The 72,089-nt window shown below is 42.1% G+C and overlaps 1 protein-coding gene and 1 pseudogene across 1 annotated transcript; one reads left to right on the top strand and one right to left on the bottom strand.

Annotated features, from left to right (window-relative positions):
* The first annotated feature begins 21,140 nt into the window (after positions 1 to 21,140).
* Positions 21,141 to 37,991, top strand: LOC131481520 (mitochondrial import receptor subunit TOM40 homolog; annotated as a pseudogene).
* A 10,550-nt stretch (positions 37,992 to 48,541) lies between these two features.
* LOC131481519 (zinc finger protein 271-like) lies at positions 48,542 to 53,550 on the bottom strand. The gene is given in 5 exon segments (XM_058670553.1): positions 48,542 to 48,767; positions 48,769 to 50,888; positions 52,548 to 52,612; positions 53,197 to 53,289; positions 53,420 to 53,550. Coding segments are annotated over 5 exon segments (2,574 nt in total). The 5' UTR covers positions 53,490 to 53,550.
* Between the last annotated feature and the right edge of the window lie 18,539 nt (positions 53,551 to 72,089).

Genomic DNA, 72,089 nt, shown 5'->3' with positions numbered 1-72,089 from the left:
CCTCTCACACAACAATGACACTGTAATTGATTAGAAGGCATGTCTATCCCTTTAGAACCTCCAATCAAGTCACAGGTCAAATAATGCACACACGGCTCTAAGCCATGCCTCAAGTCATAGGCAGATAGGCTGCTAGTCATGCCTACCAGGTAGCATTTGAGTTGACATCCATATTTATACTGTAATACATGCTTATTTAATTTGCAACTGATGCACACATTAAATGAAGATTTACCTGTAACTCTACCATACATTGACCATAACAACTTTTTCAGTGTTGCAACCATATTTACTGTTGGTGTAACAATTCTTAAAAGCAGTCCACACTGAATGTGCTATAATGTGCGAAGAGGAATGCAATCTTGATGACTACAAATCAACCTATAATGCCATTGTTACGGTATAATCTGTTAAGTGTGTTTTCTAATTTATTTTGATTGGAAAGTCAGATTTACAGAGAGAAGGAGAGAGATCTTCCATCCACTGGTATAATCCCAAAGTGGCTGCAATGGCCGGATTTGCCAGAGCTGAGCCGATCTTAAGCCAGGAACTTCTTCCAGGTTTCCCACTCAGGGGCAGGGTCCCAAGGCTTTGGGCCTCCTTCTACTGCTTTCTGAGGCCACAAGCAGGGAGCTAGATGGGAAATGAACAGCCAGGATATGAACCAGTTCCATTGAAAGAAGAAATAGAAACCTTGGAAGCAATGATCAGATCAACTTCTCCCTAACCCTTGAGCCATCCGACCCTAATTATCTATGCAAACATCATTCACAATAAACATAAAACATTCATATAAAACTTTTTTTGAGAGGCAGATATACAGAAAGAAGGAGATACAAAGATTTTTTATCTGCTCTCACTCCCAAAGAGTTGCACTGGAAGGAGCTGGGCTGATCAGAAGCCTGGAGTTTCTTCTGGACCTACCACACAGGTTCAAAGTCCCAACACTTTGAGCTGTTTTTTACCACATTCTCACACCACAGGCAGGGTGCTGGACAGGAAGTGGATTAGCCAGGACACACACTGGCACCTATATGGCATCCCGGTGCATGCAAGGTGAGGGCTTTAACCCCTATGCTATTGTGCCAGGACCCTTTTCCAATTTTTCTATCTCTGGTTTTCAAATGAATAAGCCTTTCAAAAACAGGAAAACAAAAAAATTCTAAATCTAAGTGGAAGTCATGTTTCATTAGGAAATATTACGTTATTTGTTTTTTTCTAGAGAGCTTGTACGTGCAGTATGAGCTTTTTGGATTATATGGATTTCTACACAACTCTTAATAATTTGTCAAATGTCATGACACAGGAAGTTACATGTGTTGTTCAAATTGGCAACTATTATCTTTTTTTAAATGATCTTACTTAGTTGATTAGGGTACAAAGGGTTAAGGGTTACAGGAAAGTGGGTAATACCATTGTTTCCACACTAGTATCATCATTTTTCCCCCTGTATCTGGGGTCAGGGAGAAACCAAGGGAAAATCCCCACCCATCCCAGGTTCGATGTGAAGCACGCTCCGAGGGTCCTGCTCAAGCAGTTTTGACAGTTCAACAGGTCAGAATTGCTGCCAATCTTGCCGTTTCAATCGCAATGGAATCTATTCAGAATCCACTGGCTGACATAGTCTCTTCATGGTTGGGGTTCTGAGATCAGCAATTCAGTTGGAGGGATCTCCAAAGAAACTTCATCTGAGGTGATCCCAGACCTGATTCTAGTGTGAGCTTGCCAGTACAGGGTCTGGCACCGTCTGTTGCCCCAATCAGCTTATGCACATGCTGGGTCAGTTCTGTTTCCAGCCCTGTCTTCTACTGGAACCAATGGGTGTTGTAGTCCAGCTGGATCCTACCCACTTTATACTCAGTCCTCACGCAAACCAGTGGGAGCTGCAGCCTAGTCAGGGAAACTCCTCATAACCCCTACCAGCCTGCCTCCTACCCTGGTTCCCATGCTTGCCAATATGTACCACAGGCTTGTTCAGTCTGTCCCACTTCCCACTTAGCTCTGGTACTTGTCAATGGGCATTGAAGCCTAGTTCAACCCAACCAACCTGCTATCCAGCCCACACACATACTGTTAGGTGCCTTTCTGTCTAACCACCTCTGCCCCATCCTGGTTTTCATGCTGTCCAGTGGGAGTGGTTACCCACGAGGGAGGTGCCCACTATCTCCCTACTAGGCTATTCCCACTCCCAGGTTATGCACTCTCCAAGTGGTTCTGGCATTTAACTTGAGGGAATTAGCCCCCAGTGCCAGTCTCTGTCACTCTAATTTATGCTTGCATCAGTTGAAACAGCCCAACCTGACCCTTCCCCAGTCTAGCTCACATGAGGCCCACAGGTGTTGTAGTCCTGCCTGTTCTGTTTTGCCCCCATTCCAACTCATGCTGTCCAATGGGAGTGGTTGTCCAGCAGGGGAGCCCACATTCCCCTGCCAGCTTTGCCTCCTCCCCCCTCCCCCGGGTCTCACTTGTGCTGTTTGGGTGCTGCAACCACATCTAGTACGGCTCACCTCAGCTTGGCATTCCTTAATGTGCACTGGTATGTGTTACAAACGAAATTGGCCTGACCCACACTCTATGCTGGTGCTCGGATTCGCCAGTGGTTGATGTGAACGGGTTCAGCCCGGTCTGACCCCACCTATGCCATATGTAAGATGGTGGGTATCTTCCTCTGTTCTGGTCTGGGTTGCTCCTTATTGTGGTTCTTGCACTCAACTGTTGGGGCTGTGTTCCAACAGAGGAGTTTCCCAAGCTCCTCCTTCAGAACCTCTCCCTACTCCAGGTCTTGCGCATACTGGTGTTTCCATGGACCAGTCCTTATTTTTGGCCTTCAGTCCATTCCAGTTCTTGGAGTTGGATATTTCACCCCAGCTAAGGCTTGTCCATGCACACCCACTGCTCACACATGGCTCAGTAGGGGCAGAGTCCCAGCCTAGTGCGTCCTACCTCTACCCAGGTTTGCCAGAGCACCAGATAGTGCTGGCATCTAGCCCAGATTGGTGCGCCCAGCCCACATTTGTGCCTACAGAGATTGCAGACATATCCAGACCAGAACGCCCAGCCCCCACTCCAGCTCCCACACCCTCCCAAGGGAATGCCAACCCAGCAAGAGTGTACTCTCACAGCTCCCCAACTGAGTCTATTTGCAGCCCTAGATTGCACGGTTGCCAGTGGATGCTCTGACCCAGTTGCCTTAGCTGTTCCCCTGTCTCAGCCTTTGCTTTTGATGCTGTGCCATAGAATCCCTGCCTCATGCAGACCAGTTGGTGTAAGAGCCTAGGTCATTATGAGATGTGCTGCTATTCTATTCTTTTATGTGAGTTGAAGTTTGCTTGGCCCTGCCTGGTCCGTGCCCTTCCAGTTGCATCTTGGCCCACCCCACATCTTATCTTAGGATGCACTTTCAGGTGGTGCTGCCTTGACCTGCCCAGATTGCCATCGGTTCCTTTACCTGTAAGTGATGTCAGGTCACTCCTAGCTTAGCCCATGGCCACCCCATCTTGTGAGCTAATCTGCAGGACTTGTATTTCCACAGGGTTGGGCCCATACATCCCCCACAGAGTCTAACCCCTAACCAAGTTCTCTTGCCTGCTGGTTAGTGTCTTGATCCTGCCAAATGTGACCTGTCCACTATTCCACCATCCAGTCAGGTAATGGTATATAGCCCTGCCAGACAGGCTCCCATCCATAGCTTTGATGTGGACTGGTGTGTGGCAGTCAGTGAGGCTTTATGCTAACAGCCCATCTCAGCATTCCTAGTTGGACTGGTGAATCAGTCTGGCCCAAATAGATCTTATGGATACTCCCCTCCAAACCATCAGGTCTCAGACCCCATGCTTGCCCAAAAGTTTCAGGACCTTGTTACTGGGAATCACCCACAATTCATCTCTCACCTACACTAAAACTGGCCTAATTCATGGGTGTCCCTAGGCAGCAATTACATATCCTAAAAACCCCAGAGCCCACATCCGGAGAGCTCTCTTGGGCCTGGAGAATTCCAAAGACTCCGTCCCTGTGTTCTGACAGTGGCTTTGGCTTGAGTCCTCAGCATTGGGTCCGGCCTGGCAGGGGCACCCCCCACAGCCGCCACACTGCAGGTAGCTGCTTTTGCCCCCCAGCCTAATGCCCAAACCCCTCCTAGACTCCTGCCACAAGATGTCAGTGGCAGGGCAGAGCTAGGACTTTAATCCAGTCCCCAAGTTTCGGTTATGGTTTACTTACCCTGAGAGAAAATCTCTCTTGGGCCTGGAGAAAGCCAAGGATTTGTTCCCTGCCTTTCGGCAGTGGCTTTGGCTTGATTCCTCACCATTGGGTTGGCCCAGCAGGGGCACCCCCACAGTCTGCAGACAGAGGGAGCTGCATCTGCCCCCAACCCCAAGGCCCGAACCAACTTTTATCTTTCAACCTCCATGTGATCTTAACAACAAACATCCTCTCTTTGGTAAAGAAATTATCAAAGGACATCCAAAATGACAATGCGATGTCTCAACGCTGTCAGAATGTCTCTTATTATTTGGAAGGAAGGATAACAAATACTGGTGAAGAAGTAAAAATGGGAACTTTTATACATTGTTGATGGAGCTACAAATTAAGCCAGCATGTGAAAAATAGTATAATATTTCTTAAAGGTTTAGAAATAAGATTTCTGGGTCCAGCACGGTACCTAGCAACTAAAATCCTTGCCTTGAGTGTGCCAGGATCCCATATGGGCACTGGTTCTAATCCCTGCAGCCCTTCTTCCCATCAGACCCAGTGCTTGTGGGCTGGGAAAGCAGTCAAGAACATCCCAAAGCCTTTGACTTTGCATTAAAAAACTATTTTTAAAAAAAGATTAAATTTAAGTAAGATTGCTGCAAGTTTGAGCAATCTCACCATTAGTTGTATTCTCTGGAAGTTTTGAACACATTGTATGAAAGAGATACCATCTTTTTTATAGCAGCACTACTCAGAATACACAAGATGTGGAATGAATTGAGGTGTCCATCAGATAATTGAATAAGGAAAACATAGTATATGTGTACAACGGGCTGTTATTCAACTGTGAAAACAAAATCTGTGTATTATATCAAAATGACTGCAACTAAAGGACAAAATGTTAAGTGAAATATCCTAAATACAGATATACAAATATGACATTCTATTATGCAAAGTAGCTTAATGAATCACAAGCAACAAAAGGGGGGAGGAAACAATGGTATATATCAGTATTGCTGCAAACATGATTTATCACTTTTGATTTATATCTTGTCAAATAGTGAATGATGATTTTCTAAAGTAGTTTTAAAACGATTTGTAAATTATGTGATTGAAACATATATTTTCATTTCATTGTATTTATATATTTATAGTGCTTACCTATTTAATTAATCATTTTACTTTCAAAGATGTACTGAAAAATTAAGACACTGAGTAAAATGTGAATTTAAAACATGTTATTTCAAAGGTTTAAGACAGTAATGAGAGGAAAAAGGGAAGTTTCAAAAGAAGCATTGTCTTGTTAAAATTATGTATATAAGCTACATTAGCTCTGCTTTTATGCTAAAATTAGTAAATAAATAACTGGAATAAAAGAAAAACCCAGATAACTGGTTAATGCTAAAGGACTTGCAAAACATTAGAAAAAAAGGGGGGGAGGGGAGAGGGGAACGGACTAAGTTTGTTACAGCAGGAGCATGGCATTCTTCTTATATGTATGTTTTCTGTTCAGCTGGCAGGCTGTGACTGGCTGATATGAACTAATTGTCAGAAGAAGATAGTATTGTATGACACTATCATTTGTTTCCCTTCTAAGCTGTAGTTTACTATGTAGAAATCGAAATTTCAGTTTAATTATCTTATAACATAAAAAGTACAGCAAAATCAAAGTGGAAAGAATTTTAATATGTGCATACTCAAAAGTGAAAAAAGTAATATATATATACATTGCTTTATGTAGATATATACACAGTGGAATTATATGTGCATATATTCCATTTTTTTGCTTTTGAGTATGTACATATATGATATGTATTATTGATGTATATGATCATGCATTATGTATATTTAATTCCAGTAAAAGCTGTAGGAAATATTTCCTTATGCAAGTACAGTATAAAAATATTTTTAGTATTTCATTATTTCACTTTGAAATGAGAAAATTGCATTTTATTATCACTTTATAATATAAGCATCTCAGCCTTTTTGAGAAAATCATTAGTAAGTTACAAATATTTTCATTATCTTAAATATTTAACATGTATCTTATCTAAATTTAGCATGTTATATAGCTCATGTGTATCTAAAGATTGCACAATGAACTCAGGCTTATTATAGAAAATCTGATATAGAATAATAAGGGAATTGTAGCTTCAGATTTGCAAACATAATACAGGACAAGATGTTTATTTTTTACCCTATGTTGCCATATAGTTTGTAAATTAAGCTGCATTAATAGAAAATGCAAATTGAACATACACAGAAGAATTAAATTCAGCTTAGTATTACAGGCCCTGAGTTAATATTTTGGCTCAGTGTCAATATGATTATTTATCTTAATTTAGTTGAAAAGCAGAGTGGCAATAAGAAACAGTGTGTTACCTTCCACTTGAAGAGAATAAGGAATATTCTGCTGTAGTATTGGAATTGTAAAATAATAGAGTACAGATATTTTCATTTAACTATTACTCTATGATGCTGTATAAATTATAAATTAAACTGTGTCCATAGAAGTTGCAAGTTAAATATACAGAGAATGCACTGTCAGTGTTTCTATTTAATGATCCAGAACTGAGGACACATATGCTGTTACAGGTGTTGGTGTCATTTGAAGATGTGGCTGTGGACTTTACTCGGGAAGAATGGCAGACAATGGACAATACTCAGCGGGCCCTGTACAGGGAGGTGATGCTTGAGACCTATAACAATCTGCTCTCTGTGGGTGAGTGAAGTTCTTTCATTCCTAAGCAGAACACTTCTGTATAGTTTGCTAATGAAAGAAGGGTTTATAAAGTGTAGTCGTTGGTAGGACTAGTGGGGATTTCAGAAAATCTGTATCATTCTCCATCCACAGGGTACTCCATGACAAAACCTGATGTGATCTTCAAGTTGGAGCAAGAATCAGCACCATGGAAAGCAGAGAAATCTGTCCAGCAGAGACTTCCAGGTAGGTTAGCACATAATTGGCAGGGGAATTGATACATACATAGCTCAGTAAATGTTGACTGAAATTATATTTGATTTTTAGTTTGTTTCTTTCAGAAGGATAGTCAGTGAGACACAGGCATTCTATAGTCTCCATGTATAGGTTTATTCTAGCAATTTGCCAGCCTGTCACCATAAATCTGAAACTATATATGGGTCTTTTCATGATCCCAAACACTTGACTCACATTTGCCACCTCCCAAGATACATTTTCAGGAAGTTGTATTTGAAGCAGACTAGCCAGGAAAAGACAAACTAGTGCTGAGATGGGATGTAAGATACCCCAAGCCTTATTTTGAATTTTTATACCATATTTTCTGTCATCCTGCTTTAAGTTCAATACACAATCCCAAGTAATTGAAATTTTTGTTTAAGAAATCAGTATTAGGTTAAGGTATTACTAGATGAGATGTAATGCCTATTAATAATGCTCATAAATGTCCACATTTTACAAATAATAAAATGTGCTGTATCTAGAACGGCAACAAATCTCATTGGCTTTACTTGAGCATTTGAAAAGAAACATTCAGATGTGATTCATAGATATGGTTACTCTTTTCCTCATTTCAGATGCGCATGGAAAGAATGAGCTGCTTGGAGCTAATCAAAAAGGTCAAGAAATAATCTTCAGGCAAGTTGTAATCACAAAATTTATATAATAACCAAAAAGAGAGCTGCATTGCCACAAAGATGCTAAGTATTAGCTCTGGCCAAAATTGAAACACAGTATGAAAGGGAAATTGTACAACAAATGAGACTTAAGAAATAAGATTTCATTCTTTCAACTTTTTTTTATCATTTGCAGACAGAAGTTTTATTTGCTAAGTGACCAGGTGAATGTAGAAAGCAGAGGAAATCTAATAGCATCTCTTGGGAGACAGCCAGAAGATGGTGTGCCTCTAGAATGGAGACAGCAAAATTTTTCAGAAGGGTCTTAGGTTTTTAAGTGTCCCCTGAGCATTCCTTGTCTGGACAGGAACCTGTGGGTAAGACACTTCCCATTGGTTTTCTCTCAACCAGCAAGGAAATAGCTTCTACTACACAACTCCATATGTACACCTGTAATTTTATGGCTGTTCTGCTCTCAGAGGTAGGAACCCCCATGCGTAACCCAAGTTGAGATAGTAGTTAAAATAAAGAAACTGGCTTATTCTCACCTCATCCATGAAGCATAGAGGGGGTCATCCAAAGGCCCACATAAGTCATTTCAAAAGATCAAACCTGAGAGCATGGCATGTTAGCCTATGACTGGTCCTCACCTTGCATACACTGGGATCATATATGGACATTGGTTTGTGCCCTGGCAGCCCCACTTAACATCCGGCTCTCTGCCTGTGGCCTGGGAAAACTGTTGAGCACAACCCACACCCTTGTGACCCTACATCTACGTGGCAGACCCAGAAGAAGCTCCTAGTATCTGGCTTTGAATCAGCTCAGGTCTGACAGTTGTGGGTTTTGGAAAGTGAATCAGCACATGGTAGCTCTTCCTATATGTCTCTCATCTTCTGTGTATTTTTGAATTTCCAGTAAATATAAATACATCTTAAAAATAAAAACTCAAATCAAAGTGAATTTGGTGGTGGCAGGACTCTCATTACTCCTCCAATGAGGATAAACCATCCTGAAGCATGAAAAAGGATCCCAGATCCTTGGTCTCATGTCAGGTGGTTGGGATTCAGGATACACTGAAGGAGTTTCAAGTCATACAGAAAATTGGCCTCTTCCAGGGACTGTCAATCCTCCATCAGGAGTTTTCCAAATACAAACACCCATAGCCTTGCTTCCGAAATGAAAATTGATGTGACAGAAAACATGAAAATATTCAGTTGATGATTATACCCTCTTAAGTTCTAAGCTATTGTACTGCGTATCTCTGCCCCCTTAAACCCCTAAAAGTATAATCCATCTGGAGGCTTAGCTGGAACAAGGCAGTAGCTGGTGGTTAGGTGGGTGGGTGGGCATATTCATGTTTCTGCTAGGGCATGATGTGCCAAGGGTCATTTCCACAGGTTCAGTACAAAACTTGTAGAGTCTTCTGTTTGCTAAGTCTAGCAAAATAGCTGTTATATAGGAGCCAAAATTCTTTTTCAAGTCCCATATTGTGCACCAAACCAAATGTTAGCAGGAAAACTCAGTGGTTCTTTACTGAACTTAGTATAGAAACAGAAAATGGAAACCAGTTGTAGACAAAACTTGTACTTGTTATGTAACCAGTTGAACTTGGAAGAGGGGAGGGGGAAAGCAGCTCCCAGGAGGGGCCCAGAGATCTGGTGCCTTTTGAAAGGAGAAAGGAAATGACACCATCGTTTGTTTTAAATCCGCTTTTCCCACAGGAAGCCTGATGAAATGTCATTTGAGGAAAAGTCTGCCTCTAATGTCCTTGAGAACAACCTTGAGAGTGGGGAAAATCTCAGTCAGCCTGACAAGATCCACATTTGTCAGCAGTCCTTTGAACACAATGGGAAAGAGAAAACTTTCAGCAGGAAGAAGATAATCCTTATGTGTGAGCAAGTTTATACCAAAGACCTATGTAATAGGCAACCTGTCAGTGTAGGAGAAGCAGTTCATGTTGGCTACTATAAATCTTGCCTTAACAACAAACAGAGAACTGACACAGGAGACAATTTATATGTGTCCGATGAATGTAAAGAAAACACGGACCAGAAATCAGAACTCAATAGAGATCCGATTCTTCAAAGTGCAGAGAATCCATATGAATGCACTGAGTGTGGAAAAGCCTTTCACCGGAAGTTATCTCTCACTAGGCATCGAAGAATTCACACAAGGAAAAAATCTTATGAATGTAGTGAGTGTGGAAAAGGTTTTACTCGTAACTCAAGCCTAATCATACATCAGAAAATCCACACTGGGGAAAAACCTTATGAATGCAGTGATTGTGGAAAAGCTTTTTCTCAAAAGTCATACCTAACCATACATCAGAGGGTTCACACTGGGGCAAAACCTTATGAATGTAGTGAGTGTGGGAAAGCTTTTTCTCATAAGTCAAACATCAGAGCACATCAGAAAATCCACAAAGGGGAAAAAGCTTATGAATGTAGTGATTGTGGAAAAGCTTTTCCTCGGAAGCTACACCTCATTGCACATCAGCGAATCCACAGTGGGGAGAAACCTTATGAATGTAGTGAGTGTGGAAAAGCTTTTACTCAGAAGTCAACTTTAATGAGACATCAGAGGGTCCACACTGGGGAGAAACCTTATGAATGTAGTGTGTGTTCTAAAGCTTTTATTCAACAGTCAGGTTTCATTCAACATCAGAGAATACACACAGGGCAAGTCATTTACCAATCAGTCAGGTTTTGTTCAACATCACATAACCCACACTAGGGAAAAGCTTTATCAATGGAGTGAGTGTGGAAACGCTTTTCTCATAAATCAAGCCTAATGGTACATTACAGAGTTCACAGGGGAGAAATTGTATAAATGCAGTTTGTGTGAGAAAGTCTTTACTTACTAGTCAGGTTTCATTTGACATCAGAGAATCCATATAGCTTAAGAACCTTATGAATGTAATGAGTGTGGACAATCCTGTTGCAAGCAGTCAAGTTTCATTAAACATCAAAATTCACATGGGTAATGCATGAATGTATTACATGTGTGTTTAAATTCATTCACAAACATTTTTGAGCACAGTAGGAAGCATATGTGCTCCAATAATGAGCATATGCACAGAAATGAGTAACATATCACTACATTGACTGAAAAGTCATTTTTCTGAAGTCAGTCATTAGCAGAGTCACAGAACTCAAAACTACAAAAGCATGTAAACAGAAAGACTAGCTACCATAACCCCGTTGTTACGGTCAGTCAGAGCTTACAAAGTGAATGAAATGACTGTTAGCAAGAGTGAAAATACAAAACATTGTAAAAGGGCAATGGATGTGGAAACATACTTTGAAAGTCTTAGCAAATGTAAAATACTAAACAAGAGTATCATTTTATTTCAGAAGAGAGGTTATTTGTTGCTAAAATAGTTAAGATGCAATTTCTACATGAATCTCCTTTTGTTGTGAGGTAGGAAATGTGAATGAATTCTGCTTTCAGATTTAATGTTGATAATAAATGTTTAGTGTGTAACACTTGTTTGAAAGACCAACTTTGTCATTTACACATTTATCTAATAGAGCTGTTGTAGAATCTCAAAATTCCTGGTCCTATTACAGTTATACTGGAATCACAGATATCAACTGATGCATGGGGCAATTGTAATGATAAAGACCCAGATTTGAAGGGTGAATCTTTTCCACAGGGAAGATTCTCTTGTGATATCTGGCCAAATGTGGATCATCTTTGGTCACTGTCTCTCCTTGAATAATTACTGTGTGTGATCGTCCCTGGATCTCTGCCTGCTTATCCCATGCAGGACGTCATAGGTACACGGCACACTGTGTCTCTGAGGCAAATCCCTGGCAGTGCTTTCGGCTAACAGAGACTCCATCTTGGCCTGTTCACTGGGCATGCATCCAGAGTAGTAGGTTGTATCCCAATCTCTCTGACTCTGAGGAGCTGTGCCAGAATTTGCCTGATAACCAACTCTAACAAGATAAATGCAACCCTCATCTTGTTTACCAGTCACATGTAATGATCATGCCCAAAGATCCAGGACCCATTGCACTTGGCAGCCAAGGACCCTGGCCAGGTAACAAGCCCTGCCACACATACAGCCAATGGAATTCATGGAGTAGGCCCAATGACCCAGACAAGGCTACCAGGGCCCCACTGTATTTCCTGCTCCCGGGTCTCACGGGTCCAGCACCAACATCCCCCTGACTGCCATGGCTTGCCTTACCCCATCTTCCACCAGCAAGTGTTGCATCGTGTCGTAGTCCAGCCTTCCCCCAATTCCATTTTATGTTGTTGTGTGTTGCAGCCTATCCAGGAACAGCATGCTCCCTGCCTCAGCCCTGATGTGAGTTGCCTGTTGTGGCCTGATCCAGCCTTGATCCTGAACCCCTGCTAGTTCTCAGATCTGTTAGAGGATGTTATTAACTGACCCACCCTGGCCCCTTTCTACAATAAGTTAATCCCAACTTGACACAAAAGGCACAGCTGGTTTTCTCCCTTAGGATGTATTGAGCATTGTGGTGGAGTCACCAGGATTAAATTTCTCACGTGGAGCAGGTTAATTTTTTTCTTTTTAAAAATAATCTTACAATGTTGGTTAGTGTACAAAGGGTCAAGGGCAACAGGAAAGTGTGTAAGACCATTGTTTCCACACTAAAATCTTTTTTTCCTCTGTATCTCAGTAGGGGGTGAAATAATGGGAGAAGCCGTACCCAGCCTCCCACCCATCCCAGGTCCCCATCATGGGGCACTCCCAAGGGTCCTGGTGCAGGTTAATTTCAGGATGTTGAGGTTCCTGTTAGAGTGGAAAACAATAGTTTATTTGTTTTCTCTCCCTCTACAATCCATCCAGTAACTTAAACAATGTGTGTTGTGGCAAAATTTGCTGGAAGTTGTGTGATTAAGCCCCTAGTGAACAGTTATATCATCTCACTGGACCTGTGTTTTTCTTCCTCCATAGTGAGAAGGTCAAACCTGAAGTCTCCTTAAACTTTGTGTCTCCACACGAGGCTTCTCCCTGGGACACACATTTTATTTTCATGGGTAAAAAGGTGCTGGGACTAGGAGCTACAGATATTAAGGACAAGCGATGAAGCCAACCTGAAATATATATATCCATGTGTTGAATAAAAAACTAAGAGAACCTAGTTCCCTACTAGAATTTTTTTCATTTAGGGTTTTCACTCCCCTCTTCAAGACTATTTTTGGGGACTCCTCAGTAGCAACTGCCGTTCACCTGACTGCTTAAGTATTGAGAGATAACACATGGCATTTGGCTGCCTGCCACATAGTATGGACTGGCTACAGAGGGTGCATTTGTGGGCACTTGTAAGTGCAGTCTTGCATGGAGCCTGGTTGATGGTGTCAGAGGGGCATGGGGACCTGGAATTTAATGTTTTAGATAGGTGAAACAAGCCTGTAATTCTCCATGTGCATTATGTGTGGCTGGATCAGGGAAGAGGGTATGGAGATCAATGGGAGGGAATACCACTGAGGGAATATGTTGTAGATATGGAATGACATCTGTGGGGTGTCTATCAACTAAGCCATTGTATTGGTAAGGGGGGGGGGGCTGAGATCAAGTGGTTTGGAGCAGGGAAGCTGAAGGACCTTTATGGATAGGACTAATACACCAGCCCATGTGAGAGACCTCAGCTGGGCTAATTAGCATGGGTACAGCTAAAGCTAGCACTGGAGTCCTACCTTGCAGGGCTACCACTTGCATGTGCTAGAGACAGGCTAGAGAACGGACCAGGCTGGACTACTTTAGCACACCTCCAAGTTTCCATGAACCAGGATGAGAGCAGACTCAGCAGAGCTAGGCTGCAGCATCCACCAGCAGAAACTGGGACTGGAGGTGGGCCAGATCAGGCTGCAGCACCTGTTGACAAAGGCCAAGACAGGAGATAGGTGAAGCTGAGCTGGGTCACAGCATCCAGTGTCACACATAAGATTGCTGGCTGGGAAAAGGTGTGGTAGAGGAGTTAAAGAAATGCTTTAGTTGGAATTTGGTTCCCTCTTGTGACCACAAGAGTGGGAATAGGGGCTGCGATCAGGACTGAACATGATTGCACTGTCACTCAGCTTGGGTGTGGACCTGGACAGAGGAGCACCAGACTGGACTAGACTCCAGCACCCACTCATGTTTTAGACAAACAGGGTGAGTGTAGGATGGAGTCCCAGCAACTCCTGAACCTCGTGAGAGCTTAGGCTTAGTGAAGAGCAGTTATGGCTAGGCTGAAGCACTCAACAGTAAGAACTGGAATGGATGTGGGCCCATTGTGGGAGGTGATTTTTCCTACTAGGACAGAAAGTGGATTAAGTTAGTCTGGGCTAAGAACCCGTCCTTGTGTGTGGTATCTATTACTGGGAAGAGTCCTTATAAATCAGCGTGCGGATCACCTGTGTCAGGATGCAGTCCCTGAAGGTGAGTGCAAGAAGCAAGTCTGGAAGCATCCCTGAACAAGTCAGGTTATGGTACCCACCAGAATATGTGTGGGTCAGGTCTATGGTCAGGCCATGCTGGGCTAGTTCATAACACCTACTGTAGGTTGTGAGAACCAGGAAGGGATGCAGGACAAGCTGATCACGCCCCAATACTATCCAGTCTACATTAAGGCTGGGACTGCTGGATGGCTGGACTGGGCAGTGTAGTGGTACCCATCAGCAGGAGCCAGAGCTGAGGGCAGATTGGGCCATGACAAGCTACAGCATCTGCTGGCAAATGTTCAGTTCAGGAGTGTTGTACCAACTTGAGAACAGCACCCACTGATACATATGAGACCTGTAGTGTGGCTGGTGGGAGGTTCCTGTGGGTTACTGCTCCCACTGGTGAGTGTGAGTACTGAAACTGGGGCAGGCAAGTCTGAGCAGTGCAGCAATAATGTTGCCTTACATGTGAGTTGAATGGGGGAGAGCCAAGCTGTGCTAACGAACTCTATCCAGTGGTGTAGCCATGAGCCAAAGTAAGTGTAAGCTGGTTTGCCTTTGTCTCAGCATCATCTGGCACATTATGGAAGAGAGGGCAAGTCCTGTATGGAAGGACTAAATAACTGAGCTATGTGCAGTTGGTTAGTGGCTAAAGTCCTCGCCTTGCAAGCGACAGGATCCCACATAGGCATGAATTCATGTCCTGGCTGCCTCACTTCCCATTCATCTACCTGCCTGTGGCCTGGTTAAAGCAGCTGGGGATGGCCCAAAACCTTGAAACCCTGCACCTGAATGGTAGACATGGTAGAAACTCCTGCCTTCTGGCTTCATTTTGGTTCAGGACTGGCTGCTTTAGCCACTTGGGGAATGAATCTGTTTACAGAAAGTTTTTCTGTATGTTTTCTCTATATATACAACATTCAAAAGAAAAACAATAACAAGTGAACAAAGTTAATGCAAAAAAGAAAAAAGCAGTGGGAACTTCCCAGCATCTGTATTCTTTAACAACATCAACAACAAAAAGACTGCAGTACCACCCAATGAGTGCAAGATTCATGCCTAGGAGTGGCACTTTGGGGAATTTGTGGACCCCTCTCAAATGGGCCTCAAGTCTCACAGGTGGCCATGAGAATCAAGGCTGGTGGCAGGCCTGGCTAGATAGTTGGTAGTACTTACCAGCAATTGTGTGGGCTGGATTGCAGGGTCAGTTGGGTTGAGCCGGGCTCCATCACTCATATAGGTGTATGAGAACTGAATGAGATGTGGAGAAGACTGCACCAGCTTGATGCAAATGGCAGCATTTTGAAGATGCAAGGCTGGGGGTTGGCCTGTCTGGGTTTATTTGGTGCCACCCTGACTAGGGTGTAATTCCTGCTGATGAATGTGAGGATTAATTGTGTGGTGGACAGTGTTGGGTTGTGCTGAAAGATCAATTGGTCTATATGAGAACCAGGTTAGAGGTAGAACTGACCTAGCAATTGCAACTACCATTGTGTGTGTGTGTGTGTGTAGGCTGACATCAGTGATGGACAGAACTGGACATTGTACTGGGAAGCACACACAACGGTCAGGTCTAGGGGCATCTCAGATGAAGTTTCTTTGGGCATCTTCCAACTGGACTGCTGGACTCAGAACTCTAATCATGAGGAGACTCACAGGATCTGTGGGCTGACTGTGGAATACATGTATCAGGACTGGGTCATCTTCATGGCTAAGATGAAGCAGTAGTGGGCATGCCCAGATGTATGTGCAGTGTATGGCAGTGCATTGGGGCCTGTAAGGGACATCTGGTTCTACAGCAGAGGAAGAAGAGCATAAAATCAGGACAACTATCCCAGCCAAGTGTTGACAGTAAATATCTGAGTGAATGGAGACTGTGTAGCCAAAGGATTTGGAAGGATTTATTCATCCTTGGATTGGCCAGTTTGACAGAATTTCAGAACTATCAAAACTGCTTGTGTGAAACCTTGCAAGCATGCACCACACTAGGGACCCAGAGCTGACATCAGTTGGCCATATCCCATCCCTGGGTACTGGTGCTGTGGGGAGGCTGGGTGAGGCATCTCCTCTAATTTCTCTTCTTTCACAGGAACCAGGGAGAGGATAAAGAAAATTTGGAAATAGTGGTCTCACCCATACACCCTACTCCTAAACCCTCCTATCCTGGTTAGCTATGGAAACATCATCAGAAATAGAAAATAAAGTAAGTCATTTTTTTACACCAAGATTAAAACAAGCAAAAGACTAGGGCCTGTCTCAGCTGCCTAGTGGCTAAAGTCCTCAATTTGCATGTGCTGGGATCCCATATGGACACCAGTTCTAATCCCTACAGCCCTGCTTCCCATCTAGCTCCCAGCTTGAAGCCTGGAAAAGCAGTCAAAGATGGCCCATGAATGAGGGAACCTGCACCCATATGGGAGATCCAGAAGAAGCTCTCAGCTCCTGGCTTTGAACTGGTACAGCTCTGGCCATTGTGGCCATTTGGGGAGTTGATGAATACATGGAAGATCTACTACTTTTTCCTCCTTTCTCTATATCTAACTTTCTAATAAAAAAATAAATATTATAAAGGACTATTTCACATTTTTCTTGTGACCTAAATATAAATATCATGAAAATACTATGCAAATGTACCAGCTGCTTCTAATTTCGTGAAAATGTGGTATGGAACATTCCAAAGGGGAATGGGGTGCAAGGTTATTTACAGTTATTCTGATAGAATCCTATGATGGGGCCTGGCGTAGAAACCTAGTGGCTAAAGTCCTCATCTTGCACACTCCAGAATTTCATACAGTTGCCAGTTCTAATGCTGATAGCCTTGCTTCCCACTTAGCTCCTTGCTTGTGGTCTGAGAAAGCAGTCAAGGATGACACGAAGCCTTGGGGCCCAGCAACCCAGTGGGAGACTTAGAGGAGTTTCAGGCTTTTGGTTTCTGAGTGGTTCAGCTGCTGCCATTGAGGCCCTTGGAGAATGAATCATCGAATAGAAAATCTTTCTCTCTCTTCCTTTCTGTATATCTGACTTTCCAATAAAAGTAAAAGTATTCCACAAGTGACACACCAGGCACCATTTATAGAGTGTGGCAAAGTTCAATCTGCAGGAACAGCAGTGAGCTGCACATGTGCTGAGTCAGGGGACAACTCACTGAGCTCAATGCATTGCACTGGTCTCACAGGAAAAATAACACAGATTTGGAACCATACATGTCAAAATAGGTCCATGCGGCTCTCACACTTGACTCTCAATAGGTTCCGGCAAGATCAGCAAGATCAACATTCTAGAAAAATAGGATAACCAGTGCAGAAAGAGAAGCTGGGATAAAATGTATTTAATGAAATAATAAGGGAAAATTTCCCTAATCTGGAGAAATAGTTGGGAAACAACACTCAGGAGGGGCAGAGAACTCCTACAGTGTTGAGCAAAAGTGATCCTCATGACATGATAATCAAGCTCTCTTCAATTGAAAATAAGGAAAAGCGGGCCCTGGCAGCGTGGCCTTGCGGCTAAAGTCCTCACCTTGAACTCCCCGGGATCCCATATGGGCGCCGGTTGTAATCCCAGTAGCTCCACTTCCCATCCAGCTCCCTGCTTGGCCTGGGAAAGCAGTTGAGGATGGCCCAAAGTTTTGGGACCTGCATCCACATGTGGGAGCCCTGGAAGAGGCTCCTGGTTCCTGGCATCGGATTGGCGCATACCAGCCCGTTGCGGCTCACTTGGGGAGTGAATCATCGGATGGAAGATCTTCCTCTCTGTCTCTCCTCTCTGTATATCTGGCTTTCCAGTAATAATAATAAATCTTAAAAAAAAGAAAATAAGGAAAAGATCCTTAAATGCACACTTGGAAAAAAAATCAACTGACACATGAAAGAATGCCACTTAAAATCACAGGAGACTTCTCACGATACTCTATAGGCAAGAAGAGAATGGATTGACATATTTCAGAATCTAAAAGCTAAATTTGAGGCCCAGGATAAGATACCAGCAAAGCTTTCCTTTGTCTTTGAAAATAAAATAAAATTCTTTCACAGTACAGAGAAGTTAAAAGAATATTTCTCTGAGCTGTGGCTGGGACGAAACATCCAACAGTAAGAAACAGATTGCATTGAAGACCAGACAGGAAAAGCCACTGTTCCTGCTAGGACAGAAGGTGAACTGAGTGGGCTGGCTCATAGACTCCCTGGTATGTGTGAAATCTGGCATTGGGAGAAGTCTGATGGAGGAACCTAAGCAACTCCTCTGGCAGGACACAGACCCAGCAGGTAAGCACAAGAAGCATGATAGGAAACAGCTCAGAACGGGCATGGGTCGGGGGCAAACCAGGCTGAATTAGTTCATGTCATCCACTGACAAATCTGAACACCGAACAGAGTGTGGGTCAAGAAGGTTTGGTCATGACAAAATCCAGTGCACAATATGGAATGCCAAGGTAAGGTTACCAGTAACGGATGTGACTACAGAGCCCAACCAGCACACGTGAGAACCAGGAAGGGAGGGGGCAGAGCTGGCAAGGGGAATATGCAAAAGTTCACTTGCTGGACAGCTACTGCCACTGGAGAGTGTGAGCTGGGATCGGTGCAGACCAGACTAGGCAGGGCTACAACACCTTTATGCCTCATGTGGACTAGATCAGGGCAAAGCCAGGCTGGGCTGATTCACCCTGCTGGTGCAAACTACAATTAGAGTGAGTGAGGGTTGTTTTGGCTTTTCCACAGTATCAACTGGCAGATGCTTGGCACAGGGGGGCTAATTCTGTCACGTTAAATCACAGAATCACCCGGAGAGTGCATAATCCAGGAGTGGAAATGGCCTGGGGAGGAAATAGTGGGCTCCTCTCTCTTGGGTTACCACTCCCATGGGAAGGCATGAAAACTAGGACAGGGGCTGGGGTGGCTAGACAAAGAGACACCCGACAACATCCATGAGACCTAGATAGTTGAGGTGGTTAGATGTAACTAGGCCTTAATACCCATTGACATGTATGAGAGCTAAATGGGATGTGGGACAGACTGACTAGTCTGCTGCACATACTGGCAAACCAGGGTAGAAGGCAGGCCTGGTGGAGGTTGTTGTGGGTCATTCCAACTATGCTGCAGCTCCCACTGGTTTATGTGAGAGCCGAGTGTGTGCTAGGCAGATTCAGGGTGGACTGCAACACCCATTGGTTCCAGTGGAAGACAGGGCTGGGTGCAGAGAAAGCCCAGCCATTGCAACCACCTGCTGATCGGTGTGATATACTCTGGTAGATCCTGTACTTGCCAGTACATGCAAGACTCTGGTCTGGAAACACCTCAGACAAATTTCTTTCGGGATCCCCCCAGTTGAACTGCCACACTCAAAACCCAAGACAGAACAAAACAAGTCAATCAATGACCTCAGCTGGCAGTTGGCAGTGAAAAACTGGACAAATGGAGACTCTATGATGGACTATGTCAATCAAGGGATTTTTCAATGACCTCATTGTGCTTGGAGTGGTGAGATGGGCAGCGATTCGTAACTGTTGAACTATTAAAACCACTTGGAGCATTGGAGCATTGCCCACGTTGGGGACCTGGGACAGGTGGGAGACTGGGTGGGGCTTCTCCCTTAAAATCCCCTTTACCACAGATATATGAAGAAAACAATATGGAACTAATAGTGCTACCCATTTTCCTGTAGCCCTTGAACATTTTTACCCTAATTAACTATGTAAAGATTGTCAAAAATATAATTTAAAAAATTAAAAAAACATTCCTCTTCCAAACCTGCCTTACAAATGATACTTAAAGATGTTCTCTTGACAGGAAAAAGCAATAGTGCCCACCAAAACCAATGGCAAATGTGAAGAAGATTGCAGCAAAATAACAACAGAAGACTAAATCAATGAACAACCCATTGGTAAACCGACAGGATCAAATTTCCACCCATTCATATTAACCCTGAATGTAAAAGGATTAAATGCATCAACCAAACATCATAGATAAATAGACTGGATTAAAAAAACAAAACCCATTCATTTTTGCCTACAGAAGACATCTAACAAGCAATGATAAATGCAAACTATAGCTCATCGATTATATATATGTGTGTGTGTGTGTGTGTGTGTGTGTGTGTGTGTGTGTGTGTGAATTTTGAATTTTTGATTTATGTGGTACAATTTCATATAGCATGAGAACCACGATAGTGAGCAGCCCAGACCAGGCCACATAATGGTACCCACCAGGATACATTTGGCTCAGGTCAGTGACAAATTAGCCTGGGCCTGTTCACATCACCCGCTGGTGAATTTGAGCACCAAAACATAGTGTGCTGGGTCCCAACACAAACCAGTTCAAATGAGGGCCAGGACTGTGGACTGACTGGGCTGGCCTAGGATGTTGCCCCCACTAATGTGAGCTGAAATTGTAGGTTGGCTAGGTCCAGCCAGGCTACGACACCCACTGACAAATGTTAATGTCATGCAAGCCATGACAGGCATGCCCACAGCACCCATCCCACACACAAGTGAGACATTGGGGGAGGGGTGAAGCCAGTAGGGTTTCTTTGGAGGGTTTACCTGCTGGACCACCACTCCCACTGGAGAGTGTGAGTTGAATTGGATGCTGACCGAATTGGTCAGGACTACAACACCTGTTAACCTCATGTAGACTGAATCAGAAGAAAGCCAGGCTGGGTTGACTGACCCTAATGATTCATGCATAAGTTAGAGTGGGTCATTTGGTTGGGCTTTACCGCAGCATCAGCTGGTAGATGCTGGCATGGGAGGAAATTTCTGTCAAGTTAAATTGTAGAAGCACTTGGAGAGTTCAAAATCAAGAGTGAGAGCGGGCCTAGTAGGGAAACAATATCCCTCCTGGTGCCTCTCCGACTAATGAGCATGAGAATCAGGCCTGGGGCAGGCATGACTAGACAGAGTGGCTCCTGCTTGAAGGTATGTGCACTAGACAGTGACACTGGTTGGTTTAAACTAGGCTACAATGCCCTTTGGAATGTATGAGAGTAGAAGGTAATTTGACAGACTAGACCATTCTGTTGTCCATACTGGCAAGCATGGGAACCAGGGCAGGGGGAGGGACTGGTGGGTGCTATTGTGGGTTGCATTTACTTGGCTGCAACTCTCACTGGTGCATGTAAAGGCTGAGTGTGTGGTGGGAAGGATTGGACTGGACAGCAACACCTAATATGTGTAAAATACAGGACTGGAGACAGATCTGACCCAGCAGTTGCAACCGCCAGCATATTCAGAAGCTGACTGGGGAGACAGATTTGGCAAGATCGGCAAGCACACACAAGAATCAGGTCTGGGGTCACATCAGATGAAATTTTTATGGGATCTCCCCAACTGAATCACTGGACTCAAAACCCCAACCATGGAGAGAACTTCAGGTTCCATGGTCTGACCATGGAGTGCATGTTTCAGAGCTGGGCCTCCTCAGTGGCTTAGACAGAGCAGTGTACAACATATCTAGGTGTACATGGAAGAAACGGCAGTGCAATGGAAGCTTCAGAGGACACCTAGTACCAAAACAGCAGAAAGAGGACAGAATAAATCAATCAGCTAACCCAACCAAATGTTGACAGTGAATAACTGGGCCGATGGAGATTTTAATGTAGATTACGTCTACCAGTGGGTTCTGTAGAGATTTCATCGTGCTTTGAGTGGAAGTAATCTGGAATTGTTTATTGAAACCTGATGAGCATGCCCCACATCGTGGATCCTGGGTTGCTGTTGGGTGGCTGTCCTCCATCCCAGGGTGCAGCGGCAATTGGGAGGCTGGATTTGGCTTCCCTCCTTCCCCCTAGTTACAGGAAGGAAAAATAGAGATTGTGGAAGCAGTGATTTAACCCAGCTTCCTGTAGTGCCTGATCAACTATGTAAAAACCATCAAAAATAAAACTATATATTAAAAAGGAGCTATCCAGGAAGAAAAATAGAAAATTTGGAAACAACGATCATATCCACTTTTCCCTAATCCTTAAATCCTCCCATTATGATCAACTATGTACACTTCATCAAAAATGAAAATAAAGAATTCTTTTTTTAATTTTATTTTTATTGCAAAGTAGTTCTGTCATGATGCTTCTATTTTGTATGAATGGGAACTCTGGGATACAAGCATTAGAAATTTATACTCCAGGACTCTGCCAGTGTTCTGGACTACATGTGACTGAGTTAATGGTTTGACTCAGGTGTTAGAAGAGAAGTGGGGAATGTTATGGAGTGCAGCCATTGATTGCTTCTTCACCTCTCCTTGTATACTCTTCCCTCCACATGTCCTAATTTAGCCAGGATATTGGATACAAATTAGTCCAATTAGTTTTTTAACTACTAGCCCCCAGTTCCTGTTCCTTCCCATCCTTACAAGCACGAATCAACTCCTTAACCCACAACACTTAGGTGAGTCTCAGGTGAGCAGGAGCAAATACCTATCAACTGAGAGAGGGGATGGTATTGCATTGTTGTGTAACCACACCCCTCACAAGCCCCTTTAAAAGGCCCATGAAGCAGGGGCTCACTCTCATTCTGGTCAGGTGTTTCCATTGCTCTGGCACCTTGACACTTGACTGACCCAGGACAGATAATCCCTTGAGGATGGTCCCTGTACACTGCTTTGGTTGCATTGTGACCTGCTATTTTTAGTATGTTCTATTATCACCAAGCTTGGTTAATAAAGACTCCTTAATAAAACCTTATATGTGTCTGGTGTGATCTCACTTGCACACTGTAACATTGTCTGAAAGTAGTTAGACAGCACTTCTGAGAGCAATTTAGAAAAATACAGACACGCTGAAGGAACGTGTACAAGACAGCATTTTTAAGTCCAGGTCTCCATCTATCTCCCCATCCCCCAAAATAAATGTATTTGTTAAGGGCACATGAACAAGGACACATGCACAAGATGTTAAAATGTAGCAATGATCACTTTGATCATGTACTTATATAATATACTAGAAATAGCAGCTATGTTGCACCACTTCAGAGGACAACACTCACGTTACACTCAAATCAGTTAAAATAAATTGAATGTGCCACCTTTATTATGGCAAAATCTGAAAAAATACAATTATTAAAAAGGCAAGGGGACCGGCACCAAGGCCAGTGGATAAAATCCTCACCTTGATTGTGCCAGGATCTCGTAAGGGTGCCTGTTCTAATCCTGGCAGCCCTGCTTCCCATCCAGCTCCCTGCTTGTGGCCTGGAAAAGTAATCAAAGATGGACCACAGATTTGGAAACTTGCACCCACGTGGGAGATCCAGAAGAAGCTCTAGGCACCTAGATTTGGATCAGTGCAGCACTGGCCATTGCAGTCACTTGGGGAGTGAATCATTGGATGGAAGATATTTCTCTCTGTATCTCATCATCTCTGCATATATCTGACTTTGCAATAAAAATAAACAAATCTTGTAAAAAAAAAAAAAAAAAGAAGGCAAAGCACCTGGCATGGTAGCCTAGTGGCTGGAATCCTCACCTCACATGCTTTGGGATCCCATATGGGTGCCTATTCTATTACCATTAGTTCCACTTCCCAATGAGCTTCTTTTTCTTGGCCTGGGAAAGCAGTTGAGAATGGACCAAAGTTTTGGTACCCTGCACCCATATGGGAGACTGGAAGAGGCTCTGGTCTTCTGGCTTCAGATTAGCTCAGCTCCAGTCTTTGTGGCTGCTTGGGGAGTTAATCAACAGATGGAAAATCTTCTTCTCTGTCTCTCATCCTCCATATATACAGGTCCACTGAAAATAAATCTTAAAAAAAATTAAGTTATGGCCAGTTACACCACCATCCATGATGTTGATATCCCATAATAAGAGCTGGTTCAGGTAACAGCTGCCCCACTTTCTTTTTTAACACATTTTACTTCTTTTTATTATTATTTTATGATTCAGTTCCATAGGCCCTGGGATTTACCTTATCCCCTCCCCATTTCCCTCTGCTTTCACTGAGTACTGCCATATAATTGCTACAGTATAGTTCTTCCAACACAGTCATATGTCCATCATTGTGGGCATGGACTATGGAAGACAATCCAGCATCCTATTGTCAAGATATAGTAAACAGTTTCATTGGATGTCCATCTTTGTCTGGAAGTAGACATGCATACTGCATTGTATCCTCACATCTGAATATAATAATCTCCATTACACAGTTATTATACATCCCCTTAAATGAAAGGTCATACAGCAAAATCAACAACAGGCAGAAAAATAGAAATTTACAATACCATGAAGTTAAATAACATGCTGTTAGATATGATAGTTTCCATTGCACCGTTACTATACATCCCCTTAACTGAAAAGCCACAAAACAGAATCAACAGCAGGAAAAAAAAAAGAAGTTAACAGCACTGTGAGGTTAAATAACATGTTACTCAATGACTAATGTGTCACTGAAGAAATGAATATCAAAACCTTCTTGAAGGAAATGATGCTTCTGTATGATCTACGAGTCTTTGAAGAATTTAATCAGTAGAAAGTGTTTTAAAGAGATGACACTAACCACAAAAATCCATGAGATATAGTTTGTCCTGATCTTTATTGGTGAAATGTGTCTCTTGTAAGCAAATAATAGATGGGTTTTGTTGTTTAATCCAGTCTACAAATCTGATATTTGATTGATGAATTTAAGCCATTTACACTCATAGTTAATATGAATGGGTGGTAATTTGGCCCTGTCACTTTAGCAACGGGTACCTAATTGATTTAGTCTTCTGTTATTTTATTGTGATTTTCTTCACATTTGCCTTTGGTTTTGGTATACGCTATTCCTTTTCTCTGTCAAGAAAACATCTCTATGTATCATTAGTAGGACAGGCTTGGAAGAGGCATATTCTTTCTCCTTTTCTTTACTGTGGAAGAATTTTATTTCATTTTCAAAGACAAAGGGAAGTTTTGCTGGGTATGTTATCCTGGGCTGACAATTGTTTGATTTAGAATCTGGACTATGTTGCTCCATTCTCTTCTGGCCTGTAGAGTGTCCTGTGAGAAGTCTCCTGTGAGTATAATTGGCATTCCTTTATATGTCAGCTGATTTTTTTTTCTCATGAACATTAAATGATCTTTCCCTTTTGCTTGATTGAAGTGAGCTTGATTATCATGTGTCATGGTGAAGATTACTTTTGTTCCAACCTGTTGGGAGTTCTGTGCCCTTCCTGGATCTTATCTCCCAATTCTTTCTCCAGATCAGGAAAGATTTCCCTTATTATTTCATTGAATACATTTTCCCCTTTATTTTATTAATTACATTGCATTATGTGACACAGTGTTATAGGTGCTGGGATTCCCCCCACCCTCCCCAAACCCTCCTCCCCCATGGTGGATTCCTCCACCTTGTTGCATTACCACAGTTCAAATTCAGTTGAGATTCTTTCATTGGAAGTATTTACCAAGCATAAAGTCCAGCATCTTATTGTCCTGATATGTTCAATGGTTTTTTGGAGAGACCACCTCTGGTCTGAAGGTAGAGCTGGCAGAGTATCATCCCAATCCATTAAAAGCCCCAACATAACATCAGCAAAAATTTACAACGTTATGGTATTATTTCACATGGCATTGATTAGCCAATGTTAAGAGGAAAATGCAAGTTCTTAACCACATCCTGTGACTTCTTCATAGACATTTCAGTTTTGGTTTATATACTACCAGGTTCTATACACCTTAAAATGGCTATAGATTACTATTCAGTTGTCTCGTGTCTATTTTCATTTTAGAATTTAGCTGGTTATAGTGTTGAATCATGATTTTGCTGAACCTGGTTGTTTTTTGGGGTGGTCTGAACTGGCTTATAATTCTAACAAGATATGTGTCAACAGTGTAGGTGCAGAACAGTTTTAGGAGGGGTGTGCAGAGAAATCCCCAATACCTCAGTGAGGAGTAGCTAATCTTTGTGTCCCACCTAGTGAGGTATGAGTGAATACATGCTGACCATTTCCTGTCTATTCTAAGCTTTCCTTATTGTCTATCTATTCTAGGTTTTTTTGTTTGTATGTATGTTTGTTTGTTTTGAGAGGTTTGTGGAGCGATCCTGATGGTGATTGCGAGAGAGGGTGGGGACCCAGAGCCGGAACCAGGCAAGGACCAGAGAAAGCTCCCCTCCCTAGTCCCGAAGGAAGTTTATTGTTCTTTTGTTTCTGCGAACTGCTCAGGGTTCCTGGTTTTATTCCGATGACCTTGGTTCTTGCACTGCAGAGTTTGGACTGCTTTCGTCCCCTGTGGAAGCTCCAGATGGGGGTGGGTGACCTCAGAGTTCTCGGCTTCTGAAAGCACTCCTATTCCTTGTGGTCTCCTTGGCAATAGAGGTGTAGTCCTTGTTGCTCGTATTAATAGTCCATGGTGAGGATCTGTGAATCTTCAGGGTTGGGATATGAGCCTCCTCCTGTTCACCTGCTCCACTCTGGGGTACCCCCCCACTGATCCATGCGCATGACCTCCTGTTAAGAGGCTATCAGGATAACTCCCGATTCCCCCCTTATGCCTTTGTAGCTTTACTAGTGTCTAATGCCGGCTCGAGTTTGTTGCCTATGAGTTGCCAGATATGATCCTGATAGGCTACATTTCACATCTTCCTTACACTTTCTAGGGAGATGGAAGATTTCTCTGCACTCCCTCCCCATTATGGAATGACAAAGGGTATTAAGAGTGCTTTAGGTTTTATAGCTCTTTGATGTAGATCATAAGCAGTCTGACTTACATTAATTGCTGATTTACAGATTACATCGCATTATCTTATTGCATTAGGTACAGGCTGTTTGAGATTGCAATGATTTACAATATACAAGTACTATTTTCCAGATTGACATAATTTCATCTTAAATTAAGGCAAACATGTGGTATTTAACCTTTTGGGATTGGTTCATTTCTCTTAGCATAATGGATTCCAGTTGGGCCCATTTGGCCCAAAAAACTGCATTTTTTTTTTTAAATAGCTGAGTAGTATTTCATGGAGTATATGAGCCATAGCTTTCTTACCCAGTCTTCTGTTGATGGACTTTTCAGTTGCTTCCAAGTTTTTGCAACTATTTATTGTGCTGCTATAAACATAGGGGTGCATGTTGGTTTCTCATTGAATATATATTTTAATCCCAGTTTTTCTTTCTGCACATTCTGGGACTCCCATAATTCTTATATGTAGCCTTTTAATAGTGTCTTTCAATTCTTCAATACTTTTTTCGGCCTGATCCAGCTCTGCTTTCAGCTTTTTGTTTGTTTTCCTTTGCTGACAGGAAATATCTCCTAATTTTGAGATTCTTTCTTCTACCACCTTCATTCTATTTTGGAGACTCTCCACTGTGTTTTTCATCTGCCCCACGGTATTCTTCATTTCTGATAAATCAGTTTTCATCTAATTCATTTCCAGTGTGACATATTCCTTAAATTCCTAGAATGCTCGCTTTACGTACTTCTCATTGTTGATAAGAAGCTTAATAACTATTGTTTTGAATTCTGTATTTCCCTTTTTCTCGATGTCTTCCTCAGTTAACTCTGAGGTTGGCAAAGGATTTTGCTCCTTTGCAGGGGAGTCTTCAGTAAAATTCTTTGTGCCTCGGGAAATGGGCAAACACTTCACAAAGGAACAAACCCAAATGGCAAATAAACATATGAAAAAATGCTCAAGTTCCCTGGCAATAAGGGAAATCCAAATTAAAACATCAATGAGGTACCACCTAACGCCAGTAAGACTGGCCCACATGAATAAAAGCACCAACAACACTTGTTGGCGAGGTTGCGGGGAAAAGGGAACCCTACTCCACTGCTGGTGGGGCTGCAGGCTGGTACAGCCTCTATGGAAATCAGTATGGAGAACATTCAAACAACTCAAATACAACATACCGTATGACCCGGCAATAGCACTCCTAGGAATATATCCAGAACACTTGTTTTATGAGAAACCAACATGCACTCCTATGCTCATAGCAGCACAATCAGTAATTGCAAAGACATGGAAGCAACCAAAATGCCCATCAGCAGACGATTGGATAAGAAAGCTATGGTTCATCTACTCCATGGAATACTACTCAGCTATTAAACAAAACAAAATGCAGTTCTTTGTGGCCAAATGGGCCAAACTGGAAACCATAATGCTAAGGGAAATGAGCCAATCCCAAAAGGTTAAATACCTCATGTTTGCCTTAATTTAAGATGACACGATGTTATGTATAACAAGTTATGTTATGAATGTTATATGTTGTGTATAAACCTAAATTGAAATGTCAATGAGGTGGTCACAGAAGGTGGATAAGAAATCGCATTTACTTTTACCATATTGGTTACTCGTTACTATGTCAATTAATTCCATGGTGATGTAAATTTTTGCTGATGGTATGTTGGAGCTTTTAATTGATCGGGATGATAGTCTGCTGGCTCTGTCTTCAGACCAGAGAGTGTATACCTAAGAAGCCGTTGAACTTCTCTGGACAATAAGATGCTGGACTCTATGTTTGGTATATGCTTGCAATGGGGGAATCTCAACTGAACTTGAACTGTGGTTATGCAACAAGGTGGAGGAATCCACCATGGTGGGAGGGTTTGGGGAGGGGTGGGGAGAATCCCAGTACCTATGAAACTGTGTCACATAATACAATGTAATTAATGAATTTAAAATAAAATTAAAAAAAAAATTCTTTGTGCCTCTGTCTCTTCTTTTGCTCTTGAACCTTGTACTTCTGCTTATCAGATTCTTCTCCTTGAGACAGGTTTCTAAGATCTGTCATCCACAGGCTTACAATTTAATATTACTTATTGCAGTTGGTACACAGCTCTTCATTTGCAGTCACTTCTGCCACTCTCTAGCAAGTACCAGGTCTGGGGTCTTATGTTAGACTTCTACCATGGTTTCCATATCCCCAGCTCCTGGCTCACCAATCTCCAACTTCAGTGATACCATGGAGAGGCTGCACTGTTGTCTGTACAACCTTTCTCCCACTTTTGCTTGGAGTAGTTCACAGAATTAAGGAGAACCCAGGTGTCCTATCTTACTAGGTTGTTGTGGTGGTGAACTTGGGAAACGTGTTGGCTGTGACTTCTGAGGGCACATGGAACTATTTTGACCTATATGATGCCATGGTTGCTATTATTTTCCCTGTGGGACCAGTACAAAACAATGAGCTCAGTGAGCTCTCATTGAGCTCAGCACATGCGCAACTCACTGTTGTCACCGCTATCTTAGTTTTTCCACAATGTACAAAATGGCACCTGATGTGCTACTATTAGAGTTCTTGATCTGGTGGCCATCAGGTCTGAGGGTTACCCAGACCTATCTTGAATAGAACCTGTAGGATGTCACATTGTTGTTCACTGAGTCAGAAATGAGTGCACTGCCAGCTCACTGAATGCATAGTCCTGTTCATAGCCCTTGCCTTCATAAACAAAATGATGCCTGATATGGCTCTAGGGGTTCAACTGTGTTGTGAAATTCATTCCTTATATGCACTGACTATCTGGGATTTTGCGCTCTGTCTCTGCTCCTGGTCAAATCAAACAGACCACCAGGATGGTCAGTTCTTTGTCTGGGCTCATTTCCTGGATTCCAGTGAAAGTCTATTTCCACCTGGTTGCTGGTGTGGTTCTGGCTGCTGATGCAATTTGGATACTTCACCTGCTTCCTGAATAAACTTTGCTGCTTAGGAGAGTAGTCTGGGCTGCACTTCTTGTTGATTGATTTATCGACTACTCCTACAAGGTGGAGTCTCAGGCCTTGTGTTTTCTGTTGGTTGATTGTTTCCATGTCCACATTTACACTATAACATGGAATCTGGTCATGAGAAGATGCAACCTAGTCTGCATCTGATCCCAGGGGAAACAGTCTCAATAATACTATTTTACTTGAGTTCTATGCTTTAGGCTTATTTTGTTGCATCCAAACTGAACCTCTCCCAAAGAAGTGTGCCAAAACTACTCTGCTAAACAGCAAAATGTATTGAGGAGACAGGTAAAATAATTGGCTGGAGTCAGCTCTCTTTTCCACAGAGTTGCTCTGAGGTGCGATTTAGATGAGTTGTTATAAAAAGAATGAGTTACACAGCCATGGGAACCATGTGAGTTGGGCAGCTACAGGAGACTGCCATGGAGACAATTTGTAGGCTACAGTAATCACAGAAGGCTGCCATATGGACACTGGGTAGGTTTGGGCAGCCACAGGAGGCAGCCATAGAAAAAATGAGTGAATCAATCATACAAAATTGTTTTCTGGAACTGAGGGTTGCATGGCATGTTAGCCTAGTGATCTGGACCCAAAATCAGGAAACTGGAAAAGCAATTTGTACAGAAGAATAAACAGCAAGTTAGCAAATTTGTGCAGGCCTGAACTAAATTGACTGAATTTTGTGACAAGATTTCAAATTTCTCCCTTTATTAGTAACAAGAGTAAAACCTTTGACCCATTGCCTTTCAGAAATGGAGTTATAATGAGACCTGGGGGCCATAAATTTAGCAGTATAAATTCTTTTTTTTTATACTTAACCAATCAATTAATAATAATACAGCTTACTAGCAATCCTAAGATGAAAGGCACAAGGCCATAATCAATGTGATGAGCAAGGTGGCTAGGAGAAGAAACTCTCAATCCAGTTTTATTGATCTTCTCTTCACTTTTTTCTTTCCTTGAGGTAGTTTCTTACTAGAGATAGACTGTTCTTAGTTATTCCAGGGTGATTTGCATAAAAACAGCAGGTTTTTCACAGGGTCATTCAAAGGCCTCCTTGTTTGAAGTACAATAGGTTGAGTTTCCAACTGTGTTGGAGTGCCACCTGGACCAAGGAGTTTAGGTAGGATTCTAAGCTAGCCACATAATTTGTTTACTTACTGTTTGGCAATGTTGGCTCCATTTTTGCGTTTTTTGTGAGGCCCAGTCCCCAGACCTGGTTTCTCCATCCAAGAAACTTTATTTTGCTTTGTTTCTAACACAACAGGACCATTAAAATTACTATGTTTTTAAAAGATGTATTTATGTTTATTGCGAAGCCAGACAAACAGAGAGGAGGAGAGACAGAGAGGAGGGCTTTCCGTCTGATGATCTACTCCCCAAGTGACCACAATGGCTGATGGTGTGGCAATCCGGAGCCAGGAGCCATGAACCTCTTCCAGGTCTCTCACGTGGGTGCAGGTTCCCAAGGCTTTGGGCCATCCTTGACTGCTTTTCCAGACCACAAGCAAGGACCTCAATGGCAAGCAGAGCTGCTGGGATTAGAACCAATGCCCATATTAGATCCTGGTGTCTTTAAGGCAAGGTCTTTATTTCCTAGGCCACCACAACAGGCCCCCACATTTTGTAGTAGTTTTTTTTTATTTGTATTTTGAATTTTTAAATTTTATGGTGCAATTTCTTAGACACTGGGATTTCTTCCATCCCCAGAAGCTCTCAATGCCGGACAGTATTTCCCCACATTGCTACAATAGTATAGTCCTTCATAAGGATTCATGATTCAATCAGTCTGCTATTTAAGTGTGCCCTGACATTGTTGGTACAGACAATGTTAGATACGCCAGCATCCCATCATCTACAAATTACCAAAAGTTTCATTGGGCGCCGATCTTTGAACTGGAAGTAGGGATGCATGCTGCATTGTATCCCCACATCTGTATATGGTAGTCTCTATTACTCCATCACTACACATCCCACAAATGAAAAGCCTTGAAGTAAGATATGAATTAGAACAAGGGTACCTTTCTCCCTAGATTCACACAAGCAGATATTGTTAGTTGAGTTTTGAATGTAGGCCAGTCTCACTGGAGTTAGATGGTACCCCAAGGTGGTTGGTTTCATTTGTATCTCCCTGAAGGCAAGGGAGCCTGAGCATCTTTTCATATGTCTGTTAGCCATTTGAATTTGTTCTTTTGAAAAATGTCTCTTCATTTCCATCGCCCATTTTCACAGGCTTATTTTTTTCACTGTCTCTGGGTTTCTGAAGCTGTGTGTAAATCCTGGATATTAGTTCCTATCACTTGTGTAGTGTGCGCAAATTTTTCTCCCATTCTGGTGACTGCTTCTTCACTTTGTTAATTTTCTTTGCTGTACAAAAGCTTTTAAAATTGATGTAGTCCCATTTGTGCTTTCGTTGTCTTTTCTAAGAAGTCTTCCAATTCCTATTTATTGGAGAGAGCTTCTAATGCTTTCCTTTAGTAGTTTCATGGTCTCTGTATGCAGATTTAGGTCCTTGAACCATTTAGAGCTGAGTTTTGTATACTGTGACAGGGGCAGGTCTTGCTTCTTCGTTCTGCAAGCTGCTATCCAGTGGTCCCAACAGCATTTGTTGAATAAGCCAGGATTTTCCCCTGAAGTGTTTCCAGTTTTCTAGTCAAAGATTAGTTGGCTATACATGTGTGGGCTCTCTTCTGATGCTCCTGTTCTGTTCCATTGATCTTCTCAGTTTTTGTACCAGTACCAGACTCTTTCAATGACAACTGCTATGTAGTATGTCCTGAGTATGTCTTCTCTGTCATTTTAGCTAAACTGATTATGAATTTGGCTTAGAAGAGGGGTGGGGAATGCCTGGTCGAGATGCTGTATGAGCCTGTAAAACCATTTGGGCTGACCCTCCAAGCAACAGCAGGCAGGACTTGAAATGCAGTAACTTACCGGCAGATTCTTTCAAAAGTGCTGTATTATTAATAGTGTGATTAGTATTATTTATTGGAAAAGCAGATATACATAGAGAAGGAGATACAGTGAGATAAGACTTTTGTCAACCACTGATCAACTCTCCAAAGAGCCAAAAAACCAGATCGGAGCAAATCTAAAGTCAGGAGTTTCTTTCAGGTATCCTAAGTGGGTGTAGGGTCCTAAGGCTTGGGGTACTTCTTTCCCAGGCCTCAAGCAGGAAGTTGAAATGGAAGTGGAGCATCAGAGGTATGAACTGGCTGCCTTATGGAATCCCCATGAATGCAAGCTGAGAATTTAGCCACTAGGCTATCACACTGGGCCCAGGGTAATTCTTAAGTTCGTGATCTTCTATAACTTCTTAATGATGTAAGTGTACAAATGGCCCTTGGTAGAATAAAGGTTGACAGAGAATATAAAATTGGAGATACTATCTCAGCACAGTGACACAGTGGAGTAAATTTCCACTTATAGTGCCTGTGTTGCACAGGCACCAGTTCAAAACCTTGCTGTTCGTCTTCCTATTCAGCTCTCTTTTACAGCACCTGGGAAAGCACTTGGACCCCTGTACCTGCATGGGAGACCCAGAATAAGTTTTTGGCTCCTGACTTTTCTGCCTGGTTCAGCCCCAGCTGATACAGCAATTTTCAGAATAGACCACTGGATGGAAGACCCCACTCGCTTTCATTATATCTCACCTGCTCTGTAACTGTGCCTCTCAATCAAACACCTGTAAAAAGAAAAAAAAGATAGAGGATACAAAGGTAATTGGAAGAGAAATCAAGGAGATGACAAGGACTAGGGATATGGCCTAATCACTTTCTGCAAAAAGATTCTGAGCTATAACTGAAGGAGTGTATATAGAGAATGTTCCTCTTACACTCTGATCTGTTCTTCTAGTGGACCTTCCAAGAAAAATAAACAGCAGAAAACATGCAAGTTAAATCTCTATCCTAATACTATACATAGGCCAGAGAACCTTCAGGCAGTGAGTTTGAAAATAACAGGCTATTTTGAAAACAAACAATCCTGTGTGATGAGGCTCTAGAGGCCAATTCTGTGTGCTGAGGCTCTAGTGGCCAAAGAGGTGGGGAAAAAGTGCCAGTTAGTCTGGACTGTGAAGCTGTGAGCAATTAACTGTCATACTGTCCACTAAAACTTCCCTAAGTTCTGCAGTGTAGAGTCACGCAAGACAGCAAGGCAACAAGAAAGCCACAAGTCTCAAAGTCACAGGGGATTTACTACATCCAAACATGATTCTTTTGGTGTGAATCTTCTCCAGATAAAGAGAATTACTTACTGCACCGTAATGTGCTGACAAGAGACACAATTAGGTTTTGTTGTTGTTGTTCTTTGTTTATTTTGAAGATGTATTTATTTTTATTGTAAAGTCAGATATACAGAGAAAAGAAGAGACAGAGGTGATGATCTTCTATCCAGTGATTCATTCCCCAAGCAACTGAAATGGCCGGTGCTATGCCAATCCAAAGCCAGATGCCCATATCCTTTTCCAGGTCTCCCACAAGGGAGCAGGGTTCCAAGGCTTTGAGCCTTCCTTGACTGCTTTCCCAGGCCACAAGCAGGGAGCTGGATGGGAAGCGGAGCTACCAGGATAAAAACCAGTGCCCATATGGGATCCCGGGGCATTCAAGGCACTAGGCCAGGACCAGGCACAATTAGTTTTAATGGTATTCATTGGGACCCAAATTCCCAGCTGGAAACAAAAGGCAAATGATAACTAAGCTACTTGGAGACCCAGAAACCCTCAGACTTTGACTTCCCCATATTGTTGGTATTTCCGGCTGGAAACCTAGAGACCCTTAAACCTTGATGTGCCTGCAGTGACAGCAGTGCTGGCTGACTCCTTAATTTATTAACAAGAATTTTTAAAAATCAATCAGTAGATACGAAAATACCCTCCAATTTTCAATAGACACAAAAAATTAAATCAGGACAGATAGACACATTAATCACTTATACTCAAACACAACTCTGTTTTAAAAGATTATTTTATTTTTACTGGAAAGTCGGATTTATAAAGAGAGATAGAGAAAACATCTTCTGTCCACTGTCTTTCTCCCCAATTGTCTACAATGACTGAAGTTGAGCTGATACGAAGTCATGTGTGAGGCGCTTCATCCAGGTCTCACACATGGGTATAGGGACCAAGGGCCTTGGGCCAACCTCAACTGCTTTCCCAGGCCACAGGCAGGAAGCTGGATTGGAAATGAGGCAGCCAGGACATACCCCGGTGTCCATACGGGATCTTCACGCATACATGGCAAGGATTTTAGCCACTAGGTTACTGCACTGAGCCCTTGCGAATGTTTGCAGGGAGGAGCTTCATTTGTATCCACACTTATTTCTTCCCTGTACAGGGTTTTGTTGATGGGGCAGAATATCCCAAGCTTAGCGTTTCAAGTACCAGTATGAGTTGACATTCAACTGCTTTTAACTATACAGGCTACTTTTTTTTTAAGATTATTTATTTTTATTGGAAATGCAGATATACAGAGAGGAGGAGAGACAGAGAGGAAGATCTTCTGCCTGATGATTCACTCCCCAAGCAGCCACAATAGCTGGAGCTGAGCCAATCTGAAACCAGAAGCCAGGAGCTTCTTTCCAGTCTGCCACCTGGGTTCAGGGTCACAAAGCTTTGGGCCATCCTTGACTACATTCCCAGGCCACAAGCAGGGAGCTGAATGGGAAGCAGGGCCACCTGGATTAGAACCTGCACTTATATGGGATCCAGGTGTGTTCAAAGTAAGGACTTTAACCATTACGCTATCATGCTGGGCCCCAGGCTACCTTTTATGCTAGACCTTGAAACCAAAAATAACATATTCCAAAAGGATTATTCTTTGATATTTCATACCTTTTCTACCCTGTATCAGAATCTGTGAAGGGCTATTAGTTTATTATGAGAGTAGTTTGTCCCGATAAGAAAATGCCTACTCTCATTGACTTCTGTTTGAAAATCTTATTATGTCTTAAAAATTCCATCTTTTATGTTCTCTCAAATGTATTTCTTTTACACAGCATACTTTAAGATTGTTGAAGTTGTCATCACAGAAAAATCCTCATTAGCAAGGAATCTGTCTGCCTGAGTCTAATCCCAGTTTGACACTTAGATGTAAAAACCAAGTCATTCCATGTGAAATTCACTTTCTCTGCCTTAATAATGAGTGTTCTATGTAAAATATTGGATGCAGTGTATGAAAAGGCAGTGACTTCTGCTTCATAAATCTATGGCTAGTATCTACATTTATTTAATCTTTTAGATTGGATTGTTTGCTATTGCTCTATGTGAAGATACATATTTTTTCAGTAAACTACACTTTTAACTTAAAAAAATGTGAAAGAGAATGTGGAAACAATGTTCTCACACAATTACATCTCCTAGGGATTATTAGCACAGGTCTCCAAACTGAACTTTTAACCTGTTAATAGTAATAGAAATAGCTTGAATTATTGAGTGTTTATGAGCTGTTGGCATGATGCTAAGCATGTAATTAAGCATTATTGCCTTTACCCTCTCCAAACACTTTATTAATTTCAATATGTGTTGCTATTCTTATTTCCACATCATTAAATTGAATTATTGAGTGATTTTAGTCAACAGTGTGAGTGACATGGTGGGATTTACTTATTTATTTATTTGTTTATTTTGGAAAAGCAGATAGCAATACAGAGAGGAGGAGAGACAGAGAGGAAAGTCTTTCATCGGATGGTTCATTCCCTAAGTGACTGCAATGGCTGGAGCTAAGCTGATCCAAAGCCAGAAGCCAGGAGCTTCTTCAGGTCTCCCACATGGCTGCAGGGTCCCATTGTTTGGACCTTCCGCCACTGCTTTCCCAGGACACAAGCAATTAGCTGGCTGAGAAGTGGGGCTGCTGGCATTAGAACCAATGGCTATACGAGATCCTGGCACATTCAAGGTGAGGACATTAGCTGCTTGGCTAATGTGCCAGGACCCTGGCAAGTAATTTAAAACTGCAACTCTGATTATAGAGTTTGTTTTCAAAACAGCACATTTCCAAAGAAGATAGGAAAAGCACTGGATGGATAAATGGGTGTGGGTGGATGCATAGTTAATGAGTATGAAAAGGAAAGAAATGAACTTCCTGCCTCCACTCATCAAGCTACTCTCTATATTCTAGCTAATGTAAATGTCCCAAAATTGGCATATGGTATTTTGTTCAACTTTTAAAGCATCTCTATGATAGGGTGCATGGGGTGAGCACTGAGCCGCCAATGTGCACAGAGCCTACCAGTGAGCCCTGCTGTCTGCCCTCACCCCTCACAGGCCACCAAAGGCAAAGTGTTGGCTGCCAGGTCACTACCCTGGGGCCGAGGACAATGGGTCCTGGGGTTACCTGCCCGACCCCGGCATGTTAGAGGAGTGCCACCGGAAGTGCAAGGAGCTTCAAATTTAGTTTCAAATTTAGATGCAAGGGTCAAGCTCACAGTCAAGAAGGGTTTGAGTAACCACTTCCGCGTCAATCACACAGTCACTCTCAGGACAATTGGGGAGTCCAACTACCACTTTGGGGTCACATACATGGGGACCAAGCAGCTGAGCCCCACGGAGGCATTCCCTATGCTGGTGGAGGACATGCACAACAGTGGCAACCTCAACACTCAGGTCATCCATCAGCTGTGCATAAGGCTCAGGTCCAAGTTGGCCATCCAGACCCGGCAGTCAAAGTTTGTGAATTGGCAATTAGATGGGGAATACCGGGGGTCTGACTCCATCACAGTGTGACCTTGGGTAACTCTTATGTGTTGGCGGGCTCAGGAATCCTCATGGCACACTACCTGCAGAGCATCACACTGAGCTTGGCCCTGGGCGGAGAACTGGTTTGCCACAGGCAGCTTGGGGAGGAGGGCACCATCATGTCCCTGGCCAGTAAATACACACTGAATAACTGGTTGGCAACAGTCACACTGAGCAAGACAGGCATGCACACAACGTAATACCACAAAGCCAGCGAGCAGCTGCAGGTGGGCGTGGAGTTTGAGACCAGCACAAGGCTGCAAGAAACCAGTGTCTCCTTCGGATACCACCTGGACCTGCCCAAGGCCTGCTCTTCCGAGGCTCAATGGACAGCAACTGGATCTTGGATGCCACGCTAGTAAAGAAGTTCCCGCCACTGCCCCTGAGGCTGTCCCTGGGCGCCTTCCTGAAACACCACAAGAACGAGTTGCAGTGCGGCTTTGGCCTCACCACGTGCTGAGCACCCGGGACTCTGCCTCCACCTGCTATCTTCTCACCCCCCCTGGGGTCGGGAGCGACAGACCTTGGCCCAGGCTGGCTGCAGAAGAGGACACTTTGTAAATGGGAGCTGTGTCAGTGGTCTGACCGTGGGCATTGTGGCCAGTGGGCCTAGGATCCAAGAGAGGATTCTGGAGGCAAGCGCTGCAGGAACCGGCAGCCTGGCCACCACTTTTCGGAACAGCTGCCAGGCCACCACAATGTCCCCAGAAGACCCTGGCTGGGCCACCCCAGGAGGCAACAAGAGGAGCTTTCCTGTCCCTGATCAGTCCTCCCCACCTGACTCCCTCCCTCCACCCCTCAATTATCTCTCAGTATAAATCATGTTTATACGTTATGGAAGAACTGGGACATTTTACAGAAAAACAAACAAACAATAGCAACAACAAAATACACATGGGAAAAAAAACAGGAAAAAAAAAGAATCTCTGATGTGCTGATACTCTTACCCTGCATTATATTTCAAAGTTTTTAGATATTATATCCCAACTACTCTTTAGGTTTGCTGTAGGAAAGAAAGGAAGCCAAATGGTTACAGGACAAACAAAGAACCTGAGAACGAGGATGTGACTTTCTGGCTCCTCAGAGCTGTAGAAGGACTGACCACGTGAAACTGGAATTCATTTAATTAAACTGCTTTTTGAATTTTTCGTAATTAGGAAGATCCAGATGGCTATTCCTCCCATTTAAATTCAACCAACTAGTAGCAAGAATGAATAGAGTTAATGAAAAAAGAAAATTTTCCTCAAGATTATGGCCTTGGGGCCCATCACATAAGCATAGTGGCTAAAGATTTTGCCTTGCATGTGCTGTGATCCGATATGGGCACCACATAATCCAGGCTGCTCCACTTCCCAAACAGCTAGCTGCCCATGGCCTGGGAAAGCAGGCAAGGATGGCCCAAAGCCTTGGGTAGGCCCTGCAGCTGTGTGGGAGATCTGCATGAGAGCTCCTGGCACCTGGCTTCATATTGGCTCAGCTCCAGCCCTTGTGGCCACTGGGGAGTGAACCAGCTGAGGGAAGACCGTTTCCTCTGCATCTCCCTGTTTATCTACCTTTCCAAATAAATAAATAAATAAATCTTGAAGAACAAAAAAGGATATGGTCATAAAGTGAGGTTCAGATACAGTTTGATGTTAATCAGGGAAAGAGCATGGAAAGAGATTCTAGTTCCAGGAAAAACAAGGAAAGAAAAAGGAAGCCCGAGCAGCAGCATGAATAAAGGTGTGAAGGCACAAAACAGTCTGGGACACACAGAGAAGTACAGGGAAATTCTGTGTTATAGAAGTTTAAGATTCTTTTTTTTATTTATTTTTTTCAGATTTATTTTTATTACAAAGTCAGATATACAGAGAGGAGGAAAGACAGAGAGGAAGACCTTTCATCCGATGATTCACTCCCCAAGTGAGCCGCAACAGGCCGGTGCTGTGCTGATCCAATGCTGGGAACCAGGAACCTCCTCCAGGTCTTCCATGCGGGTGCAGGGTCCCAAAGCTTTGGGCCGTCCTCAACTGCTCTCCCAGGCCACAAGCAGGGAGCTGGATGGGAAGTGGAGCTGCTGGGATTAGAACCGGCGCCCACATGGGATCCCGGCGTGAAGAATCATAAGATTCTGAAGGTGATGTTTAAGAGATTCTAGTGATTACTATGTAACAGGTACATGAAATATGAAGACACCGAGAAACCAACATATTCCAGACAGGTGCCCGAGGTCCTTCAGTTCTTCTCCATCACTTATATTTTTCAGAACCCCACCAAAGACCATTCCATTCTTCCCCTGGAAGCCAGCCTGACATACACAGACTGCTTCCTAAATCAGAACTTTCCATTCAGTTCTTGCTACATAAGATGTGGTACTATATACATACACACACACACACACACACACACACACATGTATATACATATATATTCAGCTACATATAGAACTGGATATTGCCAAAGTCCTTGAAAAGAAGAGAAACTAAGACATAGGGTAATGGTTCCCTGGTTTCCTGTAGTGACACACTGTGCAGCCTGCTCCTCCCCTGCCTTCCACATGGCAGCCCTTGCATCACTCTGCTTGGCTTTCCTTCCCCCCACCTTATCTCTAGTGTGGTTCTGCAGGCACAGGGTGACCTTGTCAACAAGCCAACTCCTTGGCAGCCAGCCATGCAACCCACCCAGCACAAGTCACTTAGTGTTTCAATGCTCCTCTAGTTCCTTTTTTTATCTTCATAGAAAATTATTTTAGCACCATATTCCTTTTTTAAAAAAATTTATTTATTTTTATTACGAAGTCATATATAGAGAGGAGAGGAAAGACAGAGAGGAAGATCTTCCATCCGATGATACACTCCCCAAGTGAGTACAGCAGCTGGTGCTGTACCGATCCAGAGCCAGGAGCCAGGAACTTCTTCCAGGCCTCCCATATGGGTGCAGGGTCCCAAAGCATTGGGCCATCCTTAACTGCTTTCCCAGGTCACAAGCAGGGAGCTGGAATGGAAGTGGAGCTGCTGGGATTAGAACTGGCATCCATATGAGATCCCGGTGCATTCAAGGTGAGGACTTTTAGCCGCTAGGTCATGCCATGGGGCCCTGTACTTCTATTCCTACCCCAGGTTCAACTGTAGCTCCTTCCTGCTTTCTTTCCAGACTCTCCATTCCATTGGCACCACAGACCTAGCTCGTTTCCAATCTCATAATTGCCTTCCATCCCACATCTGGACTTTGCCTGTTCACCACATTGTTCCTTTTTAATTTTTTGTTGGAAAGTCATACATACAGAGAGGAGAAACAGAATGGAAAATTTTCTATCCACTGATTCACAAGCCAAGAGAGCATAATTTCTTCAATAATTTCTGTTAGTTCACTCCCCAAGTGGTTGCTATGATCAGAGTTGACCAAATCCAAAGCCAGGCCAAGGAGCCTCCTCTGGGTTTGCCACATGCGTTCAGGGTCCCAAGAATTTGGGCCATCTTTTAATGATTTCCCAGGTCACAAGCAGAGAGCTGGATGGGAAATCGAGCAGCCAGAACATGAACTGTTGCCTTTATGAAATGCTAGGATGTACAAGATGAGATTTAGCCACTGGGCCATTGCACTGGGTCTGAGCTGTTCTTTTCATAGAGGGTGAACAAGTACAGAACAAAAACACCATTTGTACCACCACACCATCCTCCTCCAATCATTGACACTTTCCAGTGGGTAGTCTAATAGAACCTATATTTCAGATTTTGAGCACAAATGGTTTTACAACACTGGACCCTGGGAACACTCTTTGAAGCATCAATGGAGAATCCATGTAAATGTTCTAATGACAGAGGCTTTTTACTATTGACAGTTGTGCAGTGTCTTTCAGGGACAAAGTTGCAAGGAAACGATGGCATTATTGCAGCTCACCATTGGAATTGCCAATATACAGGACCCAGTTGGAGGTGATGGAGCTGAGGATAACACAACACAATAATGGGATATCTCCTTTCTTTGGCAAGAGACCTGATAAGCATGAGCACCCAGAGACACATTGCAAGCATATCTTTTCTATCTCTATCTCTAAGAGTGTCTGGTTAATGCTGATTTTGGTATATAGTGATCCCTACTGCCTTAAAAACCACATTTCATGGGCCCGAGCACAATAGCATAGTGGTTAATGTTTTTGTCTTATGTGCGCCAGGATCCCATATGGGCACCAGTTCTAATCCCAGCAGCCCCGCTTCCCATCCAGCTCCCTGCCTGTGGTCTGGGAAAGCAGATGAGAATGGGCCAAAGTTTTGGGACCCTGTACCCACGTGGGAGAACTGGAAGAAGCTCCTAGTTCCTGGCTTCAGGTTCGCTCATCCCTGGCAATGGCAGCCACTTGGGCAGTGAACCATTGGATGGAAGATCTTCCTCTCTCTCTCCTCCTCTCTGTATATCTGCCTTTCCAAACAAAATAATAAATAAATCTTTAAAAAAAACCACACATTTACAAATTCCATGTGAATGGAAATCTCCAAGTTTTAATAATAATTGTCAAAGGTTTTACAAGAATCATTGTAAATGTCCATGCACCAATTTCCCTTTCAATATTTCCATAATACAGTCTCAGGAAATTAGAATTCCACTGGTATATTTGCATAATATCTGCATGATGTTTACATTTAGGCCATAAGAGAAAAAAAACCTCATTTTTAAAGCTTTATTTATTTATTTATTTATTTATTCATTCATTTATTTATGCTGTTCCACAGTCGATATGTAGCGGCAAACAGAGACATAGAGGCAGATATTCTGTCCATTGATTCAGTCCCCCCCCAATTGGCAGCAACAGTTGAAGTTGAGCTGAGCCAAGCCAGAAGCCTGGAGATTGTTCTGGGTTTTCCACATGGATTCATGGTCCCACGACTTTGGGCTGTCTTCAACTGCTTTCCCAGGCCACAAGCAGAGAGCTGGTTGGGAAACAGGGTCAATGGAATTATAACTATTGCCTATATGGGATCCTGGAAGAGCAAGGTGAGGACTTTAGCCACTAGGCTACTGAACCATGCCCTAGCATTGATTTTTCTGGGTGTAAAAATACATTTATTTATTTTTTGATGATATGTACGTAGTTGATCAGAACCGAAAGGGTTTAGGAATGTGGTAGCATGAATAAGACCATTGTTTTCAATTTTTTTTAAATCCTCTTTTGGCACGCTGTGAAAGGGGAGAAATTAGAGTAGATGTTTCACCCAGTCTCCCCACAGCACCAGAACCTAGGGATGGGATATGGCAGGCCAATATCAGCCCAGGGTCCCCAATGTGGCACATGTCCCCAATGTTCCACACAAGCAATTTTGAAAGTACTGAAAATCTCTGTCTTGCCAAACCAAGGATGAAAAAATTGTTCTAGGGTTCTTTGGCCCACCTTAGATTCTTCATTCACTCAGATATTTACAGTCAAAGTTTGGCTGGGGTAGTTGTCCTAATTTTATGCTCTTCTTCCTCAACTTATGGTATCAGATGTCTCTTGCAGATCCCAGTACATTGCCATATGCTCCACATACATAGACCTGGCCACTACTGCTCCATCTTAGCCACGGAGGAGGCTCAGTACTGATACATGAATTCCAGAGTCAGCTCACTGATCCTGTGATTTTCTCCATGGTTGGAGTTCAGAGTCCAGCAGTTCCATTGGAGAGATGCCCAAAGAAGCATCACATGAGGTGATCCCAGACCTGACTCTCATGTACAGAGCTGACCAGTATGTTGTGCAGTTCTCTCCATCATCGATGTCAGCTTACACACATACAATGGTAGTTGCAATTGTTGGGTCAGTTCTATCTCTAACCTGGCTCTCATATAAACCAATAGATCTTGCTGCCCAACCCAATGCTGCCCACCGCACACTCAGCCCTCACATTCATCAGTAGGAAAAGCAGCCTAGTCAGGGTGACACCCACTAACCCCTACCAGGCCTGCTACTTCTCAATGCTGTTATGTGCATCAAGCTGTCTTCCCCACATTTCATTCAGTTATACACCTATATGAGTGTTAGAGCCAAGATCAACCCAACCGACCCTGCTAACAAGCCCACACTCATGCTGGTAAATACCAACGCCTGTCTAGTCAGGTCAGTCACAATTATTGACTCTCATGCCCACCTGTGGGAGATGCAGACCATTTTGGAGGTGCCTACAAATTCCATACCAAGCCTAATCCCAGCCATGGATCTTGCACTCATTGCTCAGTTTTAAGTTTTCGTTGCTGTGTTCATGAAAAAATGAGCTGGAAAAGTCCCATGTGCTGTTTTTACTTTTTGTTGGTTTTATTTTTTATTTTTTGCTTGTTTTAAATTTGTTCATTTGTTGTTATTTTTGTTTTGAATGTCAGATATATAGAGAGGAGGACAGACAGGGAGATCTTCCATCCAGTGATTCACTCCCTAGAGGGCCACAATGCCCAGTGTGGAGCCGACCTGAAGACAGAAGTTTCTACTAGGTTTCCCATGCAGGTGCAGGGTCCCAAGGCTTTTGGTTATCTCTGGCTGCCTTACTAGACCACAAGCAGGGAACTTAATTAGAAGTGAATTTGCCAGGACAGGAACTGGTGCTCATATAGAATCCCGGTGACTGCAAAGTGAGGACATTTGCCACTACACTGTTGTGCCAGACCTGGTTCTGCAGTCTTGCCTGACAGGACATGCCCTTTGTTCCAGAATATGCCTTCTGATGCTTAAGTAAAGCCAAATTAGTCTGCACGTACTCTGACTCATACCTGCACCAGTGCACAGAGAGTTCAGCTTAGCTCTCCCCCACTCAGCTCATTTGTAGACTAAAGGGCACTGACCTGCCTCAGTTCCAGTACTCATACTCATACACACCAGTTGGAGCAGTGGCCCAGCAGAAACCTCCCACAAGCCACCTTACAGTTCTCACATGTAATAACGGGTGCTGGGGTCAAGTCTGGCATGACATTGCTCAACTGAGCAGTTGCCAGCAGATGCTGTAGCCTGTCCTGGCCCAATTTACCCCAAGTACTTACTCCTGATGATGGGTGCCACTATCCAACCCAGCCCAGCCAGCCCCAGGTCCCAACCTTAATGTGGACAGGATAGTGTTGGGGCCTGACCAGTTTCTCCTGCACCCTTTCTGGTTCTTACATCCTCCTGTAGGTGTTATGAACTGGCCCAGCATGATCTGATTCTAGACCTGACCCACACATGTGCTGGTGAGTACCATAACCTGCTTGTCCTGGGCTGCTCCCAGACTTGGTTCTTGTGCTCACCTACAGGGAATGCATCCTGACAGAAAAGTTCCCAAAACTGCTCTATCAGGTCTCTTCCCAGTAGAATGTCTCACACACCAACAGTGGGGGTCATTGATCTAGACTAACTTAGTCCACCTTCTCTCCTGGTAGGAATAATGGCCTTTCTCAATGGAGCAACACCCATTTTGGTTCTTACTGTTGTGTGCTAAAGCCCAGACACAGCTCTCCTGAGGCTCAGCAGGTGTTGAGACTTAACCCAGCCCATTCTACAATCACCCTGTTTCTCTCCAACACCAGTGGGTGCTGGAGTCTAGTCCAGTCTGGTACTCCTCTGCCCAAGTCCACAATCATGCCAAGTGACACTGCAGTCATGTTTAGTCCAGATCATAGTCCCATTTCAGCTTTTGTGGTCACCACAGGGAACCACAACCCAGCTAACATCTATTTAACTCCACAACCACACCTGTCCCCAGCCACCAATCTTGTGCATGACAGTGGTTGCTGTGACTCAGCTCAGCATAGCCTATCTCCTGTCTTGGCCTTTGCCATTAGATGTTGCAGCTTGTTCTGTCCTGGCCTTGCCCCAATCTCAACTTCTGCTGGTGGGTGCTGCAGCCTAGCTCTGCTGAGTCGGCTGTCAGCCCTGACTCATGCAGATGTGGAAGTGTGATAGCCTAGTTCAGCCTGATCTGTTCTCTAGACTGGCACCAGCACATGCCAATGGGAACTCTGACAGGTAGAATCCCAGTGCTAGCTTTTGTTGCATTAGTGAGTGGTAGCTCGTGGTGGTCCGAGCTAATTAGCTTAACTCAGATCTCTCCCATGAGCTGGTGCACTAGTCTTATCCTGATAGAATGCCTCAGATGTCATTCCTTATCTTCAACAAATTCTCCCAGTAGTCCTCCCTCCCACTCCTCTCCTTACACCCACCCCTTTACTGATCAATCCATGCATCATGCACATGGGGATTTCCCTAACTTGTTCTCCCAATGTGCTTCTGGCATCATCAACCAGACCCCTTGCAAGACTGTACAATCAGGGACCCACAAGAACACCATTTGCGGAAAGTCCACACTTTGTGGCAGGAAACCAAATGGTGTCTATATGCTCTGAGCCCTGATGCAGCCAGGTAAATGGCAGCTGCTTGTGTGCAACACCCCAGATGTTATTGTAGAGGTTGGTGAAATCCAAAAAGGACAACAATTTGAAGGGGGCCTGGCACAGTAGCCTAGCAGCTAAAGTCTTCACTTTGAATGTACTATGTTCCATATCAGCAAAGTTGTAATTCTGGGGATCCCGCTTCCACCCAGCTCCATGCTTTTGACATGGGAAAACAGTGGAGGACGGCCCAAGGCCTTGGGATCCTGCACATGCATTCGAAACCTGGAATAAATTCCTGGCTCATGGCTTCAGGTAAGTTCAGCTCAAGCAGTTGAAGCCACTGGGAAAGTGAATCACTGGATGCAAGCTCTTCCTCTCTGTCTCTCCTCCACTCTGTATTTCTGAATTTCCCAGAAAAAATAAAATTAAAAAAATTAACAGGAATCCAATTTTTCTTAAATCTTTACTCAGTTCACTAAAAAATATTTCAGCTTTGCTTCACTATTTGTCCTTAATTCTGGAGCTCATATCCGCAGCCCATTTTACCCATGAAAATAAAATGTCCATCCCAGGGACAAGGCTGTTCAAGAGACAGAAAGATCCAAGGTGCTTTCAAGTTCAACCTTCTCAGTATTAACGAGGAGAAACACTAGTTCAGAGAGATGATATAAATGTACACCAATTGCTTAATCACACAAGTTGCAATGACTTTTGCAACAGCACACACTGTTTAACATGCTCGGTGGGTGTAGACAGAAAAAGAAAAAAATGCACTGCTACCCAATCTAACAAGTCTCCCCATAACCTGAAAGTAACCTACTCAATGTGAGGAATTAAAGCCTGGAGTCTCCATCATGCTGCTGAATTCACTCTGACTTAAAAAATCACCTGTGCCTTGTGTGCCAAGCTGGGTTTAGCTTATGGTAAAAGGAGGACAGGATGGGTTAGTTCATAACATCCACTAGCAGATCTGAGAACCAGGATGTTGTGTAGGATTGGGACTGGAATGGGACACAACAGACAATTCATATCAGTGCTGAGCTGGGGGCATGATGGGCCGAGATAGGCCACAGGACACAGCAGCATGACGTGGAATTGGGGGCAAGCTTCACATAGCCAGGCCACAACACATGCTGAGGATGATGAGGTGAATCAAGACATTCCAGTCAGGGGGATGCTGGTGTTGGACCCATGAGCCCTGGGTAGGGAACATCTAGTGGGGCCCTGATAGCCTGATGTCAGACAATTCTTATGTCTCTGATAAGCACCTGTTTAGTCTTGGGGATTTTCTTAATTCGCAGGCCCAGAGACCAATGAGGGGTGAGGCAATTGTGTTTTTCAACTACAGAACCACCATAGACTACCTGGTAAGGGAGATCTTATTAGGAAGACGTTAAAAGGTTATATAGAGTACAAAAGGGACAATGCAGAAGGGTGATCCAGACAGTGCTCCCACCCAACAATGACTTTGAAACAGGCTGATAGGCAGGCCTATCTCCCCGAATCATCTAAACAAATCAAAGTTCACATTCTACATGCAGAGTTGGAAGCTGTGTTGCAGTCCACATGCAGGTAGGCCAAGATAAGCTAGCACCTGGGCTGAAAGTTATTCCTCGGGGCATGTTCATTACATGTGACTGGTAAACAGGATGAGGGCTGCATCTAACTTGATAGAGTTGCATATCAGGAACGTTTTAGCACATCCCCTCCAAGGACAGAGAGATTGGAGTGCAGCACACCACTCGGGCTATACACCCAATCAACAGGCCAAGATAGGCCCTTTGTTAGCCGAGAACATTGTCATAGGTTTGCCTCGGCGACACGATGTGCCATGTGCCTATGGTTTCCCACATGTGCTAAGCAGGCAGAGATCCAGGGGCTATCTCTCACACTTATTGTTCAAGGAGAACAATGGACAACAATGATCCATGTTTGCCCAGATGATGCAAGAGAATCTCCACTCTGCTCAAGATTCATCCTTCAAAGATGGATCTTTAGCATTACAATTGTCACATGCATCAGTTCATATCTTTGATTCTAATATAATTTTATAATAGGATGTGGAATTTTGAGATTCTAGAAAAGCTCTATTAAATGCATGTCTAAATGATAAAGATGGCATATCAAACAAGTGTTATGCATTGAACATTTATTATCAACATTAAAATCTGAAAGCAGAACTCCTTCACAATTTCCCCATCACAACAAAGGGAGATCATGTACAAATTGCATCTTAATATTTTAACATCAGATAGCTCTGACAGACCATTATGACAGATTTATGGAAGGTAATGTTTCTTTCCATGCTTTTTAATTTCTGAACTCCATGGGTTTGAGGAAGATTGACTTAAAAAAATGATTTTTTCAGTCATTACAGTGACATTTTATTTTATTTCTTTCTGTGGATATGCTAACTATTAAAGAACTTTTGAAGTTTACTGCACTCAAAATGTGTTTGTGTATGAATTTTTCCACACTTGTTCAGAAATTAATGCTATAACATTTTCCCACACTGATTATTCATTATACTTCATCTTTGTGAATTTGCTGATGAAAAATTAGGCCTGACTGGAGGTAAAGGCTTTTCCAGATCAGTGTATGTATAGTTTTTCTCCCCATGTGGGTTTTCTGACACATGATTAAGTATGCTCCAGCCAGAAGCATTTCCATACTCACTATTACCATGTTTTTTCCCTTTGTGAATTATCTGAGTTTAATCAAAACTGAAGGCTTCCAAAAGGCGTCTGCACATGATCTACATTCATAATGTTTTCTGCGTGAATTCTGATGTGCAATGAAACTTGACTGCCTGCAATAGCATTTTCCACACTCACTGCATCTGTATGGTTCTTTTCCTGCTTGGATTCTCTGATGTCTCATGATGTGTGACTTTCTGTAATAGGCTTTCTGACACTCACTACATTCATAACAGTTTTCCTTGTGTGGATTTTCTGATGTGTTGAGACCCACAGTCACTATATTCATAAGGCTTTTCCCCTGTGTGGATTCTCTTATGTCTAAAGAGATTTGAAGAGCTGGTAAAGGCTTTTCCACACTCAGCACATTCATACGGTTTTTCCCCTGTGTGGATTCTCTGATGCATGATTAAACTTGACTTCTGAGAAAAAGCTTTACCACACTGGCTACATTCATAAGGTTTTTCCCCTGTGTGGATTCTCTGATGAATGATTAGTTGTGACTTGTGAGAAAAAGCTTTTCCACACTGGCTACATTCAAGAGGTTTTTTCCCTGTGTGGACTCTCATATGTGTAATTAGACTTGAGTGGTCACTAAAAGCCCTTCCACACTCACTACATTCATAAGGAATTCCCCCGCTGTGAAGTCTCTGATGAATGATCATGGGTGGCTTGTGAGAGAAAGCTTCTCCACCCTCACTATATTCATAAGGTTTTTCCCCTGTGTGACTTCTCTGATGCCTAATAAGAACTGAGTGTTTGATAAACGCTTTTCCACACTCAGTACATTCATGAGGTTTTTCTCCTGTGTGGATTCTCTGATGCATTATTAAACTTGACTTCTGAGAAAAAGCTTTTCCACACTCAGCACATTGATAAGGTTTTTCCCCTGTGTGGATTCTCTGATGAATGATTAGGGATGACTTCTGAGAAAAAGCTTTTCCACACTGGCTACATTCATAAGGTTTTTCTCCTGTGTGGATTCTCTGATGAATGATTACTTGTGACTTCTGAGAAAAAGCTTTTCCACACTGGCTACATTCATGAGGTTTTTCTCCTGTGTGGATTCTCACATGTGTAATTAGACTTGAGTGGTTGCTAAAAGCCCTTCCACACTCACTACATTCATAAGGAATTCTCCTGCTGTGAAGTCTCTGATGAATGATCATGTGTGACTTGTGAGAAAAAGCTTTTCCACACTGTATGCATTCATAAGGTTTTTCCCCTGTGTGGATTCTCTGATGAATAATTTGGTTTGACTTCTGAGAAAAAGCTTTACCACATTGCCTACATTCATAAGGTTTTTCTCCTGTGTGGATTCTCTGATGCCTAATAAGACCTGAGTGTTTGATAAAGGCTTTTCCACACTCAGTACATTCATAAGGTTTTTCCCCTGTGTGGATTCTCTGATGAAAAATTAGGTTTGATTTCTGAGAAAAAGCTTTACCACACTGGCTGCATTCATAAGGTTTTTCCCCTGTGTGACTTCTCTGATGCCTGATAAGAACTGAGTGTTTGATAAAGGCTTTTCCACACTCAGTACATTCATGAGGTCTTTCCCCTGTGTGGATTCTCTGATGCATGATTAAACTTGACTTCTGAGAAAAAGCTTTACCACACTGGCTACATTCATAAGGTTTTTCCCCTGTGTGGATTCTCTGATGTCTAATAAAATGTGATTGATTGGTAAAAGCTTTTCCACAGTCATGACATTTGTACGTTTTCTGCTCTGTGTAAATTTTCTGGTCTCTAATGAGAGATAACTGCTTGTCAAAGGCTTTCCCAAGCTTATTGCATTCATATGACTTCTCTCTAGTATGAAGAATCTGACCTCTTGTCAGTTCTGACTTCTGGTACATATGTTCTTTGCATTCATTGCACACATAGGAATTTTCTCTTGTGTCAGTTCTCTGTTTGGTGGTAAGGAAAGATGCACAGCTAAAAGATTTTGTACAGCAGACACATATATAGTGACTCTTTGCTCTTTGGCTTATCTGATTTACTTTCACATCTGTTTTATTCAATAGAGATTTCTCACTATTGAAATGATTGTGGAGTATTTCTCCTGGTTGTGTTTGCTGATGTTTTCCAAAATAAAGATTGTTGTGGAACATTTTCTTTTCAACCTGAATGGTTTTGCCCACATTGACAGGTCGTTTATTATGCGGGTCTTTGGTATAAACTTCATCACACATAAGGAAATTCTTTGCGCTGAAAGTTTTTTCTTTCCCATTGTGTTCAAAAGACTGCTGAGTAATGTTCATCTTGTCCTGCTGAGTGAGACTTTCCCCACTCTGGAGGCTGTTCTCAGGGACATTAGAAGCACACTTTTTCCCAAATGGCATTTCCTTAGGCTCCCTATAGAAAAAAAAATATTCAAATACATTATGGTGTCTCTCCCTCTCTCCTTGCGAAAAACAACCCATCTCTGTGCTCCCTCATGCGAGGTGCTTCTCTGTCCACCCCCTTGCAAGTGCAAGTGGTCACTTAGCAGGTAAAACTCCTGTCTACAACTTATTCTGCTTTTGTTTCTATAGTATACACAGGAATGAACCACTGAGCATTCCTGATAACATTTTCTGGTGTGTCCAACATGGTTTATGAAAAAGACTTGATTCTGAGACCAGAGCTATGTGGCTTGACTCAGCAGAGAGGAGACTGCATAATGATGGTATGCCTTTCATCAAGTGGGGTTGGACCTATAAAAAATGGCCCCTAGTACACCATCACTCTGCATAACACCAGTGCCTAGCTCTCTGATTAAACCTTCAGATGCATTGTACTTTCAGAGGGTGGAGATAGTAAGCACAGCAGTTCAGGATTTAATAGGTTATAATCACCAACTACCTATTTACCTTTTTCTATTCACCTCAGTTTTGATTTTGGTAACAAGGCTCTGGGTGTTTGTGTTTGGAAAACTCATAAGGGAGGACTGACAGCTCCTGGAACTGGCCACTTTCTGTATGATGTGAAAGTACCTAGGTAGAGACTGAATGCCAATCGTGTGACATTATATTCAAGTTCTGAGCTACTTTTTCATGATTTAGTATGGTTATCCTCCTGGTACCAACACGTGTTCTGCTTGGGTTTGAACTTTTTATTTGTTAAGACTGATTTGTTTTTTTTTTTTTTTGGAAAGTCAGATATACACAGAGGAGAGACAGAAAACAATCTTCAATGTGCTGGTTCACTCCCAAAGTGGCTGCAATGGCCAGAGCTCAGCTGATATAATGCCAGGAGCCAGCAACCTCTTCAGGTCATTCACACAGATGGAGTGTCACAACGATTTTGGCTGTCCTCAACTGCCATCTCAGGCCACAAGCAGGGAGATGGATGTTAAATGGGGCAGTCAGGAGGCAAACCAATGCCAGTACAGGATCCCAGTATGTGCAAGGCATGAAATTATCCACTAAGCTACCATGCTATGCCCTTGGCATTGATCTTTTGAAATGACCTATTTGGGTCTTTGGGTGACACACTCTACACTTCCTAGATGAATTGAGGAAAGACCAGTTTCTTTATTTTTTCTCCATCCCATTTTGATCATTCATTTGGCTGCCTACCTCTGAGATCTGAACAGCCATAGAATGGCAGGGGTACATCTGGAGTTGTGCAGTAGCAGTTATTTCCTGGCTTGTTGACAATATACAGATGGGAAATGTCTTACCCACAGGTTCCTGTCCAGACAAGGAAGGGCTAGGGGACCCTTAAAAACCTAAGACCCTTCTGAAAAATTGTGGTGTCTTTCCCTCTCTCCATTCAAGTGTCACCCCATCTCCTGGTTCTCCCAAAAAATGCTATTCAATTCCTCTGCTTTCCAAATTCACCTGGTCACTTTGTAAATAAAATTTGTCTGCAAATGAAAAAAAAAAGAAAAAGAAATCATTTTTCTCACTTTTGTTTTGTACAATTTCTCATTTAGATCATATTTTAAATATGGCCAGAGCTAATATTAAGCATTTTTGTGGAAATGTTGCTCTTTGGAGCTATTACGTGATTTTTGTGATTACAACTTGCCTGAAGATTATTTCTTGAATTTTCTGATTAGCTCCTAGCAGCTCATTCTTTCTGTAGGAACCTGAAATGAGGAAAAGAGTAACCATATCCATGTATCACATCTAAGTGTTTGTTTTCCAAGGCTCAAGTAAAGGCAATGAGGTTTATTGCCATTCCAGATAGAGCAGATTTTAATATTAGTACAATGTGGACATTTATGAGCATTATATTGTGGATTAGATTTTAAAAAATTCAATTACTTGGAATTTTGTATTTTAATTTGCTGGGTAGTATGACAGAAAATGTGGCACAGAAATTCAAACTAAGGCTGGCCATCTAACATCCATTGTCAATGCCAGTTTGTCTTCCATTGGCTACTCTGCTTCAAACACAACTTTCTGAAAATGTATCTCGGAAGGTGGCAGATGACGACTCAAGTGCTTGTCATCATGGAAAAGACGAATAGATAGGTCTAGATTTACAGTTACACGCTGACCAATTTTCAAAGGCATTCCTAGAATAAACCTACACATGGAGACTGTAGAATGCCTTTGTCTCATCTGCTGTTCTTTAGAAAAAGACTTTTAAAGCAAAAATCAGAGAGAATTCCAATCAACATTTACTGAGAGAAGTACCAACTTCACTGTCTACTATGTGCTGACCTACCTGGAAGTCCCGGGTTAACAGATTTTTTCACTGTCCATGGTGCTGATTCTTGCTCCAACTTGAAGATCACATCAGGCTTTGCCATGCAGTACCCTGTTAATGGAAAATAATGTAGACTTTGCAGAATCACTACTAGCCCTAACAACTACTAAACTATAAACTCTTTTTTCATTTGTCATCTATACAGAAATATTCTGTTTGGGCATGACAGAGTTTCACTCACCCACAGACAGCAGATGGTTATAGGTCTCAAGCATCACCTCCCTGTACAGGGTCCGCTGAGTATTGTCCATTGTCTGCCATTCTTCATGGGTAAAGTCCACAGCCACATCCTCAAATGACACCAACACCTGTAACAGCACATGGCACCTCAGTTCTGGATCATTAAATAGAAACAGTGACTGCATTTTCTGCATATTTAATTTGTATCTTTTACGAATGCAGTTTAATTTACAATTTATACAACATTAGAAAGTAGCAACAGAATGAAAATATCTTGTCCTGTATTACCTTTGCAACGCCAATACTACAACAGGATTTCCCTTACTATTCTCTTAAAGCTCACTTTCTCTGAAAATTGTAATGAACTATTGAAGGCTTTGTTATAACGTACCTGCAATGAAAGACATCACTCTCAGTTTGTCCCTTTTATTGCCACTCTGCTTTTCCACTGAATTATAACAAATAATCATATTAATACTGAGCCAAAAGAGTAACTCAATACCTGTAATAGTAAGGTGAGTGTAATTCTTCTGAATTTAATTTGCATTTTTGGATGCTGATTTATTTACAATATACATAGAAACAGAGTGAAAACAAAACAAAATATCCTGGTTTGTATTATTTTTGCAACTCTGAAACTACAATTTCGTTATCATTCTGTATTAGATTTTCTATAATAATTAAAAATGAGTTCACTCTGTAAACTGCAAATATAAACACGTGAACTAAATAACATGGTAGATAAAAAAGACACATGCATAATATTGAACATGATAATGAGGAAATTTTAATAATTTATGAATGCTTTTCTCAAACATTCTGGTATTTAAAAATGATATAAAGCACTAATATAATTCAGTTTTTTTATTCCAACAAGAAATAATAAAAAGTTGGAAATATTTTAAACTGAATTTGCATAAAAGAGTAAATATTTCCTGCAACTTATACTAGAATTATATATATGTATATATATATAATCCAATAATTTTAAATATATATACATAAGCATCCCATAATCTTTTATCACTTTGAACTATGTACATGTTAAAATCCTTTCTACTATTTGTTTTAATTTTTATGAAATAATATTTAAATTAAACTAAAATTTTAATTCCTACATAGAGAACTACAGCTTAGTAGGGAAACTATAGCCTTACATAGAACTATCTCCTTATTAAAAGTAGCTAATATCAGCCATTCACAGCCTGCCAGTTTAAAAGACATTGTAATAAACATAGCTTTTATATATATATATATATATATATATATATATATATATATATATATATATATTTTAGAATCCCTTTAACATTTGGCAGTTTTTGGCTTTTTTTGTCTCCTTTTCTAGCTACTTATTAATGATTTCAATATAAAAACAGAATTAATGTAACTGATATACATAATTTTAGCAACAGAATGATACTTCTTTTGTATCTTCCCTTTTCCCTCCTGTTGTGTTCTTAAACATTTGAAAGAACATGTTTTAAATTTACATTGCAGTCAAGATCCTAATTTTTCATGAAGTGATTAGAAGGAAAGTAAGATGATCAGAGTTTAATAGGGAAGGACTATAAATATAATTAAATAAAAAGATGTTTCAATCATACACGGTTTACAAACACAGTTCATTAAATTATAGTAGATATCATTCTCCACCATTTGTTTGTCAAAGATATAAATCAAAGCGACAAGATCAAATTTACACAAATATTGATACACATCATTGTTTCTTCCTTTTTTGTTTTTGTTGCTTGTGATTTTTTAAGCTACTCTGTTAGTTGTTCATCAGGAATGCACTTGGTGCATGGAGACGATAATGACATGCATGGACTGATAACTGGTGGCCAATAGCTGAAGTGTATTAGTGGCATTAGACTTTATAGATTTTATAGAGGGTCATATAGGATAAGGGAGGAAGTATTGAGCTTATCTATGGAACCCATCAATTGTTTCAAAACCCTTGCTTGAAACTCTTTTGTTTTGTATACCCCACAAAGTGTTCTCACTCACATTCTATCCACCCAGTCCTTCCCATACAAATGACACCTACTCAGTTATACAAAAGGTATCCAATCAGTTCTCATATAAATGTTATCCTATCTGTTGCAATCCTATGCTCACTGACCTTCTAGGGTCACAATGTCCTTCTACACTACTCTATATAACAGAAGGTCATATTTCTGTATCTATATGTACGATATTTCCCTTAACATCTTGCCCTCTAGTTACACTCATTTTCTAAGAATCCACAGAATTTTGTTTTCCACAGGTGAATAACAGTGTATTATACATATATACTATGTTTTCCTTATTCATTCATCTAATGATGGACACCTTGATTCATTCCATACTTGGATATTATGAATGGTGCTACTATAAACAAAATGACTACAGGTATCTCATACAATGTGCTAAAAACTTTCAGAACATACAAATAGTAAATTGCTCAATCATACAACAAGCTTATTTCTAATCATCTAAAAAATTTGTTCTATTTTTCCATAGGTCTGAATTAATTTATAGCCCCATTAAACATTGCACAAAAGTTCCCATTTTTCACATCCTCACCAGCATTTGTTATCTTTTCTTCCAAATATTAATTGCATTCTGACAAGGTTGACATGGTATTTTGGGAGATTTTGATTTACATTTCCCTAAAGGCTACTTTTTGAGAACTATCTACTAAGGATCCTTGTACATTTCTTTACCAAACTGGGGATTTTTATGTTGTTAAGACCACATGGAGCTTGAAAGATAAAATTGCCCATTTGAACAAAACATGGAACTTCTTGTGTCATGATATTTGACAAATTTTTGAGTACAATGTAGAAACTTAAATCAAAGATCAAATGGGGTGAATACTAGAATGAGATTCCATTTCATCTGGCTGAGAACGCAAAAATGTGCTTTGGGAAAGGACTCCATTAGCACGAGACACTCTGATGAAAGCACTGGAGATTCAGTGACATGTGGGATGACAGTAAGTAGCATGAAACACGTGTAACCGCAGATTTCAGTAGAAATTTAAGAATGTGGAAACTAAATGCTTTTCCAAATTAGCAAATGCTAAAATCTTAATAATCCAAAAAGCTCACACTGCAAGTGCAAAAACACTAGAAAAAAAAATTTCCCAATGAAATATGACTCTCCTTCACATTTGAGGTTTTTTTGTCTCCCTCTTTTTGAAAGATTTATTTGCTTGAAAACCAGAAAGAGGGCCAAATATTATAGCCTAGTGGCTAAAGCCCTCACCTTGAACATCTTGGGATCTCATGTGGGTGTTGATTCTAATCCCAGCAGCCCTGCCTCCCATCTAGTTCCCTGCTTGTGGCCTAGGAAGGCAGTCGAGGACAGCTCTAAGCTTTGGAACCCTGTGCCCACATGGGAGACCCAGAAGAGGCTCAGGAGTCCTGGCTTTGGTTTGTGTCAGCTCCAGCCATTGAGGTCATTTGGGGAGTCAATCATTGCATGGAATATCTTCTTCTCTGTCTCTCCTCTCTGTATATCTAACTTGGCAATAAAAATAAAATAAATCACCCAAATAATAGTACTAGAGCACTGCCTATGTTTTTAACCTTCTCACAAACATTGGAACCAGTACAGGGATCACCTGGAAGAAGCAGGGAGCATGTCAGAGTTTCCATGGTCTGCCTGTGTTTCCTTTTAAAGCTGTCAGGATCTCTGAACTGAACATTGGCATGGTGGTCTAAGCCTCCTGCATGAAAGCAGTTCATATCCTGAGTGTTCCACTTTCAATCCAGTTTCCTGCTTTTGCCCTGGGAAAGCATGAGAGGATGGCTCAAGTCCTTGCACATTTGTACACAAGTTTGAGATACAAAAGAGGCTCCTGGTTTTGGATTGGCATAGCTCTTGCCATTGCAGCCATGTGGGGAGTAAAGTTACAGATGGAAGATCTCTTTCTCACTGTTCCACCTTTTCTCTGCAACTTTGCATTTCAAATAAAAACAATATAGAATGCACAGGGGGCCAGCCCTGTGCCTTAACAAATAAAGACACTGGCATCCAATATGGATATTGGTTCATATCCTGCATGCTCCACTTCAGAGCCAACTCCCTAATAAAAGGTCTGGAAAGAAAGTGGACGATGGCTCAAGCACTTGGATACCTGTAACCTAGTTGAGGACTTGGACAAGACACCTGGATCATGGCTTCAGACTTCCTCATTTCTGGTCATTCTGGTTATTTGAGGAGTGAAACAGCAGATGGAAGATATCTCTCCACATCTCTCTCTCTTAGTAGTTCTGCTTTTCAAATTAATAAATCGTATGAAAAAAACAGCAATAGGAAATGGCATTGTGGTAAATCAGGCTAAGCTACCATCTGTCTTATTCCCTAACCGGTTCTAAGTCAATGTGACCTGGAAATAGTGGAAGATAGCTCAAGTACTTGAGTGGGAGACTGATGGACCTCCTGGCTCTTCTCTGACATGATCCAGCACTGACTGTCGTGACCATCGGGAGAATCAACCAGTGCATAGCAGACATGTCTGTCTCTGTCTCTCTCCTTCTCTTTCTGCAACTCAGTCTTTCAAATAAATAAATGTCATTTATTTAAATTTTTAATAAAAGAAAATGCAGCATATTATGTTCTCCACACATTCCTGTAGCAGCTCATAAATGTAGTATCCTTCAAATATTATTAGGCATTGCACAATTTCAGCAATTCCAGTAAAGCAAAACTGGAAACTTAATAATTTATTTTTGGATATATGAAAACTCATACTACTCAAAATGTTGAGTGTTTATTTTCATTTATGTATTACATAATTTTCATTTTATCATGGACAATATCAATAAACATAATTTCAAACTTGATATCCTACAATCATGAACAAATTCTTCATTTCAATTTGAATCATGTAAAAATTACTGTGTCTTATTATGGCATCAGAAAATCTGGAGAGGAAGTTTCAATCAGGTTTGACAGCTCCAATATCTTTATTATTACAATTTTACATTTTTTCTCTCATACTTGTTTTTTCACTATAGTTTAGAAGCCATCATAAAGCTCCTCAAATACAATGTAAAGCAAGCTGAGAAGTAAACAAACAACTTACTGAAGATGGGTTTGTGTTCTTCATCCTGGGAAGCATGTCGTGGGCTGCAGGGCAACACCTGCAAGAGAAGGTGGAGAAAGGGAGTTGTGAATTGGTCTTGCTTGTCTCTAGTCTCCTTAATGGTTCCTACTGCGCTAAGCAATGTCAACATGGAGGCAGACACAATGGATGGAGACACAATAGCCATCAGCTTCCCTGGGCAAAAACAGTGCTTTACAAGTGCCAGGAGAGCTTCCGTTGAACTCTATCCACAATGCCAATAATTGACAGTGGTTAAATTCAAGTTATCATTTGGTTAATGCAAACAACTAGTACTGATTTTAAATTACTGTTGCTGGGGTTGGCACTATAGTCTAGTGGCTAAATTTCTCACCTTGTATGTGCTAGTATCCCACATGGCCACTGATTCATATTTTGTCTGCTAGATTTCTGTTCCAGCACCCTGTTTAGGTCTCAGAAAGCATTCAAGCATGGCTCATTCCTTGGGTTCCTGCATCCACATGGGACTTGGAAGAAGCTCTTGGATGCTGGCATCAGATTAGCTCAGCTTCAGTCACTGCAGCTACTTGGGGAGAGAACCAGCTAATACAAGAGGTTTCTCTCCTCTCTGTAAATCTGACTTTCCAATGAAAATATGAACATTAAAATAATGTTAGTGTCAAGCACTAACGTATTTTTTCAACAACTATTATTCAAATTATAATACACCATACAAAAATACCAAATTTATGCTACAGAAAAATTCTTGGGTGGTATTAAGGATTTCTCCATTTTTACAGATGAGCTGCACAGGACTCCATATAAGGACTTCCATTAAAATGGTTCTTGCTGCTAATACTAAAAACTGTACAGAAGGTAAACATCTTTCAATCAGAGTAATTCTGTGCAAACCTATATATGAAAAATGGATATAGCACACATCTATTCTATACAACCTTTTACTAATTGCTCCCAAGGGAAGTTCGTAAGACTTCAGTGGTACTTCCCAGTTCCTAAATCCTCAATGACACTTGACCTTGCCACTGTATTTGCCTTAGCCCATAGGACTTCCATAATATTGACAGCAACATATTTTGAAAAGCGTTTTCACTTTACCTTATTAAATAACTACATTATGGCAATAGCCAGAGAAAACCATCAGACTTGTAGGAGTGAATGTCATGATACAGGAGGTTGGTTTGTGGCTTGGGATAGATCACTTCTGATCCCCAAATGCCTTGCTTATGTCTACTGGCTATGTAACACTTCCAATGCAGTATCCTGCTATTGTGATGGAGCATAGTGGGTGGGTTCCAAGAACTCCCTGGGAAATCTAGATGGATTCCTGGTGCTGGGCTAAGCATGGCAGATTCCTGACTTCTTGGGAGTGAATCAACTAGCTGATGGAACATCTCCCTCCACTCTGCTATCTACCTTTCAAAGAAATATTGTATTTATGAAAATGATTACAAAAATTTACTCTACCTAAAATGATATATTTTAAGTTGATTTGTGGATATATCTTGGTGAGCAATATAGAACTGCATTTCAGATTCAATTAAGATAATTTTATGAAAACACTTCTACAACTCACATTTTTATAGGTATGTAGGCATGTGCATTCTCCCCCTCCCTATTTTATTTGTAATTTTATGATAAAATCCCATGGGCTCTGAGTTTCCCTTATGTTCTGGCACTGCTATGCAGTATGCCAACAGATGTCTAACACACTATACCACAATGCAAGCCCCAAAGGTTAGTCTTTTTGACTCATTACTTCTCAAATTTTCTTGTGTACCTTTGGTCAGTCTGACCATAACTTAGTAAAAACATAATTCATTTTATAATCCCATTCTTAAAAACAAAAACACATATCACCTTCCCATAAAAGCTTTTGCGCCTGAAAAACAATCATTGTAATTTATGTAATTTATGTTTGACCATTCCTTACTGTTACACTTTATACTAATATCAACATATAAATATGTTTAATGGTATGTAGAAGAAAATCATATTTGGTGTGGAGTTTGACATACTAAACACACTTGAAATTTTTGAAATAATTCATTGTATCATTTTACAATGCCAAAATATCATGTATGAACTCATCCAGAAAGTTTATAAATTAAACTCATTGTTTTTCCTTTATAATCATCACCACCATCAATTTATCTGCCTTCCCAGGCCACAAGCAGGACGCTGGATGGGAAGCAGAGACATCGGGGTTAGAACCAGCTCCCATATGGGATCCATGTGAATGCAAACAAGGACTTTAGCCCTCTTGAAAGAAAATGCAGATATACAAATTACTTGCTAAACCTGCTCTGCTACCATAAATGCATCATTTGATTCCAGGTATAATATAACCTAATGTGCAACAAGAATTTGGGTAGTGAACCAGCTTCTGTGAGTACTCTCTCTCCTTGCCTTGAAAACAAGAGCATACAAAAAGATGGCACCAGCATCCTGTAGCTAAGCATCCATAAACAGTGCTGTCATCCCATTAGGGTGCTGCTTCAACTTGGCTGCTAGTGGCTAAGAAATCAGCAAAGGATGGTCTAAGTACTTGGGCCCCTGCACTCATGTCAGAGAACTAGGATGAACTCCAAGCTCCTAACCAGGACCAGCCCACCTTCATTCAGCTAATGAGGACATTAGAGAGTGAACCACCAGATCACTCTCTGTCTCTGCTACTTTCTCTGTAATGCTGCTTTTCAAATAAAAATACATTTTAAAAGAATATATATTTAAAAACAATTAAAAAAGCCCAGTCCTCTCTGGACTTCTCCCTAATACCTTTAGTACTTCCAATCCAAAGTCACTGCAAATGTGCTGCTTCTATAGAGATTGCCCCACAGGGGACGCTGCATATGGTGAATATGGGATCTAGGTGTCCTCATTTTCAATAAAGAGCCTCATAACACTTACATGCCCTTGGTCCATACCTCTCAGCTCCTCTCAGCCAGAGCATGGTTCTGGCAACAGCTAACTGAGCACAGAAAAAGCAGAGCTGTCATCTGCTGGCAGTCAGCAGGAGGTGGAGAGCTGTGTTCTCAGTTGCAATTGCCTGGAGTGCAGTTCGCAGTTTACCTGGTCATGATGGGGCAGGAAGAAACAGTTCTGTTGTATTCCAATAGCACTGCCTTGATCAAATCTTGAATTTTCTTCAAATATGTCTCCATTTGCTGCCTCTTTGACACCATTTTGAGAAGCTTCATAAGAATTTTCACTTAATATATTTTTCTTTTCAGGGTTGTCATTGAGACATAACAGGTTGAGCCCCGAAGTTGTGATGCTGGGATCCTATTTCAGAACCAGTTTCTGTACCAGCCATTCTATTTCTCATCAATTTTCAATAATACACCTGAAATGTCAGGGAATGCTGTCAGGGATTGGGACCCTGATACCACATGGGAGACCCAAATGGGATTCTTTGCTCCTGGATCGGACCTGGCCAATCCTGGAATTGGAGACCATGGCATCCTGGTGGGAGTGAACTGGTGAACGGAGGGTCATTTTGTTCTTTCCACTCTCTCATGAGTGCTTGCATAATGAGAATTGACATTTCTCTAATTGGCACACAAGCAGGAAACACTAGGTAAAAGTAGATTAAATAAAAAGATATGTCTTCCATTAATGATCCACATTATTTGTGTTTTTGGAGGCTTTGAATATATTACAAACATAATTTCTGTTAACTTTACAAATAAATATAAAATTTTTAATCTTGTAAATGTCACCCCTAGTTCACTAAGCTGGTAGTATCAATACATGTTAACAAATAAACCTATGACAAATTTGAGAATTTGATTATTACAATTGCTTACCAAACAGCATAAAACCAGCACTGACTTATTTTTGGGTTAGTTTAGTAGATAATGAAAGAAAATGGGCAACATTAGCTAAAATTGTGCTACAGTGGTTTCAGGTTCATGCTTTTGGAAATTCATCATTCCATCTTTCATTTAGTCTCAAGTACTACTTTCCAAGAACAATGATTTAAAGTGGCAACAAATCTAGGAAAACATTTGAAAAGCTGACCGTTCATTAGGATAACAATATATGGGTTTTGCAATCCTTACATTGTAAAATTTTGAGAATTTGTACCTTAGAAACTCTAAATATTGGAGAGCACACATGTGCATTTAGATCATTCTTTCTACTTCATGTTTTGTGGATTACCATATGATTACCTGCATACAATCTTCAATTATTTCATAATGGTACATATATGAATATACAAGTGTTATTTTTATATGTGTTTTATACAGGTCCTGGTATGGTAGCCTAGTGGCTAGAGTCCTCATCTTGCATGTGCCAGAATCCCAATGGGCACTGGTTCATGTCCTGGCTGCTCCAACTCCCTTCTGACTCCCAGCTTGCTGCTAGGGAAAGCAGCAGAGAACAGCTTAAAGCCTTGGAAACCTACAGCCACATGGGAGGCTTGGAGGAATTTCCAGATTCCTGGTTCCTGGCTTTGGATCAGCTCATCTTCAGCCATTGTTACCACATGGGGAGTGAACCAGCAGATGAAACATGTTTCGTTTTCTCTCTCCTTTTCTCTGTAAGTCTGAATTTACAATAAAAAAAATGCATCTTTAAAAAATGAACAAATGTACAGAAATAAAGACATGAAAATAAGGGCAATCGGATTTCCCTCATTGCCAGGGAACTTGAGCATTTTTTCATATGCTTGTTTGCCATTTGGGTTTGTTCCTTTGTGAAATCTCTGTCCATTTCCCATGCCCATTTCTTGAGTAGCTTGTTTGTTTTGACATTTTGGTTGTTTTGTATTTCTTTGTATATTCTGGAAATTAGCCCTCTGTCACCTATGTCGTGTGCAAACATCTTCTCCCATTCTGTGGGTTGCTTTTTTACTTTGTTGATTGTTTCTCTAGCTGTACAGAAGCTTCTTAGTTTGATGAGGTCCCAACTGTTTATTTTGGTCTTGATTTCTACTGCTTTTGGAGTCTTTTTTAGGAAGTTAGGGCCTACTCCTAAGTGTTGCAGTGTGTTTCCAACATTTTCTTCCAAAAGTTTGAAGGTTTCTGGATGTAGGTTTAGGTCTTTTATCCATTTAGATTTGATCTTAGTGTATGGTGAGAGATGTGGGCCTATCTTTTTGTTTCTGCAGGCTATCAACCAGTTGTCTCAACAGCATTTATTGAACAGACCTTCCCATTTGCTTGGATTGTTGTCTGTCTTTTTGTCAAAGATTATTTGACAACCTTGAGGTACCACCTAACTCCAGTAAGGATGGCACACATACGTAATACCACCAACACTTGTTGGCGAGGATGTGGAGAAAAGGGAACCCTTCTCCACTGCTGGTGGGACTGCAGACTTGTACAGCCTCTGTGGGAATCAGTTTGGCGAATACTCAAACAACTGAAAATCAACATGCCATATGATCCAGCAATAGCACTCCTAGGGATATATCCAAAACATCTCCTACACAAGAAACCGACATCCACACCTATGTTCATAGCAGCACAATCTACAATCGCAAAAACCTGGAAGCAGCCAAAATGCCCATCAATAGAAGACTGGATAAGAAAGATATGGTTCATCTACTCCATGGAATACTACTCAGCTATTAAAAAAAACGAAATGCAGTTCTTTGTGGACAAATGGGTCTGACTGGAATCCATCATGCTAAGAGAAATGAACCAATCCCAAAAGGTTAAATACCACATGTTTGCCTTAATTTGAGATGAAAAGATGACAACCTGAAACATAGTACCTGTATATTGTAATATTATTGCAATCTCTAACAACCTGCACCCAATACAATAAGATAATGCGATATAATCTATAAACCAACAATTAATGTCAGAATACTTAAGATCTACATCGAAAAACTGTAAAACCTACTATTCCCTCAATACGCTATGTTAATCCGTAATGGGGGAGGGAGTGCAGTGAAGCCTTTCAGGACCATAAAAAGAGTGAGGAAAAAGTACAATATAGCCTATCATGATCAAATCTGGTAATTCATAGACAACAGACTCAAAGCGGCACTAAACAATAGTAAAACTACTATATCAATGCATGAGGGGGGAATCGGGTGTGATCCTGACAACCTCTTAACAGGAGGTCATGTGCGTGGAACAGGGGGGCACTCCAGGGTGGAGCAGGTGGCAAGGAGAAAGCCTGGATCCCAACCATGAACACTCCCAGACCTTCACCACAAACTTAATACAAGCAACAAGGACTATACCCCAACTGCCAAGGAGGCCACAGGGAATTGGATGCCCTTGGAAGCCGAGTATTCTGAGGTCACCCACCCACAACTGGAGCTCCCGCTAGGGATGGAAGAAGTCCAAACACTACCGTGCAGAAACCAACGTCATCGGAAAGACAACCAGAAGCCCTGAGCAGTCCGCAGACACAGAAGAACAATAAACGTCATTCGGGACCACGGAGGAGAGCTTTCTCTGGACCGAGCCTGGCTCCACCTCTGCACCCCCACCCTCCCTTGCAATGACCATCAGGATCACTCCGAAAACCCCTCATAGCAAACAAACATCCAAACTAAAAAAACCTAAAATAAATAGACAAACAACAAAAAGTAGAGCTTGGAATCTGACAGGAAAGAGCTGGCATGGATTGGCTCATGCCTCGCAGGGTAGGACACAAAGATTAGTCACTCTTCACCGTGGTGTTGGGGACTTTCCTGCACACCCACCCCCCCCAAAAAAAAGAAAAGTTCTGCACCTTAATTGTCGACAAATGTCTTGTTAGAGTTACAAGCCAGTCTAGATTATCCTAAAATCTGCCAAGATCAGCAAAATTATACTTCAACACAACAAATGGCTAAATACTAAAATGAAATAGACACGAGACAGCTGAATGGTACCTTATAGCCATTTCAAGGTATATAGCAGCCGATCCTGTGTACAAACTAAAATTGAAATGTCAATGAGCAAATCATAGGTTGTGGTTAAGACCTTGTTTTTTTTTTGTTTGTTTGTTTGTTTGTTTTTTAACATACTGGTTACGCAAAACCATGTCAATTCCATAATGTTATAAATTGCTATTAATGTTATATTGGGACTCTTAATTGACTGGGATGATATTCTACCAGCTCTAACTTTGGAACAGAAATGGTCTCCCCAAGAAACTGTTCAACCCATCTGGACAATAAGTAGCTGGACTCTATGCTTGGTATATGTTTGCAAGGAAAGAATCTTGATGGAATTTGAACTGTAATACTGCATCAAGGTGGAGGAATCCACCGGGGGGGAGGGGAGGGGAGGGGAGGGGGGATTCCCAGAGCCTAAGAAACTGTCACATAATGCATAATAATTAATAAAAAAAAGAAGAAATATCATTATATCTAAAAAAATTTAAAAAAATAAAGAAAGAAAGAAAGAAAATAAGGGCAATCATAACATTAATGTAAAACCACATTCTCCTCAGAGATGGCTGTTGTCTTCGGGACAGAACACTATGTCCCTTCCAACTGCTATGGGCAGAAATTTGTCTCCCAATATTTTGTATTATAAAGGGTAGACTACCAATGTGACTCCATTGTAAGACAACTATTTTTTTTAAGATTTATTTAATTTTTATTACAATGTCAGACATACAGAGAGGAAAAGAAACAGAGAGGAAAATCTTCCTTCTGCTGATTCACTCGCCAAAAAACTACAAGGGTCAGAGCTGCACTGATCCAAAGCCAGGATCCAGAAACTTCCTCCAGGTCTCCCACATGGCTGCAGGAAACCAAGCCTTTGGGTCATCCTTGACTGCTTTCCCAGACCACAAGCAGGGAGCTGGATGGGAAGTGGAGCTGCTGGCATTAGAACTGGCACCCATATGGGATTCCAGTGTGTTCAAGGCAAGGACTTTAGCCAGCAGTCCACATGGACGGGCCCAAGACAACACTTTTAAGAAAATAATTTTCTGGGTCTGGTGTGGTAGCCTAGTTGCTCAAGTCCTTCTATTGAATGGGCTGGCATCCCATGTGGGTGCCAGAAATTCTCATGGTTTTTCCACTTCCCTTCCAACTGCCACTACTGGGAAAGCAGTAGAGGATGGCCCAGTGCCTTGGGATCCTGCAACTACAAGAGAGACCTGGAAGAAGCTCTTGGTTCATGGCTTTGGATTGGCTCAAGTCTAGTCATTGCGACCACTTGTGGAGTGAACCAGCAGCTAAAAGATCTTTCACTCTTCTCTCCTCTCTGGAAATCTGTCTTGTTAATAAAAATAGTTTTTAAAAAGTCAATTAGCAGCAAACAATACTCTGACTGTGAAATCCTGTTGCAAACTGACTTGGTTTCCTTTAGAAAACAATGCGCAGGAACCAAGAAAACACAATGTGAGGGTATGGAAGGATGGAGACTGTGAGTTGGCCAGGGAGAGACACCTCAGAAGAAACTGAGACTATTATCATCTTGCTCTTAAATGTTTAATCACTAGAACCATTAGAACCATAAGATGGGTGCCTGGCATCCTCCACATTTAAACTGACACCAAGTTTTGTGGGTTTGTGAGGGCTGGGCAAGGAGGCTTGCAGAGTGACAGGAGATGGCACTGGTGGGAACATTCAAGGCTCCAGGGGATCATGCCCATGCAGGCAAAACAATCCTGGGGGTTTTCTCATGTGCTTGGTCCCAGCAGCTATGGAGGAGGGGAGGAGAGAGCCCTAGCTTAGCATGCTGGCATGGTCTGCTGGTGGCCTGTGTTTGAAGAACTTTGAGTGGGCTTGGTTCTTGATTTGGTGGAGTGGCAAGATCTCAGGCCAGCACACATGATAGGAGCTTGGGACCCTACTGAATGGACAGACTTCCAGGCCAGCACACCACTCCACTCCACTGGTAGACTGGTCTTCAGAAGACTGGGCTGTGGAACCTGTGCACTCTGAGGTGCAGGGAAGGTGGATTGCTCAAGCAAACTGGTAAGGGGATGTGTGGGAGGCAGGACAACTGAAGGAGTATACTGAAGGTGAGGAATGACTTCTAAGGGACTTCTACTGACAAAAGTCACTGACCTTGCAGGTTAATGAGGGGGCTAACATCTACTGGTTTGGAGTACCCAATGGAGGATCTTTCTGGGGCAGATGAGTGCACATGCCCACATGGGAGACCCATCCATTGGTGAACAGTAAAGGTAGGGCTAGTGGTCTGTCTGTCAGGGATAGATTATGCTACGGCCAATGACTTTCATAGAAGGGGCAGATAATGTTAGGCTGGGCCATTATACCGACAAGCATGCATAAGAACCAGGTTGGGGGCAGATTCCATGGGGAATATGTGGGCTCACCTTGTGGAACTGCAATTTCTATTGCTTTGCTCTTTACAGCTGGGAGCTGTAAAGAGCTGAGCTAGACATGACATGGAACCCTCTGACGCTCATGGATACTGGGATTGGGAATGGGATACACTGGTCCAGGCTGCAGCACAGAGCACTCTGCTGCACACAACACACACAGAAACCAGGGTGTGTGGGCAGGCCTAGTATGAGGTACAGGGTGTCACTTTGATTGGGATGTAGTTCCCAGTTGGTGTACGTGAGGGCCGAGTGTGGGGTGAGCATGGTTGTGCTCCGCTATGGCATTGACTATTTTGGCATAAGAGGACAGACTGTTGGTCAAACTGATCCAGCAACTGCAACCACCAGCATGTGCATAGGCTTATGTGGGTGACACACTGAGCTGGACCCTGGACTGGCAAGTGCACACAAGAGTCAAGTCTATGATCACCTCAGATAAAATTTCATTAGGGATCATTCAACTGAACCCATGTACTCAGAACTCCAACCATGGAGAGAAATGATGAATCTCTGCTCTGACCTTGGAGTGTATGTGTCAGAGCTGGGCCTCATCATTTGCTGAAGATGCAGCAATGGACAGTATGCTCAGATACACATGAGGAACATGGCAGTTCATTGTGGCCTTTCTAGTTTAATCAGCCACATGTCCATGCTCCTATCTCAACTGTGCAAACAGCATCAAATAAAAATTTTTAAAAGAACCATAAGAAATGAATTACTGTGATTCAACACACACATTCTATAGTATAGTTTTATGGCAACCACAGCACACTCTTATTTGTAACTATACTTCCTACTGCCAATGAGAAATAATCAACCATCATCAGAGATATATACAAATCAAAACTTTTCACTTGGTCTCAGCACGATAGCATAGTGATTAAAGTCCTCACCATGAATGAACTAGGATCCCATATAGGCAGCCCTGCTTCCCATCCAGCTCCCTGCTTATGGCCTGGGAAAGCTGTCCAGGACGGCCCTCCTGCACCCACATGGGAGACCCACAAAAGCTCCTGTTTCCTGGCTACATATTGGCTCAGTTTGAGCCATTGCGGCTGATTGGGGAGTGAACTATCAGATGGAAGATCTTCCTCTCTGTCTCTCCTCCTTTCTGTACATACACCTTTCCAATAAAAACAAATAAATCTTTTAAAAAAGAAGAAGTTTTCTCTTTACAGGGCCAACACCTAAACAATAACTACAAAAAATACCAATATGCAACCCAAGTACTAGTCTGCAAGTCCCAGAAAATTAATAAGCTGAGTATATTTTTGTTTTTTATTCAAAATAAAACTAATGAAGGAATTAATAAAATGGTAGAAGGTAATACTGAAGATAAAACAAATATCCATTTTTCTTTAAACAAAATTAATAACTTTTCACTAGATTAAGAAAAAGTGGGCTCAAGCACATAGCATCATAAAGAAAAGGAACATATTAAACCTGCTATCACAGAAGTACAGTGGACCAGGTTGTCTGTGACAAAGTAGATTATGCTACTGCTTGTGATATGAACTTCCCATGCAGATGCCACCTTATGTCTGGGTCACTGTATTTCTTTCTGTTTTCTGAAATAAAGATTTATTTACTTTTATTGGAAAGTCAGATATACAAAAATCAGGAGAGAGAGAGAGAAGATAATCTTCCATCTGCTGATTCACTCCCCAAGTGGCCACAATAGTATAAGCTGAGCCTATTTGAAGCCAAGAGTCCAGAACTTCTTCCAGGTCTCCCACACAGGTGCAGGGTCCCATATGTTTGGGTCATCCTTGACTGCTTTTCCAGGCCATAAGCAGGGAGCTGGATGGGATGTGGGGCTGCTTGGATTAGAACTGGCACCTGAGCCAGGATGGACTGCAACACTCATTGGTTCCAGTGGAGGTCGGGGCTGAGCAGCAGTTGCAATCACCAGCTGATCGAGGTGTTGGGCCATGGCGGGCCCTGTACTTGCTACTACATATAGGAATCTAGTCTGAGAACACCTCAAAGTTTCTTTGGGGGTCCCCTCAATCAAAATGGAGGAATCAGAACATTAACCAAGAAAAGTTGGAAGATGGAGTAGGTCAATCAACCGCCTCAGCTATATGTTGGCAGCTAAATACTGGACAAGGGGAGACGCTATGATGGACTATGTCAATCAGTGGATTCTTCAACAGCCTCATCGTACCTGGAGTGGCAAGATTGGAAGTGATTTATGATTGTTGATCTATAGGAACCGCTTGAGCAAGGATCTCAGAGCGTGCCCTACGTCTGGGACCTGGGGTGGGTGGGAGACTGGGTGGGGCTTCTCCCTCAGTATTCCCTTTCCCTCAGATATATGAAGGAAACAATAGGGAAATGGTGGTCTTACCCACTTTCCCATAGCTAATGTACCTTTTTACCCTAATTAACAATGTAAAGATTGCCAAAATATAATAATTAAAAAAAAAGAACTGGCACCCATATGGAATCCTAGCATGTGCAAGGCAAGGACTTTACTCACTAGGCTACCACTCCAGGTCCAGCTGCTTTCTTTTTTTAAAGGATTTATTTATTATTATTGCAAAGTCAGAAATACAGAGAGGAGGAGAGACAGAGAGGAAGATCTTTCATTTGATGGTTCACTCCCCAAATGACTATAATGGCTGGAGCTGTGCCAATCCAAAGCCAGGAGCCTGGAGCTGCTGCAGGTCTCCCACGAGGGTGAAGGGTCCCAAAGCTTTGAGCCATCCTTGACTGCTTTCCCAGGCCATAAGCAGGGAGCTGGATGGGAAGCAGGGCTGTCGGGTTAAGAACTGGTAAACAGATGGGTTCCCGGCATGTGGAAGTCGAGGATCTTAACCACTACGCTATCACCCCAGGCCCAGCTGCTTTATTTCTGATCCAGCTCCCTATTGGTGCACACAGGAGTACTGAGGATGTCCCAAGTGCTTGAATCCCTGTACTGATGTGGGAGAACAGAAGAAGCTACTGACTGTGGCTTCAACCTGGTCCTGCTTTAGCCATTGTGGTCACTTGGAGAGGGATAAAGCAGATGGAGGGCTCACTTTCTAACTCTTCCTCTTTCCTTATGACTCTGCCTTCCATACTGACAAAATTGATCTTTACCGGAAAAAGAAAAGAAATACAATGGATCACGAGGAATTATCAAGAGTAATTATAAACAAATAAGTTGTTCACAACTCCAGATACTTGATATTAGCATATCAAAGTGGACTAGAAAGACATTAAAAATGTGAGAAAATCAACAGTAAATTGCAACAAATCAGGTATAAAATCTCTTCAAACCAACTGTTAACACCAGGTGTCTTCACTATTAAATTATACCACAATAACACCAAATTTTCTAGAATTATCATTAAAAAATGAAAGGGCAAAAAAAGTTCCAAACTGGGACATTTTCTACTATCTCCCAAGCACATTAGCCCAGAAGTAGATCAGAGGGTGAACATCAGGGACCACTGGTCCCTATATGGAATTCTGGCATTGCATGCAACAGTGTACCATGTTGTATCAGAACATGCCATAAGGATTGTTTAAATATATCAATCTGGTAATCAAAAGTCAGGGATTGGGCACAGCCTGGGGGCCTAGTGGCCAAATTCCTTGCCTTGAACAAACTGGGATCAAATATGGGCACTGGTACTAGTCCCTGTAACCCTAATTCCCATCCAGCTCCCTGCTTGTGCCCTGGGAAAGCAGTCGAGGATGACCCATAGGCCTGGGTTCCTGCACCTGTATGGGAGACCTGAAGGAAATTTCTGGCTCCTGGCTTCGGATTGGTGCAGCACTGGTCATTGTGGTCACTTGGGGAGTGAATCATACGATGTAGGAACTTCCTCTCAGTCTCTCCTCCTCTCTGTATATCTGATTTTGCAATAAAAATAAATAAATCTTAAAAAAAAGTCAGGAATAATTTTCCACTGAACCTCCTCCTCAGCCTCTATATGATTTACGTGATGTTATTCATCATTTTGTATGAAATTATCTGCATTTTTAAATACCACTGCTGAAAAACTAACTTTGAACGTACACGGAATGATAATTACACTGCCTTAGCTACAATGTCTCTATTCACTTGAAAGGATGAATGACAGAAATACAGATATTTTATTCACTGGTTTATTTCTGAATGCCTTTACCAGCTGTGGCTGGACTGACTGACTCCAGTTCTGCCTATTGCATCTCACACATAGGTGGGACACATGCAAGTACTTATGCCACCACCAGATGCTTCTCAGATGCATTAGTAGGAGGCTGGATTGAAGAGCAGAGTAGCCAGGACTTGAATTAGGTGAATTGAAATGAGATACATTCCTTCCAGCATACCCATACTCCCTGACACTGCTTTATTCATTTG

The sequence above is a fragment of the Ochotona princeps genome, chromosome 12 (genome assembly GCF_030435755.1).
Source record: "Ochotona princeps isolate mOchPri1 chromosome 12, mOchPri1.hap1, whole genome shotgun sequence".
NCBI lineage: Eukaryota > Metazoa > Chordata > Mammalia > Lagomorpha > Ochotonidae > Ochotona > Ochotona princeps.
Note: the sequence above shows the minus strand (reverse complement) of the source record. Positions and strands in the feature narration are given on the sequence as shown.